Source organism: Danio aesculapii, chromosome 5 (assembly GCF_903798145.1).
Source record: "Danio aesculapii chromosome 5, fDanAes4.1, whole genome shotgun sequence".
Lineage (NCBI taxonomy): Eukaryota > Metazoa > Chordata > Actinopteri > Cypriniformes > Danionidae > Danio > Danio aesculapii.
In genome coordinates, this window is record NC_079439.1 from 46,141,850 (window position 1) to 46,194,841 (window position 52,992).

Sequence of the window (52,992 nt, forward strand, 5' to 3'; positions counted from 1 at the left end):
GGCTAAAGTAAAAAAATCATTGCTGCGATTTCAGTCCAATCAAATTTTAATATTAATGTTGCATCCTAATAAACAATTTCAAGTCATGTTAGGAAAGTGTCAAAGAAAATGTCCAAAATCTTTACTCGTAATCACCCAGAGACTGCATATCACTGATGAGATGACAGAAGCCTACTGTATGATAACTGAAATCGTCAAATGGCCTTAAACAATCATTAAATGCACTACAGAATGCTATGTTTACACACACACACGCACGCACGCACACACTGCAAGTAAATGCATCAACCTTTCACAGCGTAACACTCACTACTCAAGTACTTTTAAAAGGGTTACTTTTTACTCATACTTTGAGTAATATTTACAACTAATAGGTTTACTCTACTTGCACTACATTTTTGGGAAAGTAATGGTACTCTTTCCACCACTGGAAATCAGTAGCCATTGACAACCATAGCAGAATAATTATATACATTATTAAAGTCAATAGCTACCAGTTTCCAACATTCTTCAAAATATCTTATGTGTTCAACACAAAAAAAATCAGGTTTGGAACCACATGAGTTTGAGTTAATGTTACAATATTGATGAACTAAACTTTTAGCTGACTGAACAAAACTCTATAGTGTCACAAAGTTCTCGCTGTCTTATAACTCATACCTTACATTTTTCCAAAGTGCCCTGTTTGTTTGTCTGCGCTGAATCCTGCACGCATAAACGGCCAATCTACTGATGAACTGCTTCAATGTCTACGATGCTCCATCCTGTGTGGCTCTTGTCTTTACCCCTGCACTTCTGCTGTCTGCACCAACCAGCTGTGCGCGCTGGTCTCCACACTGCTGACCTGTGATGTGGTGACAGATCCAAAGAGTAAAGTGCTTGGTTGTCCAATGTTCAGAGCCTGTCCCAAGTGTTACAGTCTGATTATGCATGAAGGCCATGGATGCAAGCAAGTAAGATGCAGATCATGCAATCACCGGTTCTGTTTTATCTGTTTACAAGGTGACTGTAGCAAAGACTCAGCACATTACTGGACACTAACTTGTGCAAAGCAGAGAGCAGAAAGACAGAGATTTATATCAACAGAATCTTGACTTAAGATTTATAACTGGAATGGACTTAAAAATGACAAAACCCAAGAACTGACAGTTGAGCTGCTGTCCAGAAATTAAATTCTGAAATTCTGGTTAGCAGGTCTGAAGAAGCGACACTACAGACTTCTAATATAATGTTATTAGCGAAGCTTTCAATACGTTTTCTTTTACTAAGACCCGGTCACTGTTTTTCTACCTAAAATGACAGCAATATTGTCGTGTAGCAATATAGAAGTTTGCATGCTTCTAATCATCAAGTAATGAAGCATCCGATGTGTGTAGCACTGAGAAGGTCCAATTATCTGTGTTTGATTTATTAATCACTATAGTTTTTCATTTTAAAAGTAAAACTGCCATATGTTCATTATTATATTACTTATTATTTTACTTGATCTTGTAGTGCGCTTTATTGATTAACATTATTGTGGTGTGGTATTAAGGGATGTGTCTTCATGAGTTACAGATAAAGGATGTCTCCATTTCAAGGTTTTCGTGTCACAGGGCAATGTTGTGAAGCAGTAGTTTTCCACTGCCTGTGCTTTGGTTTAACAACACATATGCTGGATTTGTGCTGACCAGACAGAGGAGGAGTAAAGTTCAATCATAGTCTGGGTATTGAAAAACTTAGAGTGTGTTCACACATAGTTTGGAATTTGGATAAATGTAAAACTATACATTTAGTCCTGGTTTGGTTAGCCCTCGTTTCAAAGACACGGAAACAGCTTTTATGACATACAGTCATAAGGTATACTTAAGCTTTCTGTTTTTGTTATGGTCATATCTTGTGATAGCATGTCCTGGTTTTGGTTTCTGTTTTTTTTTCATTAGTCAGTCATATGGAGTCAATCTAGGGCCATATATACTTGAAAAATAAAAAGTTTTGCAAACAAAAAAATAAAGTATTGAGCAAAAAATAAATAAATGAAAATCTCTAAAAATCGCAAAGTGAAAATTAATTTTTGAAAAAGAAAAATTGATTTTGCTAAACAGGCCCGGACCTGCCTCCATTTAAGCAACATCATCACCTGGAGACACAGTATCACCGAGGTGGTCTTACAGCCCTGTAGGTCCAGGCCTGCTGTAAACGCCCAAGTTACCGTTCACTCCGCCCCCTTGTCAAATCAGGGCCACAAAGTGAAACGCGCAGAGACGTGAAGTGCAAAGTATAAACAGCATCGCAAACTCACGGTTGACTAAAAAGCAAATCAAAATGAGCATTGCAAGTGACTGGACGGGTTTTGTAAAGGCGATGCTATAAAAAATGTTTTGCAAATATATATCGTTTTTTAAAATTGCTAATATTTTAGTTTTTCTTTGCACTGCTTGATTTTTATTTGCAAATTTTATTATTATTTCTCAAAACTTAATTTTCCCTATGCAGTTCTTTATTTTTGTTTGCAAAATTTATTTGTACTTCTCAAAAATGTATTTTCGCTTTGCGATTTTTGGAGATTTGCATTTATTTATTTATCTTTTGCTCAACACTTTATTTTTGTTTACAAAACTTTCTTTTATTTTGCAAGTATATATGACCCTAGACTGACTTAATACAGTCCAACTACAAGAAAGTTCAATCAACTTTTCTCTATTATTGGTCTACTTGTTTAGTGCATACCAGTGTCGGATGACAACTTTCAAACATTAACATATCATCAGACTGATTTTCAGTTATGCAGTTTATGCACTAGGCAAAACATGTTTCAGGTATCAGACACTCAGAAATAGTAGGAGAGCTTTCACTGCGGTGGTACCTTTTCAAAATGCCCACATTTATAGCCAAAGCCAATTTTTTCACTGCTTAGTAAGGTAAGGTTTGGCTCAGTTTGCATTTCCATTGCAATGTTATCATTATAGTTGCGCCGCCTCCCTTTAAAAATATTTTTATTCCAGTTTGTCCCATGTAACTCATTTTGTTACTCATTTGCTACTCAGCTACCAATGACAGGAACATCTTGCGGTGATATAAAAATGGTTTAGTTGTGTAAACCAACAAAACAGCAGTGGCTGCTGCTGACCAATTAAATACAGCAGGTTTGGTGTCTTGTGTCTTAAATCCAATGGCGCTGATAGTGACGATTCTCTCAGACCAATCAGCAGTGTGTATACATCATAAAAAAAGCACCAGGTAGTAAGAACAGAATACAGTGAAAAAGCTCCCATGCCATACCAAACCAAACAATGCAGTAGAAAAGGGTCAGGATTACTATGTACCTTTAAGGTGCCAATATTGACCCTTTATTTACAAATGTGCACCTTTTGAATATATCCAGCCCCAGTAGACAGTTCTTGTAACTCTATTTTTTACTTTATGTTAACAGTTTTTTGGAATACGACTAAACTTTGCTAACAATTTTATATATTAGAAAAAATACAGGATCCAGTAGTTCTAGCATGTTGATTCTGTCTTACAGTTTTCATATTAAAGTCCTAAAATAAGAGTACTGTCCAGGTTTATGACACTACCATCAGGCTAGGGCTAGGCGATAAATAGTTTTTATGTGTAGTATACATCGATTCGTTTAAATTAAAATCAGGTTTCATTCCAACATATGCAATGCTCCCCTATGGGCTCCTGTAGTTTTCTTGTGCAATTACCATAGAAATATACAAACGACATAGCAGCGAGCAGGGAATAACTTGGAGGAATGTTGCACTCTATGAAGTGAAAAAGAACACTGCGGCACCAGTGCCTACACTGAAAAAAGTGTTGCATGCAAAACTGTTGCAAACAATTTATTTGTGTTGAATTTAAACAAACAAATTAAATTGAGCAATATTCAACTTAATTTGTTTGTTTAAATTCAACACAAATAAATTGTTTACAACCACTTAACGTAAAAAAATTTAGTAAATCCAAGGAATCATCTTTGAATAATTTTTTTCAGTGTACCAGATACAGCGGCCCGACGCAAATGAAAGCAATAAAATATAGTCAACCCACTAGCCTAGCTTGAGTAATTTATATGAACACTATAACACTTTTTTAAAAAATAAACCTCTGAATGTATGTTAAAGTGGAAATAAAAAGCACAAAATAATAAGGAAATAAAGTATCTTGAAAACGGTGCCCTTTTTAACAATCATTATGAGTTTACTTTCACTGTAATTTTATGAAATGATTTAATTGATATTATTATTATTATTATTATTATTATAAAAGATTTGTATGCATTTGCAAATAGATCTTGTTAAATTTGATCTTTAAATGACAGCTAGCATGGTTCTTCATGGTTCTTCTTCTTTTTTCTTAATAATTTTTTTAATCCTATATTTATATAATTATACGCCTAAGCTAATTTTATAGGTTAATAACCTTCGACTCTATGAAAATCTGAAATCTATTTAAAATCACAAAGACATTTTTTGTGAAAGAAATCAGGGATTCAAAATAAGCATAATAAATACATAAATAAATAAATAGCACAGCCCTACGTCAGGCACAAAATATTTGAAAAGGCATTAAAGGTATAAGGGACATCCATTCACCAAATGCTCCTCATCCAGTTCTTCCGGGTATTAATTCATGAACATTCATAGGGTTAGTTCACCCAAAATGAATAACAATTGTGTCATTATTCATACAGATTTACAAATCCTTTATGATCATTTTAATCTTGATTATCAGAAAAACAGAAACAGGCATCATTAAAAATAGCTTAGATTGTGCTTTGAAGATTAACCATAGCTAATCTGAGATACGCTAGAAGATTCATTCATTTTTGGGTGAACTTTGCTTCTCCTAACCTTTCAATGCCTGGGGTGACCTGATATTGAATGGGCTATATGCACAGCTAGTGTTTTTCAGCCAATGATAATCCAGTTGAACAGACTTAAGTTGTTCAAGCGTAAAACGAGATGAAAGACCATGTAACCTCTAGCGCCATCAGGATCAGCAGGTGAGCGCTGTAACTCCATTGAAAATACTGGGGTAAAATGACTTGTCATATTTTAAAGACATGACAGGGGGAAATGGAATTTAATGCAGTGCTTCTTGTCTGGTCTGAGACCCACTTTATGTCGTATATCTCAGGCAGTAAAAGTACAGATTTTTAAGGAAATCAAATCTTAAACGTGTCAATTTTAAAATGTAAAGACAGTTCACTGGAAGCTCTGAGGCTGGCTGTAATTAAATGTCTCTGTGCATATAGCTCATTAACGTCGCAAGACTACCATAAATAATGCATTCATACAGCAGGTGTCATGAACACTGATGCGACCGCAATCCACCATCATTTCGAAACTTTTTCCCACACTGACCGCAAGTATAAGGTTTCTCTCCTGTATGAAGGCGGAAGTGACGCTTAAGAGTCAAAGCATGCCGGAAGCGTGCGCTGCAGATGGAGCATGTGTACGGCCTCTCTCCTGTATGGATCCTCTGATGAATCTTCAGATGGTGCTTGCGGTTGAAGTCTCGTCCACATATGATACAATGGTACGGTCCTGGGCCTCCGGGAAACATAAAGTGCTCGGGCCTCTTGTGATTGTTGAGCTTTGGAAAGTGGATTTGCTGGCCCGAGCTTGACGACGACAGGAAATCTAGATCAAAAGGCAAAGAAGATGAAAAAGAGCATGTAACTTCTAACTTTTAATAAATAGATCCATCTTTCTATCGTTGTCTTCTCAAGCATGGAATTTTGTACAATACTTACCAACAGGGTGGTTGGAGGACTGGCAGGGCATGTTTGTTTGGCAGTTCTCTGATTGCAATTGCTCAGGTCTCCAGTCTTCCAGCAGTCGCGATTGAGCCAGAGAAAGACTGTCTGAGTTTGGCTCTTCTGCTACAGAGATGGATACAGGGATTGGGTCACCATAACCCTCCTCTTTCTCCACCTTTACAGCCACCTCAAGGGACAACGGATCACTTAGCACATGCGAAACTGCTCCAGCACATGACAGGTCAGTTTTGGTCATACCGTGCTGCTCATTCTTGGTGTCTGAAAGGGGAAAGACTTATTAATCCTGGGCTCAGAAAAATCTACTCAAGTCAACTAAAATTCTCAGAAGTTTCAGAGTTTATAATTTATTTTACTTCAGAAACAGAATAATATTTTTCAGTGCATGCAACAAAAACATCAGAATTCCAGACTGTGCTGTAATTTGAGATTTCACAGGGAATAATATTTCTATGGTAAAACACAATATTATTTGGTCATGAATAACAGTAGTAGTAGCAGTTGAAGTCGTAGTAGTTGTTGCAGTAGTAGTAGCTGTAGTATTAGCATTAGTAATTGTTGTAGTAGTGGTTTATGTAGTACTTGTAATTATTATTATTGTTGGTGTTTTACATTTTTTTCTTTTTTACTGTATATCTATCATTACATTCCTATCATAGTTGTCACTCCTAACCACTGATTGGCTTCTATCCGTTTTGTTTATATCTATGTCATTTGCTTCATTTGTTGTATGTGTGACCTAGGGCTGTGCGATTAATTGAAATTGAATCGCAATTTGAAACACTGTGATTAGTTAAATCGCAAGAGGCTACAATATGAAATATATATGTATTATTTAATTTCCCCCGCATAGAGCAAATGCATGTCTGACAGCCAATTGAGTGAGCACACTTTTGTTCTGCCCAATAAGATTGGCGCAACCGAACTATGCACATAATAAAAAAAAGGAAGAAAACTAACAGGAAAGAGCTGACAAGTGTGATAATGGCATCTGCTGCTTCAAAAGCATTCATTGATGAATTAATATCAAAGAAAACAGCATTTGTAATATGGGAATATTTTGGTTTCAATGTGACAGACACCAACATTTTAAAGAGCGGTCGCAGAAATTGTTCCCATGGCTTACAGATTATTGAGCTGAAGCTCGACTACAAAATTAAATCATAAATCAAATTGCAATATCTGTCAAAATTCTATTTTCCCCAAATCGCACAGCCCTAGTGTGATGATTCATATAATTTTGTATTGCTATGCATGTTGTAAATCCATTTTTCTTTCTTTTTTGTTCTCTTATTAATGCACTCTGACCTGTCCACCCAGTTACCTTTACATGCACACAAGCACGGACACACACAAGCACGGACACACACACACGCACGCACGCACGCACACACCTGCCAGTACCTGACTGTTTGATGGTTTTTTGTTTTATTTAGTTTTTTCATCTGTTCTATGATGCTTTAATTTAGTTTTTTCTCTTTTTCTTCCACTTGTATGTGATCTTAATTTGTGTACCTTTTCTTTTTATATTACAATAAAAAAAAATAGAAGTCAACAGTCACCAGCAATTTGAAAAGCAAAAACAACAACATATGCATCCACATACAAAACAAAATTCCTTTCTACATTTGTCACGATCAGACTGGAGGATTGAACACCAGAAAACAGACTTTATTATCCAGTCTGTTAGCAGGCAGTTAAAGAGTTAAACATAAAGCAAAGATGTCTGAAAACAGCACTTCAGGATAACCTGAAGTCTCCTCTAGACCATCTGAAGTCCATAGTCCTGCTTTTATACATATCTTCTTCCCAGCCTCTGTGTACCTGTGACCATCTTAGGAAGTCTTTACTGAAAGGTCATGTTTATGTGGTCCTGTTATTCTTGGCTGTGCAATGCAAATGACTATCTCCCCATAGTTATCCTTAACTTGTTCTGAGTATCTACATACAGTTGATGTCAGAATTATTAGCCCCACCTTTAATTTTTATTTATTTATTTTTTTTTTTTATATTTCCCAAATTATGTTTAACAGAGCAAGGACATTTTTACAGTATGTCTGATAATATTTTTTCTTCTGGAGAAAGTCTTATTTGTTTTATTTCGGCTAGAATAAAAGCAGTTTTTATTATTTAAAACAATTTTAAGATCAAAATTATTAGCCCCTTTAAGCTATATATTTTTTTCGATATTCCACAGAACAAACCATCATTATACAATGACTTGACTAATTACCCTAACCTGCCTAGTAACCCTAATTAACCTAGTTAAGCCTTTAAATGTCACTGTAAGCTGTATAGAAGTGTCTTGAAAAATATCTAGTCAAATATTTACTGTCATCATGGCAAAGATAAAATAAATCAGTTATTAGAAATGAGTTATTAAAACTATTATGATTAGAAATGTGTTGAACAAATCTACTCCCCGTTAATCGGAAACTGAATGAAAAATAAACAGCGGGGGTGAATAATTCTGACATCAACTGTATATTGTTATGCTGGTCTATTCATTTGATAATATATCCATCATTCTCCTGAAATCCTGTCACAGATATAGCTTCATATAGGTAATTAACATATTTAATCAGTGCTTTACATATTCAGTTACTCTTCTGCATCGCTTTCTCATAGTTTTGCTCTGGCCCTCTGTGGGCTCATCTTACACACCACAACCTGGCTCAGTGTTTCTCAAATTTACATGTTTGCCTCTGCACACTTTTAGAAAATAAAAATCTTTCTCATGTCTCCAAACAATATATTGAGGGTTTATGAAGCAAAATGATCAGTGTGTGCAAGAAACTGAGCATTATTTTTAGTTTGCCTGCCCTGTACATGATTTTTCAGACTCCAAATAAGAAAACACCACAGTCGTGACAGGGCTTGCAAGAGTAAACATGATTGAGGTAAAGTTGCTTTAATATTTGCACATCCGTTCAGTTGACATGCTCTCTCAGGGGCGGACTAAGTGATTTGGGGGCCCTAAGCAATTCCAAGGTATTGGGCCCAAGCATTGAAACACAAGACTTTCTCTATTGATAATGTTTTCTCTATAGATTCGTTTTTGTTTGTTTGTTGTAGATAAACTGCATGCTAAAATATATATTTTAAGTGGAACCTTTATCTTCTTAATGTAAAATTTTATACGATCAATTCTCAAATAAAAAACAAGTTCACAAACTAACTATATGCAGTGAAATAGTCATATTTGTGTTTAGACTTTAACATGTGCAGTACATAAGGAACGTTCCACTATCCTGATGTTTTGAAAAGAAGTAATAACATTAAAAGAGCTATATGATTAATATCGGCTTCTTGCCATTGGCTGAGGGTCCCTAATTTCCCAGGGTCCTAAGCGGCTGCTTACCTCGTTTGTTGATTAAGTCCGCTTTTGTGCTCCCTATATTGTTTAACATGGTACTTTAAGTATTCTGTCTAAAAATCACAAGTATGACTTCAAAACAACATTAGCACTATTTTTTACTGTGAACAATGCTGTACATTAACTAGGTTGTAACTAATATGATTCCACCAATGAATTTGCAAATAACACTTTCTGAAATTAAATTAAAAATTTAAATGATAAATTAAAGTCTGAATATGTGAATCTTGAGCAACACGGTGGCTCAGTAGTTAGCACTGTCACCTCACAACAAAAAGTTGGTTCGAGTCTCAGCTGGACCAGTTGGCATTTCTGTGTGGAGTTTGTCACGTGGGTTTCTTCCGGGTGCTCCGGTTTCCCCCACATGTGGGGGAATGTGGGTGAATTGGGTAAGCTAAATTATTCATAGTGTATGAGCATAAATGAGTGTGTATGGGTGTTTCCCAGTAATGGGTTGCAGCTGGAAGGGCATCCGCTGTGTAAAACGTATGCTGGATAAATTGGTGGTTCATTCCACTGTGGCGACCCCTGATGAATAAAGGGACTAAGCTGAAGGAAAATTAATGAACGAATGAATGTGTGAATCTTAACCAACGTTACCTCAATGTAAACACAAGGCTGACCAATTAAAAAAAGGTTTAGTCCGCTCCACATCATTGAGGATGGGCCATTTTAAGTGACTGGTCAAATTTAAGCATTTTAATCGTCTTTAAACCTCAAACACCTTACCATTGGCCCTGTGGCGATAGTGGGTCGCTTCTTCTAGTGAATCAGAGTTTAAAGTCGATTCTGCGAGTGGGTTCCCGCAGACCGGTGCTCGCTGGAAAACATTGGTGTCCTTTGGTTCACACGGCACATAATCTTGTTCAGAGTTCACACTGGACTGGGTTTGTTGCCGGATGTTAAGAGCACTGACCTGGAGCCCCCCACGCTGCGCTCTGCTGAGGGGAGGAGGGTTGTTTGTCATCAACTGACCGCCGCCGCTGCTGCTGTTACTGACGGGGAAATCCTCAAGGCTCAGCGCCTGCTGGTCCAGGCCACCGCACACTGAAGAAAGTTGAGTTTCAGCGGTTTGCAGTCTAAACTTGAGCGCGCTGTTGTCCCGCAGAGCCTCCTGAATCTGTCCCTGCACCTCTCGGAGGGCTCTTTCCAGCAGTCTGGTGATCTCCACCACGGCGATCTCCACCGCCACACCGAGAGCGTTTTGCAGGGTCGCGGTTAGTTCCTCTTGAAACGACAACGACACCTCTGCAGTCACTGTGGAGTTCGCAGGACCGCCGTTTACCTCCATTGTCCTTTGCGCTTAAAACTACTTTTTGACAGCACTTTAACCGCTTGAGAAGAGAGCCACTGTGCACCACTAACGCTCGCTGAAGTGTCGAACGTTTAGTAGTTGGCCAACCAAAACATTCCCTTGGTTGCATATATTTAAAGCAACGCGACATTTGTGTAATTGTACTCAAGTGTACATTTATCGCAAAAAATCAAACAAACAAAACACAATTCTTTTTATATACTATTTAAACGGCCAATGAAACTATTAAATAAGATTATAAGAGATAAAATCAAATACAACTCCGGGATACAGCACAGTTGTCCCCTTTTATTTAATCATTCATTCTTTTTTCCTCCAAAAAATGAGAAAAATATTAAATGGATTTGGCTGAAAGGCAATAGAACTGTAAATCAGGATGGAATTAAAATGTGAATAATTTGACAGAAGAGCATATATTTCTCTCTTCTTTTTAAGTGCCTGAAACTTCCAAACATTTTCATAAAATCATAAAATAAAACTGGGTTTGCATTTGTTTCATGTATGAATGTGATATTTATCTTAAAGAGGGTCAAAAGGTAATATATGTCTAACAACACATTGTTTAAGGGTGATGATACTAATTTTGTGCAGAAAGTCAATTTTTATTCAAAGAAATGGCTGCAGACAATTAGCCAGAATCAGTTTTTTAGCCAATCAGAAGGTTTCTAAACCGTGTTCTAGGTGTAAGTCCATATATTGGAAGCCAGAAGTTGAGAGCGAGATAGCTTAGATGTATTTCTTTTTTGTAAATTTGGGGGTGTGAAATATTTATCGCTCGCATGTAATAAGGATGGGGGATAAAATTAAATAGACAAAAAGTGATAAAGAAACAAGAGAATGAATGCTTTGAGCTTCAAAGGTGCAGTGGGTGATCTGCCTAAACACTATCCATTAGCACAGTGTTTCCCAACCCTGTTCCTGAAGGCACACCAACAGTACACATTTTCAATGTCTCCCTAATCAAACACGCCTGAATCCCCTAATTAGAACATCAGAAGAGACTCCAACACCTGAAGTTAATTAGTCAGGTAAGGGAGACATCCAAAATATGTACTGTTGGTGTGCTCCCAGGAACAGGGTTGGGAAACACTGCATTAGCAAACCATCTTTGAAACACAAGCCCTCCCCTGCCGTCCAAAGCCACGCCTCCTGAAATCACGAACGCGCACGTTAAAGATGACAGAGATCCACTAGATCATGTCATTCGCCAGTTAGGAAACTTTATTGTACTTTATAACACTACAAATCCCAATTATATCTAGCATGTTTCCGTTGTGTAGTTAGCAACACATGTCATAATGTGCAATATTTCATGCATGCAAGGCCAACTTCAGCTCAGTAAAGCAGGCTAGGTGGAATAGGGCTATCACTTGTGTTTTGTTGTAAAACTAAATAAAAATCGACATTATAGATGCTGTAAAAGGTGTCTTTGGAAATTGAAAATAGTCACATGCATCTTTCGCTGGAAGATTTCATTGGCTGAACAACACTTCTGTGCATACAACCCATTTGTAACAACAAAATCTACATAGGCTTTGCATTACTAAAATTCTTTTAAAACATAGCATTTATTCATTAATTTTCTTTCTTTCTTTCTTTCTTTCTTTCTCTTTTACTTTTCTACCCCTTTATTAATCAGGGGTCGCCACAGCAAATGAACCAGCAATATCCAGCATATGTTCACAGCAAATACCTTTCAAGCTGCAACCCATCACTGGGAAACATTCATTCACTCTCATACACTGGGTGCAATTTAGCTTACACAATTCACCTATAGCGCATGTCTTTGGATAGTGGGAGAAACCGGAGCACCCGGAGGAAACCCACGCAAACATGGAGAACATGCAAACCCACACAGAAACACCAGCTGACCCAGCCGAGGCTCGAACCAGCGATGTTTTTGCTGTGAGGCGACAGCACTACCCACTGCACCACCGTGTTGCCCTAAAGCATAAAATTACCGGTCTAAAAGAAATTCTCCAGCGTGCAAAACTAACTCCAATGTTGATTCAGGATTTTAAAGTTTTGATTCAGCATTTGTTCTGCTCTCTCTCTCTCTCTAGAGTCCACATGAAGGGCTGCTCAGATGTACAAATCTACATTCACTGACAAACAGTGTGGGCTACTTATCAGAATTATAGTAATTATCTGCTCAACAAATTTTAATTAGATCAACTTTTTTATTTGTCTTATGCCTTACCCAGATTATAAAAATACATATAAATACATTTAGATAATTTACTTTAATAACTACTAGTGGAATGTGAACAGACTTTCAACAAAAATGTTTCTGAAGACAATTACCTACTGCACCTTTAGCTTACTCTGCTGAATGGATGTAGGAGGTTTTTTGTTATGTTGAGCCTACATTGCTTCTACTTGATGGGCAAGAATCATGGCCAAGTTGGAGTTTTGTAAAGGTAAACATCACAATGTTTTAGATATAACTAATTTAACATTTTAATTTTGTGTTCAATCTTTGGTTGGCTGGCATGGTGACTACTTTTTGGACTACCTGGTCATGTGACCTGCCAGTGGTTGGTTGGCAGTTGGCGTCTGGATTCTGGTGGGTCACGTGACCTACTAGCGGCTGGTTGGTGGCAGTTTCTGTATTTTTTTCACCATCTCTGCAAGGTTATGCATTCTTTTCTCAGTATGACATGTCTGTCTCGTAGACATTAAAATTGGCTACAAATAAAGTGCTGTTATTAGGATGATGGTCTCTTCCAGCTAAACTTTTTATTCTGTAGTGTTTTCTGCACTCTTCAAAGACCTTTGTTTCATTTTAAAAGTAATTGGAAGTGCTGGATTGTAATTTTTATTGTTTTTTTTATTAGAGAATTATTAAAAATAATAATCAGATATAGTGTGCGGCACAGTGCCGCAGTGGGTAGCGCTGTCACCCCACAGCATGAAGGTCTTTGGTTTGAGCCTCGGCTGGGTCAGCTGGCATTTCTGTGTGAGTTTGCATGTTCTCCATGTGTTTGCGTTGATTTTCTCCGGGTGCTCCGGTTTCCGCCACAAGTCCAAAGACATGCACTATAGGGGATTTGGGTAAGCTAAATTGGCCATTGTGTGTGTGTGAATGATTGTGTATGGGTGTTTCCCAGTGATAGGTTGCGGGTGGAAGGGTATCCGCTGTGTAAAACATATGCTGGATAAATTGGCGGTTCATTCCACTGTGGCAGATTAATAAAGGGACTAAGCCGAAAAGAAAATGAACAAATGAATGAATTCAGATAGTAATTTTTATTGACTGGATGACTGTTGTGATGTAACTGCGAAACATGCTTTCATCATATCCAGTGACCTAATTATTGACTAATGTCATAGTCATGTTTAATATGTTCATATAATTCAGGCATTCTCAAACTTTCGTCAAACTAACCCCTATCTTAAAATTTGTAGACCTACTTAAAGTCAAGCTGTAATCTGGACAATAAAATCAATATTTCAATAATTTATCAATGCATTTGTAATGTCATAATTTGAGATGCTCACATGACATCCAGGTAAGCATATTAAAGCTTTGATTTAGTCTTCAAGTGCTTTAGTTGAATAGTTAAAGCTGCTATTAGATTTTATTTGAATTTGTTACTTATTATTTTGATATGGTTGAATTAAATTTGAGTTTGTAAACTCAGAGGAATCCTCTGCATGTTGATGATAATGGAATGTGTTGTCTTTCTCTTACGGTTTAATGATCAATACAAAATACTTCTATTAGATCCATCTGATCAATTACATAAATAAGTTAGATTATATTAAAATCTGTAATCTAACAGATTATATACATCGCTGTTTTATATCACCATCATAAATTAATATGAAGTTTTTGTTATGTAGATTGTAAAAACAGACTTTCTCAGTAATCTACTCAGCACTGATTATTGATTAGTTGATCAGATAGAGAATTATAAATGTTCACATAGTTGAATTCTATACCTTGCAGCTTCATCGCATATTAATTTAGTTTTGTTTTCTGAAAGAAACACACTAGTGTGGGCAAATGTGGAAATGAATCATGATTCATTATTTTATTATGAAAGATCTACTCAGAAAATAAGAATCTTTTGGAAAGTATATGTTTAATAATATTGATTTATTTTAGAATATAGACTATAGTGATCTTGTTGAAAAACGCTAGTCTTTATATCCACTCACTACAAATAGTTTTAAAATGAAACGAAACGCTTGCTATGTTCAAACTGTAAATGTGTTGTTCATTTATTCAATTATTTTCTTTTCGACTTAGTCCTTTAATTAATCTGGGGTCACCACAGCGGAACAAACCGCCAACCTATCCAACATATGCTCTACGCAGGTGTTTCCCAACCCTGTTCCTGAAGCTACACCAACAGTACACATTTTCAACCTCTCCCTAATTAAACACACCTGAATCAGCTCATCAGGACATTAGAAGTGACTCCAAAACCTCAAGTTAATGGGTCAGAAAAGGGAGACATCCAAAATATACACTGTTGGTGTGCCTTCAGGAACAGGGTTGGGAAACACTGCTCTACGCAGCGGATGCCCTTCCAGCTGCAACTGTAAATGGGTAGTTTAGACCGGTAATTTCCCATTACCTGAATGCATTTCAACAAATTCTAAAAAGTAATTTAGCATTTCTGTCTCATTGAGCGTTCAAATTAATCTAATATGTGGTGCAGGTGAAAGTTGTCAAATGAATTTATTTTTTTGACACACACAATTATTTTTTTTAAATGCAAAAGACAACCAACAGGTGTCGCAAACGCCTCGCCATGAGGGATGCTCTATAGCGCAATAGACTTGCCAATGACCGGAGAGAAGGGGATTCCGCATTTAATAATTAAAAAAATACAGCACTACGTTAAAAAGACACAGTGTCCTGTGTTTACCGTGAGAAAAATAATGCCAGAATTGATTTGACCGTGCATTCCTCCAACATCCTGCCAAATCACAAACTGCCAATTAAAAGAAACCCATTATATGGGGTTACACGAGACATGTGTTAATTAAACCTAGAGGATGCTGAGCTGTCTCGTTCCACGAATCCAACGAAAATAACGCAGTCTCAGATCTCCTGTGTGTACACCGTGTGCATGAACTGGCATTAGCGGGTTTACCAGCCTCACAGACGTACAGACAGAGGGGAGGGGGGGCATCCGAGTGTGCGGGGTAGAGCTGTACAGTAAACAATTCTGGTACGCTTGCAATGATGCTACACATCAGAGCTGCATGCTAGTGCAGACGTCGCATGCCGCATGTGCACGCCTGTCAGTGGAGCCTGCCCGGGTGCACACAACCGTACAGCCTGGACCAGGAGGAAAACAAGCTAATTTGGGCTCTCCTCGAGGGCGCGAGGTTGCATGATGAGAGAGAGGAGAGAACCACTGCTATCATGAACGAATGTGAAACATACCAGAGATTTTAAGCAGACGTTGGTGGATTAAAAATAAAACAAGCAACTGGCCGAGCAATGGAGAGCCAGGCGGCGATGGAGCAGCAGAGCTACGAGGACGTTCGGAAAAGCGGGTATCTCCGCAAGCAGAAATCTATGCACCGGCGCTTTTTCGTTCTCCGGGCTGCCTCGGAGCAGGGCCCGGCCAGACTCGAATATTACGAGAACGAAAAGAAATTCCGGAGTAAGTCACCAGTCCCAAAGAAAGCAGTGAATCTGGACTCTTGCTTCAACATCAACAAACGGGCAGATTCAAAAAACAAGCACATGATAGTGCTGTACACCCGCGGGGAGAGCTTTGCCATAGCCGCGGACACCGAGGAGGTCCAAAACGAATGGTACCAGGCCATGCTGGATCTACAGTGTAAATGTGAGTAGGAAAATTATGTATTATTGTACCCTACAGTCGAATTCTTAAATGATCTGTCATTCAAATACAGGGCGCAGCATAGACCTTGGTGGTTGTAATTGCTTGCATCTCCCCATCAACTTGCGTGTTGCTGATGGGAGCCCCCTTTGCTTCAGTGGATGTATATTTGCAAAGCTGGTTGGATTGAAATGCACGTTCTACCCCACCCGTCTGTTCAATGTAGCCACCACACCTGGAGATGTGGACGCACGCGGTATTAAAATGGCTCAATTGATTACGGTGCATGCATTGTAGATCCATTCATAAATGGACGATTAGATTTTAATTGGGTCGTTTATGGAAAATCGACATGCAATATAACATATATTCAAATACTCCCCAGCACTAGACATAACTACTATAGTGCGTAGTGTGAGAGTGGCGCATTGTGCAGCGGACGCTACTGCAGCGCTCACGACTGTTTTTGTTTTTCTACACATTCGTGCATGTTGTGCGTGTAACCTACATTTCTGTCATAGCGGGTTTGCCGGGAGGGGAGCCGCGGCAGCCGTGCGTATTTATTGGAATACGGGTCTCCTCCTGCCCCATGTTTTGGTAGAGCATGATCCCCCCACCCTGCCGCTGAATGAACCGATCACCGGGTTGAACAGTAGGCCATCAGTGATCATATGGAGACATTAGTTGCAGAGCCAGCGATCCTCTAAGCCTTCCTCTAGCATACAGTGCTCAGCATATATAAGTACACCCCTCACAAATCTATCTCTTAGATTCATGTTTTTAATAGGACGCTATACAATATTATATTTGTGCATATACATTAGATTAGTCAGTACTGAAGCCAAATCTGGAGCTAACAAAATAACTAACGATAGCGGTCCAAAAACTAGTACAGGCAAATTTATGTTATAGGAAAATATTAAATACAAATTTAAAAAAAGAGAAAAAATCAAGAGAAGCAATTTTGAAATTTTGTAGGTTGTCATTTTGTTTTGCAATACTTTGCTTGAATTTAATTGTATTATCTTTCAATTTCTAAATGTTTACTGACTAAAATATTATTTTAATAAATATATCTGTTTAATAAATCTGTTTTGTTTAAATGAACCAAAATACATTGCTTATATTTACTGAGAAATGGATACAAACATTCATTTTCAAAATGGGGTGTACTCAATTATGCTGAGCAGTATATGTAAAGACAGTACTGGATTAATGTGGATAAAGTGTTTATATCCATCCACTGAACGCAGAGCAGCACGCTTCAAAAACGTGCAGCATTTACTCAATAAAATGATCGAAAAGCATTCTAACAGAAAACCAAATCAGTTGCAACCAATTAGTTTTATTAAACACTAATTAGTCCAAATGTGTCATGACCTGTTTGTTTTGATGAAGGTCTGGCAGCGTTCCCGTGCGACCTGGGAAATGAATGAACAATTTCCAATCATGGAGAACACATGGAAATTAAAGAAATCATAAATTGTCCTAGACAAAAAAAAATAGTTGTACTTGAATTATGTTATCAAGTTGTACTTGAATTAAAGACAGGGGTCTTTTTGACAAGCTACAGAATCCACAGTAGCACTGACATGAGAAAGAGAAGCACATCAATCTTTTTTTTTCTATCACATCGTCTTTTTTGTTGCTGTTGTTTAAAGAAATGTAGAAATTTATTGGATCTTCATTACAAACTATCTTTCAAAGTTATCTTTCCACATAGTCCCTAAACTTGTTTCGTTTAGTTCTGGGCAATATGGAATTCAAAGTGGGATGCTGCCATAACGAACAGTGAATAATACATTTAGCGATTGCACATATTTATTGTGAACAAAGTAGTCCAGTTTTTATTTATGGTATGTTGATTTGTGCTGTGGTTTTGTGATTTCTGTTGTATATCATACAGAAAATTTAAATATTGGAATATTACATGTAACAGATAAAATATTTATACAATAAATATATAAAAAATGTAAATTAAAATATTTATCAATATAAAAAATACGTTTTGTTTATAATAGTGGCTTAATAATCAAAGCTTTATTCAGACAATAGTGTTCTTTATGGAAATATGTTTTGCGACAAGTCTGATTTGAAACAATTTAATGTTTAAATTATGTCTAATTTAACACCATAGCTTCACCAAATTGCTTTACAATTCCATAAAATATTTCACTGTTCTATTGTCTTACTGTCTTTTATTTTATATCTCTAGGTAAGACTCCTGATGAGTGCGGCAGTGGAGGAGACTGTGGACTACCTTCCCCGGGCCCTGCCTTTAAGGAGGTCTGGCAGGTTAAAGTCTGGCCAAAAGGTTTGGGCCAGGCCAGGAATCTAATTGGAATATACAGACTTTGCTTGACGGACAAAACAGTCAATTTTGTAAAACTCAACTCTGATGTTGCTGCTGTGGTCCTCCAGCTGATGAATGTGCGACGCTGTGGCCACTCAGAGAACTTTTTTTTTATTGAAGTGGGTCGTTCTGCCATGACAGGCCCTGGTGAATTCTGGATGCAAGTAGAGGATTCAGTGGTGGCACAGAATATGCATGAGACTCTTCTTGAGGCCATGAAGGCTCTGAGCGAAGAGTTTCGGCAAAGAAGCAAATCTCAGACTGTTGGGGTGAGCTGTGGAGGAGGAACTGCCTCTAACCCTATCAGTGTACCGTCTAGACGACACCATCCTAATCTACCACCTTCACAGGTTGGCTTTTCCAGACGTGCTAGAACAGAAACACCTGGTGTCCATAACACTAACACTTCCCCAACTCCACGGCATGGTTTCTCTAGGTCACGGACAGCCAGCATTGGGGCTCGTACAGAGGATGGAGGGGGCAGAGCAACAGCACTCAGCACGAGTCCTAGTCTCAATGGGTCATCCTGCTCAACCACCCCAACCCTGAGGCCTAAACCTACACGAGCACCCACTCCAGCAAAGATCACCCTTAGCCTAGCACGATATACCCCAAACCCTGCACCTTCCCCAGCACCCAGCCTCTCATCCAGCTCTGGTCATGGGTCCGAATGTGGGTTGGGTGGAGCTACCTTTGGAGCAGTCCCCATTTGCACCTATGCTCGAATTCCTCAGAGGGTGTCTATGTCAGGATCACCCAGTGATTATGGTTCCTCAGATGAGTATGGATCCAGCCCTGGAGAGCATTCTCTGCTAGCTGCTGGACTCCCTGCTGCCCTTGTTGAAGGTGGAGCTAGTTATATCCTAATGGGTCACAGAGAAGGCTCTCACAAACGTGTTCATGGACGCAGAGTCCTTCGCCGTTCATCTAGCCGTGAGTGTGAAGTTGAGCGCAGGCTGCTCAGCAAGCGTGCTTCCTTACCGCCAACTTCTACCCAGGAGCGTTTGGTCCCCCGCCGAAGGGAGGAGGAAGAAGAGGATGAAGAAGAGTATGCAGTCATGTCACGCAGTGCAAGTAGGGAATCTTTCACATCACGCAGAGGCTCAGGAGGTTCAGCAACAACATCATTGGTGCAGGAAAACTCTGCAGATAAAGGTGTGAGTACAAAAGGGGGTCCTGAAGACTCTTCAATTGACAGTGGTTACATGTCCATGTTACCAGGTGTTACAGCTCCTCCTGCTTCATTATCATTAGCGGTTTCTGGTTCAGATGCAGTGCCAAAGGGTGGAGATGAATACATGGCCATGACCCCCAATAATAGTGTCTCTCCCCCTCAGCATATTCGTCTGCCAATCAGCGAAGGTTACATGATGATGTCTCCTAACAGTAGCTGTTCACCGGACTTGCATGGCATGAGTGGATGCATATGGGGCAGCAGAGGCAGCATGGAGAGTCGAGCAGGCAGCGACTACATGAACATGTCACCTATAAGTGCCAGGTCAGCTTGCAGTACTCCTCCCTCACACCCAGAGCAACAGCCACTGCAGCCAAAGATGGTCTATTCATATTTTTCGCTACCACGTTCCTACAAACACACCACCCTCTCTGCCCGTTTTGAGGATAATCTGGAGAGGGTTTGCATGGGAAGAGGTGAAGCTGGAGGAAAAGCTGGACATAGTGCTTATCATTGTGGAGGAGACACACCTGTGGGCTCAGGTGGCGGTGGACAACTCTCTCTGTCCTCATCTTCTTTTTCCTCCAGTTCAGCTAGCAGTGAAAGCCTTGAAGACAGATCGTTGTCTCTTTCTGTTGGTGGAGTGGGACGAGCAGCTAGGCTGAGCACAGGACACAGGGTACGGGGAGCTTACCCCAAAATTACATCCCAACACCATCACCAGCAGAGTTGTGGGCCAGGGGTTCAGAAACAGGGTAATTTACAGACAAGGAAAGACAAATCATCCAGATTTTTTGTGGATATGTCCAAAGCCAATACCCTGCCGAGAGTCAGGGAGACTTTGCTTCCAACAGCATCTCAGAGCCCTGGAGAGTATGTGAGCATTGTTTATCAGGGTGAACGAGGAGGACACAAGGGGAGAACTGCAGTGGAGCCAGGGAACTCCAGGGCACAAGGACATCAGAGAGCCTTTCACCGACCACAGCCATGTCAAGGTGGATCTGCCAACCTTCCACGAAGCTTCTCAGCACCCCTTGCAACTTCCATCTCATTGTCCTCTGAATATGTGAACATGGACTTGGGAAGCTCACCCTCTTCTCTCACTCCCCTCTCTTCTTTTAAACCTGCCCCAAAGGTTAGAGAGGAGATCAGCAGAGTTCCTCAAGTAGAAAAGGAGGTTGATATGGGACTCAGGAAGAGCAACGTAACAGGATTGACATCCACAGTTGTGGCTGCTGCTCCTTTTACAGACTATACTGAAATGAAATTTGGCTTGGGGGCAGATACAACATCCAAATCCCCAAAACCTGGCCAAACACCTCTCTCATCCTCCATGGAGCAGGAGCATACCATGAATTTCTCCTCACCCAAAGCTTTTTCAAATGTGGATCAGGGTGCCCGTGTAGTCAGGGCAGAATCATCAGCAAGAAGGCGGCATCGCTCAGAGACATTTGTTGCCCCTCCAACTCATCCCCTCTCCCCCTCTGCTTCCCCTTTACCTTTTCCTGAAACGCCACATGGTGGTCTACAGCGAAATCAAGGATTAGAGGGCAACCTTTGGTCTAATAATCAGCCACCCTCTCCAAAGTGTGCCAGCCCTGGAGCAGCAAATCTTCCTGCTGCTCAGGGATCTTCTCTAACCCTGGAGCAAGGCCTGAACTACATTGATTTAGACTTGATCAGTAAGGAAAATCAAACCAGTGTGGACGGACCTTCTGGCCCTCACTCATTTTTCTCTCCTGTAGTAGGAGGGTTGACTGGTGGATTGGGTGGAGCAGGAGGAAACACCACCTCCAGCATCAACACATATGCCAGCATTGATTTCATCAAATCGGATGAATTAAGAGTTCATCAGAGCAACAGGAAGGACAGCAAAGGTAAAAAAAGTATTATTACACACTACATAATTTTATTACGGCGTTACTGTGCTGACTACAATGTTACCGTTTCCGTACTGTTGCCAGTTGGCATTGCAAATATTAATCTAATCTGGCTGTTTTTCCACCTTTACCGAGGTGCATAATGTGATAGCTGAAAATGATCAGTGGTGCAAAACATTTTGGAATCTTCTTTTTCTTTAGCAAGAATTATAAAGACTATAAAGTATCAGTGTGTGGCAATATCCCAGATCAACAACATGATGCTAACATTCATTCAAAAAATAGAGGCATTTTTTAGTGTTGAATTATGTCTTTCTGATTCTTACAGTGATGGTATTTATCTTTTAAAGGTTATTTTGGGATCTGACTTATGTCTTTTTATGTATTATAACAACAGTAAATATTGTTAGCGACATACTTCTTTATCTGGAATGCTTTCTGCCTGGTTCCATTAGTGAAGGAGAGGCGGAGTATAAGAAAAATCAGCTCTTGCAACTATGTACTTAATGTACTATTAAGATAATTTAAGTTGTTGGTTGTGAGTGTGTGTTTGTTGGATTTTATGAACGCACGGTATAGCGGCAGTGTGAGTACAGACATATGCGTGTGTGTGTGTGATACATGTGGATAGAGAATATAGCATATTTGTGGCTTGTCTAAGTGTTTATAAGGGATACCTCTGAGCAGCCCTGTATCCACATATATATTTAACTCGCTGTGATTGTAGATAATTATGGCTATTTAACTTCAGTCTTGCTGAAAATCTTCCTGAATGTGGTTCTGCTTCTACTCATCTCTCTACTATTTTCCCTTTTTCTCGTCTTTCTTTTAAGTCTTTCATCTTGACCTCCTATCTCTCTCTTTAACATATGGACAGGCTTTGCAAGAAAGTACTACTACTCAGAGATTTAGTATGAATTAATTGGGACTAAGGATACTGTTCATATGCACCTCGCTTGCAATGACAGCTATAGAAAGAATTGATGAAGTGATTGTAAAACAACTAGTCACATGTTGTGGTTTGATTTGCTCTAGTAAAGTCTTCTTCAGGGTGACACGGTGGCTCAGTAGTTAGCACTGTCGCCTCACAGAAAGAAGGTTGCTGGTTCAAGTCCCGGCTGAGCCAGTTGGCATTTCTGTGTGGAGTTTGCGTGCTCTCTCTGTGTTGGCGTGGGTTTCCTCTGGGTGCTCCGGTTTCCCCCACAGTCCATTGACATGCACTATAGGTGAATTCATTCATTTTCTTTTCGGCTTATTCCCTTTATTAATCTGGGGTAGATAACTTATCAAGCATATATTTTACACAGCGGATGCCCTTCCAGCTGCAACCCATTACTGGGAAACATCCATACACACTCACATTCACACACATAAACTATGGACAATTTAGCCTACCCAATTCACCTATAGTGCATGTCTTTGGAATGGGTGGTTTTCAACCCCTAAACTGAATCTTCGTCTGCGTAAATGTTCAGCCAAAATGTTTTAATTAGGCTGCTGCATGCAATGTGTTTACTTTAAATGTTTTATCTTATCATAGCTAATGGTGCTAAAAGACAACTGTATTGATTTTACATGTACCTACTGTATGTTTGCATCCATCTATTTTGGAGCATTTTGGAATATCGTATAAATAATTGCTCAATAAAAAGCAAATGGCAATAAGCAAATCGATTTTAAATATGTGCATAAAAAACTGACTAGGATAAACTTTTTATCTGATTAGAAAAAATGTGTAAACTACAATGGAGACAGACACTAAATAAATTCCAACATGCGCATCAGAAAAGTGTGATTTTGTTTTAACTCATAGGCTAACAAAAGTGTGTGCGATAGAAGGGCATCAATGGACTTCTAGCTGAACGACCACACTGCACAAAATCTGAAATTATGTTTTGGTCATTTTGAAGTCTGTCATTTAATTGGTTCAGTAGGGCTGGGCGATTTGGCCTATAATCAAAATCTTGATTAATTGAATATTTTAACTCGATTAAAATTTATTATTTAAGTCAACACACTGTCAAAGACTATCTATGATTATTTATTGAACATCAAAGCTAAACAACTGAAATTAAAACACACATTGCCTAAAACATGGCTCTCCGCACCGCTCACCCTCGTCACCGCTACCAAAACGACCATTCACAAAGCTTGCACTACGTGTCATTGTCACGTGTAGTTACATTTTCTGAGAGGTCTGTGGGTATGCAAAGGCTGCGCCGGGCCGTTTGTGTGCTCTTGGCAGAAGTATAATATCATAATAATGTAATAATTATAAATCATAATATAATAAGTATAAATTAGCCTTAACTGTGTTCAAGTCTTGTGTTCATCGGTGCATCCTTGATATCAAGAACACATCTGGGAACTTTAACACTCCCTCCATTCTTGCGGCCTTGAGTTTTGGAACTTTGGCGGTGGTTGATGACGTTACACGAGGACGCAAGATCGCTGAAGAATGCATATTGAGAAACAGCCAGTGGCATCTCCTATTGCAGCAAATTCAACGTTTTTATATTTGGCCCCATGTTTATCAGACACCAACCTGATTTCATCAAGTAGGACATTTTCCTGAATTATCATCTATGTTGATCCTGGAACACCATTCCAATCAGCCAATCAGAATTAAGGGATCCTGTGTACTGCTTATGTTAAGTTTAAGCTTACGGTTGGGGTTATGCACTTCTACATGATTGTTATCCAACTATTACTCTCCTCTGATTTTGGTAATGGTTTATGTTATGGTTGGGTTTAGAGGTAGGAAATAGGTATGGAATACATTTTCAAACAAAAATTATGTTCCAGGATCAACGCAGATGTTAAACCAGGATCACATCAAACTTTGCACAATCATGGTGTGTGTTTATCAGTGACAGTTTATTTCTCTTTGACTCATGGAAACAACACTTTATTTGCAAATGATTCGTAGTTTGCACATATGTCTAACTCGCATTGTTAGATGAAACATAGCTTGTGAGATGTACTGCCACGCAAGCAATATTGATTTAACTAATGGTTTTGAGGGCAGGGTTACCTGTTTTACAATAGCACAGGGAGGAAGTGTTTTGTACACTATTTAATTTGCAATTCCATTCCAAAAGTGGCACAGCAGTTGCGCACTACAAAACCTTGGGTTTGACATTTTATTTTGAAAAAATGTAGAGGTGCTTGTGTAACTTTCCGCATGGAAGTCGGTTGCTCTAACAAGAAGGCTAAAGATCATGGCCTCTAGCGTCTGTCGCCAGAGCACCGTTAGAGATCAGAGGAGTGAGGTTTATCTGCACAGCACTCCACTAGCTGGCCTCCATTACACTCACCCCACGAAACCTCACTACCATTTGGGTCACGGCACCAATGTAACCCCGTTGGTCCTACACCACCCAACCCGCTCCGAGCTGGGATCGAACTGGCGACTTTTCGCATGGGAGTCGGTTGCTCTAACAAGGAGGCTAAAGACCATGGCCTCTAGAGCACCTTTAGAGATCAGAGGAGTGAGGTTTACCTGCACAGCACTTCACTAGCTGGCCTCCATTACACTTGCTCTTGACAAACGGCCATCATCATTACTAGGGGATTGCCATGTAGTTGCTAAAGTGCTTTTCTAAAGTGTTTTGCCTGTTGCATCGCAGTTGAATTAGCACACACCTCACTACTAATTATTTTGAGTCAATGTCCCATCCACCATTTCTCACATCGCTCAGATTTAGCCTAAGAAATGTCAAGGTATTATCCTTGACTGTGTAGTTCAGTTTAGCGCTAAGTTTGATTCCCTTAAAACAATCTCATCTGGGTGGAAAGCAGGATGCAAATAACAAGTAGGATTGGGGGTTTGACCCATTAACTAACACTTGATCCCCCAAGAACAACAAAACAAGATGCATTGGGGAGGGGCTGCTCTTTAAATAGTGGGAAACAGTTTACACTGAATCTAAAAAAAAGTTAATAAAACTATAACTTTGACCCCCTGTGATAGCTCATACCATTGTCAATGCACGATCACTCCCAGCAGGGTCAATCTAGTCTACCAACTGCAAGTGTTAGGGAGGATTTTTTCTTGTGAAATTAGTCTTTGTATCTACAAATGGTCTAAAAGTAAAGTCAAATAACACTCATATAGTTTGTATTGTAATAGACACCAATGCTTGCACAGGGAAGTTAAAGGGGTGGTGTAAAGTGTTTAGTGTATTGGTGTATAAGGTGTTTATAAGATGCAAAGCAATGTGTGCTCATGCTTCATTTGTAGAAAATCACGTTATTTTTTCATATATCTTACATTGATCATATACTGCTACTCAGCTAATATGAAAACGACTGTCATATTTCCTAGAGGCTCTGATTGGTCAGCTAACATAATGTGCTGTGATTCGCAGATCGCATCCCCAAGAAAAGTGTCACGCCCCTACAAGCACGTGCTTTCGCACTGTGTGAAAACTGTCAGTCAGAGTAGCTGTTAGCCGTATCAGTTTGTGCCTGAATCAGATAGAAAATGACAGAGGACACATCTGAACCCCACGCCTGTTCTCTAAAGTAAAATCTGACAAGTGTCTTTCTCATATATTCAGAATAAGCCTGTGTAAGTAATATAAAACGTTTACAAATGTTTTTAGAGTTTGTTATTTGAGATGTAGAACGCGGGGAAAAAGATCGCAGAGAGAGAGAGACACTGCAGTGCTGGTAAAGATTGTGGGTGTTTACAGCGGTTTGACTGTTAAATATGAATTTGTAGCTAAATTGTTAGCGGTGCCAAACAGCATTTCCCATTGTTTACAACCTTGTTTACGTCCTCGCTTCAACATACCCTTAATGGTAGACACTATGCATGTCATAGATCAATTTTAACAAATAAAAACACTCACAGATTGTGGTTCACAGTCCACAGCTTCTTCTAATTTGGTTTGAGCTGCTCCTTCTTTGAGGAGTTTTTAGCTAAATTCAGCACTGAACTGGGAGAGATTCTGGAAGTTCTCCTTTGTCAAATGCTAGAACTATATATATTTTTATAATTCTCTGAAACATAATTAAAATTAAATGGTAAGCACTTCTCTCTTTATGTCGTGTTCTTTGGAAGCCTAAACACAGAAACAGAACAAGCTCTGTGGAAATAGCAGCATTTGGATTGCATTTTAGCTTTCTCTGCTATAACATTGCAGTGCCTCTGGCCATGCCTCTTCACTTCGCAGGGTGTGTGCGCGTGTTGAATGCGCGTAACCTGAAGTGTTTGGGATCTCAGTAGCCTGGATGTATTTTTTTGTAGTCCCCAAATTTGTTTGCTGTAGGCTTTGCTAAGCTAAATCTGTAAAAGCCAATGCCTTCTTTTGTTGTAGATGTTGTTTATGTTCACACAGCTACATTACTCATCAACTAAAGTTTAAATTATAATATCGCAGTGGACCACCCCTTTAAACAAAAAAAAGTGAGAACATTTTTTACAATAATTCAATTATCAGTGTTAATTAAGTTTGATTAATAAATTTGGCATGCATCCAATAGTCTGTATACAGTAGTTCACACACTGGTGAAAAGTGTGTGTGTGGGGTGATATAAAATGAGGGCAGGAAATTGTATAAGACGAGTAGAATGAAAGACAAAGAAATGTTTTCAGTGGTTGAAAGATAGATGACACCGGACAACAAAAGAATAGACCAACAGAGAGTCTGTGGCCTTTGAAAGACAGTATGGTTGAGACTAGATAGAGGGAGAAAGATTAACAGAGACAGACAAGGAGTCAGAGCGTCAATGCAGGTATTGTGTGACTCAATGTGACGCTCTGAAGGCTTTACCTCATACAAACCCAGTCACCACAGTGGTGCTAAGAAGAGGGGAATCTGCTCCAACCCAAAACTGTCTAGACAAGCAGGTTGCCGTAGGTCAGAGGACCTGTAATCTAGCCGACCCATCAAAAGCCCAGAAGAGAATACATTCCTTTATAGTGGACCTGAAGGAGGTCGTTTACTCACGCAAGCATTATTATGTGGCAGCGTAAGCATGTATGTGTGTATGTGCACTGATTTATTACGTTATACATCTGGAACTTGTATTAGTTAAAAAATGGCAGAATTCAATTTCATTTGTCTTCAGTGTAACTAACACACTGTAGGGCTTAAGTGGTATGTTTTTGTCTGCATATTTGTTGTTAAAGCACAAATCTTTGCTCTCCATTCGTAAGCTGATTTCATGTGCTGATTTTGCGTCTTATGTTCTTTTTATTTTTTTGGTTGTTTTTGTTCCATTATTTGAACTGCATCAGAAGGTCTTTTGTGGTGCACTTCTGATCCTGCAACCTTATTGGACCCCAATCTGGTGAAGCAAAATCTACTAAATAAAGGAACAGTGTTATTTTATCCAAAAGCCTGTTCTTCATTGTTACACAAATAATAATGCAACAACATTTAATTAGAAACAAGTTTTACAGTATAAATTGATTGGAGATTGTTTTGTACATCTGTACTGTATAAAGAGCTAGAGTATAAAAGTGACTTATTATACACTTACCGGCCAGTTTATTAGGTACACCTGTCCAACTGCTCATTAATGCAAATTTCTAATCAGCCAATCACATGGCAGCAACTCGATGCATTCAAACCGAGCATCAAACCGAGAATGGGGAAGAAAGTTTATTTAAGTGACTTTGAACGTGGCATGGTTGTTGGTGCCAGACCGCTTGGTCTGAGAATTTCAGAAACTGCTGATCTACTGGGATTTTCGCGCACAACCGTCTCAAGGGTTTACAGAGAATTGTCGGAAAAATATAAAATGTCCGGTGAGCAGCAGTTCTGTGGGCGCAAATGTCTTGATGACGCCAGAAGTCAGAGGAGAATGGCCAAACTGGTTCAAGCTGATTGAAAGGCAACAGTAACTCAAATAAGCACTCGTTACAACCGAGGTATGCAGATAAGTATCTCTTCTGAATTTGGCATCAACAACATGAAAGCATGTATCCATACTGCCTTGTATCAACGGTTCAGACTGGTGGGGGTGGTCTAATGGTGTGGGGGATATATTCTTGGCACACTTTGGGCCCATTGATACCAATTGAGCATCGTGTCAACGCCACAGCCTACCTGAGTATTGTTGCTGACCATGTCCACCCCTTTATAACCACAGTGTACCCATTTTCTGATGGCTACTTCCAGCAGGATAACACGCCATGTCAAAAAGCTTGAATCATCTCAGACAGGTTTCTTGAACATGACAATGAGTTTGCTGTACTGCTGTACCAGTCACCAGATCTCAATCCAATAGAGCACCTTTGGCATTTGGTGGAACGGGAGATTCACATCATGGACATGTGTGCAACAACTCTGCAGCAACTGCGTGATGCTATCATATGAAATTGGACTAAAATCTCTGAGGAATATTTCCAGTACCTTGTTGAATCTATGCCACAAAGGATTAAGGCAGTTCTGAAGGCAAAAGGGGGTCCAACTAGTAAGGTGAACCTAATAAAGTGGCCAGTGAGTGTAGGTTCAGCTATATAGACATCCCTCAAATGAGGTAAAGAGAACAGACTGATTACTGTAGTTACTTTTCCAACCAATCTTGCATAGAATTGTAGCAATACATACCAGAATGTATCACTATTTACATTACTATTTTACGTTGTTGTTCACTAACTAACTGTCAGAGACTAGCTTTTACGCTCTGGGCTGTCTTTCAATTTAACGCTGTAGTTTTTGAGTATACTCTTAATAAATGCTTGAAGTTTTGAAGGTATATTTTGAATTTTCAAGCCTTGTTTATTACAATTCTCTAAAGCCCAGAATAAACAATGCCTTTGTGGTGTCAGCGAAAAGAATTGATGATTATTTTGGACTTTACGTCAAAGGAAGACTCATCCGTTTCGTTTCCTTAGTGATACTAATGAAAGTGTTGTTCGTTTTCTCCCCCCTGCGTGTCTGTCTTTTTCTTTCTCTCTGCTTGTCACCCAAAGCTACTCCCTCCTGTCCTCTCCAAGTCTTTGACAGCACCACAAACATACACACTCGTTAGGTTGAGGTCAGCAAAGGTGTAAAATCTAGAGTGACAGTCACTGGTACTGTTTCTCCAGCAGCTATAGTTACAATGCCTGTTGTAATGAAATAAAATGTGTTAAATTCCCCATTATGGATTTTTTGAAAATTACCTTTCACGCATTGTGTAACACAGCTCTAAATGAATGAAAACATCCAGCTGAGTTATAAATCTGAAAGTGCATTGTGTATAAATTTATTGACTCAATTCCGAAGAGTCGACTCAGAGTCATTAATACTAGTCGCTCTTTATACGTAGCTTGAGCCGTTTAATTGATGTCTGAGTGAAACTGGTTCGGGGAACCATATCACGAGGATGCTGTGATCTGCATTGTTAGAGAAAATCGTAATTTTGTAACCCCAAAAATGTTTCTGCCTAAACACGAAGCTGTAAAGAATCAATGCTTAAATTATAGCTTTAAGCAGTACAGCTCCAACTTTGCCCTATGTTCCCATTATTATATTGATGACTGCTACAGCAGCCTACCCTACAACTTGGGTTTATCAGCAGCAAAGACTATAAATCTACATGGGACTTTGTCAGGACTCAACCTCTTCTTCCTCCAAATCACAGCCTGTAAGTGTGATTAAAATGGTTGCCCTCTGATACTATGTAGCATGTAAAATATGTATTTAGCTGGTTGTGTTGTGTTTGTTCTGTCTCGTTCTCGAATCTGATTGGCTGATATTACTCTGTATTACTCTGCCCACATGACAAGCAGAGACTGACTACAGTTTGACAAACATTGCTGCTGTTGGACAACATAATGTACTTTTGAGGCTTTTTTGGGTGAGAATGTAGTTGGTTTTGATTTTAACTATGCAGTTTCATAGTTTCTTTTTCTAAGAGTTGTTCCGATTTTCAGCACGTCAGCGGCTATTAGCCTATCATATTGAGCAGAGCAAAGAAATTGATGGTTGACAGAGGGAGAAAAGCTCAGCGTTTTCTCAGCTTAAGTTTCAAACTACAGCTGAACAAATCATTATAGAACAGACAAGTGACACTCTAAGTCGATCTCTTTCTCTTTCCTTGCTGGATTTATACCATAGTAATCTGGTAGTTTTTGCTTTGCTTTAGCTTTTTTGGGGGGATAATTATGGTGATCTCTCTATTACAACCGAGAAATACCGGGAAATCTCTGTAGACTGATGGCATTTCATGCAGTTCAGCTTATAATCTTAAAATGTCAGTAAAATCACCTGTTTTGTCATCACTTTAGACCAGGGGTCTCAAACTCAAATTGGCGGGGGGCCATTTCAGCGACTGACAATTTATAGGAGGGCTGTTTTAACATTTAAGCACAAAAACGTTGGTGCATCTTAGGACAACAGACATGATGTTTATAATTCAAGCATTCCCTGTCACAAATCAACAAATCAGCACGTTTTGCTTCACACAACTGCTGAAATATATCTGTGGCTGTTTAAATTAGTATTTTGACATTTAAATAGTCATACTAATGAAAATAATAATTATTATTCTGTCTTCTGATTTTACTGGCAATTGCTCCTCTTAATATCTTTCTTTTTTGTAAAACTACAACAAAGAGGGAAAAAGTATGTATATATTCACATTTACTTGAAATCTCAATACGCAAATGAGGAAAATCTATTAAACCAGACCATTTGAATTGAATATTATGTGTTATTAATGTTTGTTCAACAAAATACCGGTGTTAAGTAAAAATAATCAAATGACCCTTGAATGTTTATAAAAATAGAGCTTTAGTAAAAATAGAACACTTATGCACATTTATTTCAACGTTTAAATCAGCCCCAGAAATGATCTGCATGTGCGTTACTCGACGCATGCTGAGAAAAAAAACGAAAGTAAAACTGAAATACACTATAATATAGTGCCGTACTTATAGTGTGGGCCGGGAGTTTGAGACCCCTGCTTTAGACATTACGTTAGAGAATCATTAAAATACTAGCTCTAAAGTGACGTTTGTGTAGCAACGGTTTCTGCTGTTATGACGTCAGCTGCATGTGAATGAGTGGCAGAAGAAAGTAGTTCCTCTAACAAATGGATTTTGAGACTCTCTATGTTTGATTTTCTTTTTTTATACACAAGATAATGCCGTTGAACTGTTGTATAAACACAATATCACACAAGTAGCAGTGCGATATGGCTGTACTATATGACCTCGAGTCAACACACGCCTCCCACCTGTGATCATATACAGCCATATCGCACAGCTACGAGTGTGATATTGCTCATATATATATATATATATATATATAAATATTTGTTTCAGTGTTGTGTTGACCAGGGTCCCACAAAATTCCTTTCAGGACCCACCTAGACAACTACATTCAATCTCAAGATCCACTATAATATTTTAATTATAAAAATAAATATAGGCTATATTTATTTCCTTATCAGGTAAATTAAAAACATAATTTATCACAATTATTTTTAGGGGAATTATTATATATATATCTATGCACCTTATAATACACACTAGCAACAGCTAAACTAGATCTTCAGTTGTATTAGAGCCAGTTTGTAAATGTACACATTATATTAATATTCCTTTGTAATTTGTAAATCATTTCAATAATGAACAATTTACAAACCTGTTCCTTCAATCAATTTGTGAATTCACTCTCTGTATTCCTACAATTGTAGAAATCTGGGGAATTTTAGTCTAGACACTCAACAGATGAGCCTGTCTGAAGGAGAGATGGTCTGAGGAAAATGTTACTATTTTTGCTAAGCAAACACCATCTTTGTGTGAGTGTGTGAGTGTGTGTGTGTGTGTGTGTGTGTGTGTGTGTGTGTGTGTGTGTAGATATGTGTGTCTTGTGTATGTCTGAGTGAGTCGGAATGGGTTAGTGTATGTGTCAGTGTGTATGCATATGGGTATATGTGTGTGGGTAGGTGCTTGTCTGCCGGGAGATTATGGTTAACTCAAGTGGGTGTACCGAGAGCAGAGCCAATTGATCTGTCTGCTGTTAACAAACCATCCACACATACACAGAGACACACAAACACTCACTACTGTGTACTTACTCTGAGCGGGAGTGGATATAAGCATAGTTAGACTGATAGTTTAGAGGATGAGAGCGAGAAAGAGAGAGTGAGAGAGTTGTAATGCATGTGTTTAGACTGCTAATATTGTAAGATTGAGAGAGAGTGTGCTGTTGGATTGGTTTCACTGCTCTAGAGAGTCTGTGGTATTTCATACAGTAAGGTGAAGGTGGCTGCGGTCCAGTTCACACACACATACAGCAAATGTATGCGGCTCTTCCAGGAACCATGAGAAGGGCCCCACTCACTACTAGTGATCATATTTTGACAATGATGACATTTTGAGCAATATTCTTCTGTATTCTGTAAACCGGTGAAATAATGTGTTATCTAGCATATGTCATTTAGAGATGTGTCATGACGATGCATGTGGGTCTTGTTTTCTAACCACTGTGCATGACAGTCAACAATGACTACGTTTAGATGGACATCAGTAATCGAATGATTTGCCTTAATCTGAATAAGACAATAATATGATGAAGGTGTTTACATGAGCTGCTTTTTGAATGCTCCTTTCATGATCCTGTTTTATATGTTATAACACATAATTCAATTAATGTCATTGTGTCACCGCGTTATCCACATTTCCTCCAGAGTTTCATGTAATTTCGGGTGTTCATTTTTGGTTTGTCGACTTTAACTGCAGTTTGGCACTTTCACTTTCATTCAGGAACATTTCTTGCATGTCCCTGTGACAAAGAGATATTGGATGCGAGTATGAACTGCTTGAATAGTGTTGTTTTAATGGAATTTGATACCGCACACCATATGGGGAACAAAACTCTGTGTCTGTGGTCCTTCAGACTCGGTAGGTGCAGAGAATAGTGTCAAACAGCCATGTGTGTATGGAATATCCTGTTTCAATATGTGGCAAAGATCCTACACGACGATAATAGTTTGATTAAGGTGTTTACAATTCTGTACTTCACTTCAATAATGCGACTAAAATCGTCATACTCCATGTCTTAATCCTATTTCTGATTATGAATTTAGCCGGATTAAGGCCATCAGAAATCGCTGTTTACATGATCTTAATTAGTTTTGTCCTAATCGTAATAAAATCGGATTATTGGTGTTCATGTATACATACTCATTGTGTTATTGTGCCTCTGTGTGGTATAAAAGTCAGCTAAAACACTGTACACTAATCAAAAGTTTGGTATACACTTTATTTTGATGGTTCACTTCATAAATTCTACTGTCAATAAGTAACTGCGTGTCAGTTAAAGAATTAGATCAACCAAAAAGGACAATTCTGTTATTAATTACTCACCCTCCCAAACTTCTGGGACAAATATTTTAGATATTTTAGATTAATGCCGCGGTCACACTAGAGTTTGAGCATGCGAAATTCTGTAGTATGGCGCTGCGAAAAGGGGCGGGATTAAACAAGATGATTAGACATTAAAGCAAGTGATTGGCCCATATTTTACATTTCTGTACAGAGGTCATGTTTTGATGTTCGATCGGTCTCACACAGTCATGTGATGCGATTTCGCAGTTCAGCGTTCACCAAGCTTTAATTTTGCAACGCACCGACCGAAATGCGAAACTTGTCGCACATGCTTGCGTTTCCAGTCTGTCGCATTCGCATGCGTATGAATGAAAGTCTATAGGATGAAAAATGAGAGCTGAGAGCTCCCTCATCCTCCATAGATGGTCAAGAGACGTTCAAAGTCCAGAAAAGGAACCAAAACCATTTCCAAACCATTCCATGTGATTTCAGTGCTTCAGTAATCAGCTGTAAAGTTTTGTGCACAAAAAAAAAAACTGTAAAAGTAACTTTGTTTGGGTGTGCGTCTATACAGTCAATACTTGTGTGTTGCATTGTTGACTCTAAACGTAGTAAACTCTATATGTAGAAAACCCACACCCTGATGACCTTGGAGCTAATAATTTATTACTAATTATTATTTTTATTAATAGTATATTTTCACTTTTGCTCAGTTTAATCTGTCCTTGACTGAATAAATTATTGTCTTGCTGATCTTAAACTGTTTTGAATATTCATTATATATTTTATTTTATTTTATTTTATTTTATTTTATTTTGTTTTATTTTACAGGTATCTTAATGCAGTTTCCTTTAAATTTTAATCACTATTCTAGATGTGCAAATCTGTGCACATACAGTTTCACGCTGAGGCTTGTTTTTTCTTTTTGGCCAGTCTACTTGGCAAATCCTCTCTCACAGACCTATACTACATTCTTGATCACAATTTTTTCTTACACACACCTCCCATAGTACATCAGCAGATCCAAACAGATATTGCAAATGCAGCGCTCAGTCTCTCTCTCTAGCACATGGAAATAAATCTCTGTTTTTCAGTGTTTCTCTCAAGTCTATTCTCTCTCTTATGCATTGGCAATAACAGTGTTGGTTGGTCTGGTAGAAAAAACTGGAGAGAGCCATCAGTTGAGGATGTAGAGACAGTGAGGAGCTGTTGTGATTCAGATCAGAGTAAAACACTTTTGTTGTCTGGATGTTTATGTGTTTCTGTTTTTCTTAGTTTCTGTCATGTTTTCACTAATATGGCCTTATCATACACCCCACGCAATAAGGCTCAAGATGTGTTTGGCATGATTTAATGCAATTTTCAGACCGCGCAACATTAATTTTCACATTTTGCACCATGTTGTTTAAATAGTAAATCCAGTTGTGCCACTTTGTGAACTCATGGGTGTTGTGGTCTAAAAAGGAGGTGTGTTAAGGTGCATTGTTGGTGCGTTGCTATGTTGAAGATTTAAAATAGACCGCGCCACTGACCAACTGAAAGCTGGTCTTAAGTCCAGCGCAAAGCGCATTAGTTATTGTCATGATTACCAGCGATCTCTAAACAACCAGAGGTCGCTGGTAAGCACTCACTTTCACATGGACTACATCTTATGAACTACATATTCAGTCATGCCACACACACACACCTGCTCCAACTCTCCACTGATTGGACTCCCACAGCTGATGCTGCTTCTGGACTGATTTCCACACTACTTAAGCAGCACACACAGTCATTCTCATTGCCGAGTCTTGTTTACCTGTAAAGTGACAATTCAACGCGGTTTCCTTAGGCTTGTTTCTCCATGTTTTGACCTTTGCCAAGTTTGCCTGTTTGTCCATGTTCACTGCCTGCCTTCCGACCTCTCGCCTGTTATAGTGACTACGATTCTGGATTTGCCTTTATTCATCTGTTTGCACCTATGTTGACCCTTACTTGCCTGACTACCGAATAAACCTGCACTTGGATCCTAACATTGTCTCTGCCACTCCACGTGTTACAGATATGCACCTATGCAGGTCAAAAATGCATACACATTGCTTAATACACACAGGATGTACAGCAATACACAAATATCTTTACATATGAAAAAAGATTTAAGGATTAACATGTTAAAAAATATATTATTTTCATAAATATAAAAATAACTGCCTCTATGCCTTCATTTCGGGGGCTTTTTTCAGTTTATTCATGACAATTAGCATTTGTATAGGGTTATTATTACTAGCAGTATTATTTATTATATGCATATTTATATTTGTTTTAATAAAAACAAGTTTAGATTTGTCCACCTGTCTGGTTTTGCGTCACTATATGAGACATAAGAATAAGATGTGTGTTTGGATATAACTCTTTTAACCCTTTTTTGACCACACTTCATTATTATGGCTCATTTATTTGCTGGGAATTAGAACTGAATTTAGAAATAGTTTTGAAACAAATCTTTGCGCTTAAACAAAATTAAATATGTAGGCTAAAGGATGTCTTCAGTGTAGTGCGTACAACGTTTCCTCACGAAAGTAAAGGAATAAAGAGTATAAGTAAGTGAAAGTAAAGAGGCTGAATGGAGGAGACTCATTCTTTATCCTTGTGCTGCAGATGGTCTGTTTAACTGTTTTCTCGCTAGTGAATTGTTCAGTCTTTCCACTTACAAAGTCCGCCATGTAAATAGCAAATGCGCCATGGCGCGGCGCGACTGACTCTTAAAGGGAATAGCAGATGAGACTCTGATTGGTTTAATGCACGTTATGTTTAAAACACACCCATAACTCATTAAGAGAATAAACCCAACCCTGTTAGACCCAACCCCCATAGTTGCTTTCGTAATATATAAATCACACTTGAATATGTTTATACAGAAATGATCTATTCACTCTGTAGCATTTCACTGGTGGATCCTTCTTAAAGGTGCCATAAATTTGGGTTTAACTGTAAATCTAAACCTCAAATCAGAAGTCCAGTTGGATAATTGGAATGTTGGATCGCAAAAGATGTTGAAACCATGTGGAATTTCCAGCCAAACCCACTAGAAAGCACAACTATCTTATATATTGTCAGAAAAGTAACTAGTTTGCAAGAATTTGTATGAAAACACTCACTGAAGGATAAGAAAATCATACTAAAATGTGCAAATGAGATCATACAAGGCGACACAGTGGCGCAGTAGGTAGCGATGTCGCCTCACAACAAGAAGGTCGCTGGTTTGAGCCTCGGCTGGGTCAGTTGGCGTTTCTGTGTGGAGTTTGCATGTTCTCCCTGCATTCGCGTAGGTTTCCTCCGGGTGCTCCGGTTTCCCCCACAGTCCAAAGATATGCAGTACAGGTGAATTGGGATGGCTAAATTGTCGATAGCGTATGAGTGTGAGTATGGATGTTTCCCAGAGATGGATTGCGGCTGGAAGGGCATCCGCTGCGTAAAAAACATGTGCTGGATAAGTTGGCGGTTCATTCTGCTGTGGCGACCCCGGATTAATAAAGTTACTAAGCCGAAAAGAGAATGAATGAATGAGATCATACAAATTAATACAAGTTAGCCACTAAATCAAAAATATTCTAATTGCTATGAGATTGCATTAGACATTTCGGCTACTAAAACTATTTGACTGGAAAATTATTTTTCTATTTGACAATGACAAAATGATTCTTATTTAATTTTTCAGAAAATATTTTCATGATTAGGTATATTTTATGAACAATAATTTAAAAAGTGAAAAACTACAATTTCCCGAGAATGACCTTGGTATTTGTGCACAGTTTGCATTTAGACACACTGTGGAGTCCCTTGTATGTGTGTGAGCTTAAAAAGTCTTCCACAGGGAGTAATGTTTGCAGTGGGAATATGTACTGCATTTGGTTTTTGTGCATATAGACAGATGTGTGTGCTTTTTGACACTGCGAACATGACAGCAGGTATATGTCAGTGCACACACACTGGCAGTAAAGTGTATACTTTGATCTTAAACATGTCTACCGGTGAAAGTGCAGTAAAGAAACGATGGAAAAATGAAAACTCAAGGTAGAAAAGGGGAAATCCCATGAGACCTGTTCAGTGATGCTTTTATACCGAGAGGAATATAGATAGAAATGAAGAGTTTCTTCAGTATTCTGAGTAAAACAATCCAAATCAAAATGATTATCACTTTCTAGAAACGCTTTTCATTACTGTCTATTCAGTTTTCTCTTGATAGTGTTTTTAAAGATATATATTTGAAGTGTTTTCTCAGTTTGAATATGTGTGTGTTCATATCTGTCTTTTTTTCCCACTGTCTCCTGCGAGTAGACTAAACTGAAAGTGGTTTGGTGCCTCTGTGACTGTGTTATGCTCTGGTATGCTGTTTGTTATAACATTGAGACTGTAAGACACTGCCACTGTAGGTAATGGCATGCAGTTCACTGGCACCAGTGTCCTCCAGTGACCGCAGTTCTGTGAATAAACACATCATTATGTACTTGCTGCCCTACGACTGTGAACATCAGATCTCAGATATTTAAAAGAAAGAATAAAGCAAAACATAACCTTAGTATTTAGAGACAAATTAATCAATAAACATGCTGGCCAGATTTGCTACCCAGTGGGCAACTTCATGTCAAAAAACACATTAAAAATCATGTAAAAATGCTTATTGATTTGATGTCAAAACTTTGACATCCATTTGACATCCACACAATGATGGCCTTTTAATTAGCAAAATAATGAGCCAAATGGATTATAATAACAGAAAGGTTTTATTCATCTGAAAGCTTTAATTGCAGATGAATTTACACTGGATTTTGTATCCCTACTATGCATATAAACTACATTTGTGTCAAAAGATTGCCATCAAAAACATGTTAAAAATCACAGGACAGTCCTATAATTGACTATTTACATTTTAATTTTACATTTGATTTTAAGTCAGATTTAGATTTTAATAGTCTTTTTGACATGTTTTTTCATGTTGTTTTGAGAGAAAGGTGTCCAATGGGTAATTCATAAATTTAGTATACTGACAAGAATGGTTTTGAGAGTAGTTTATTCAGCTATTTAAACACTGGCTATTACGTTTGGAAATGTTAAGGTGTTTCGATAAATTTTACAAACATTGGATACACATGAACCCAGTAAACTAAATTGGCCTTATGCTGAGTTCAGACTGCACGATTTTTAAAGTAGTCCCATCACAGATGTTTTCACACTGCATGACTATCTGTGGTAGCATTCCATCGCTGCTGTATTTACACTGCAGGATGGATCGTCGACAGGGGGTTTCACACTGAAACTTTACAATTGGAGAATCACCGACAACTTTGTCTCGGTCCGCAAACTATACATCTCACAACCAAACACAAGTGAGAAGTGACAAGGAAACAACACAAGGTCACTTAGTATATCTTTTGTTATTAACTACATAATGAGAAAGAAGTCTTTAGTGGGGTAGAAAATATACTTATTTTACTCACGTGGCTTTCAAGGAAATTAGAAATTTCTCTTAAACTTTTTTCTTCATCGACCTGGTATTGTTCAGATGACATGTCAAACAGACATCCTGCCAAATTTCCAGTTTTTCCTCCATTTCTTGGGTCCAGACAGATAAAAAAAATCCCTACAACCTCCCACTGACCTGCAGATACCCATACTAGTGGATGCTGCTCTCTCATTGGCTGTAGGTAATCGCAGATGTTATTTTGATGTTAATCACATTTGTCTGCGATTTCTCAAAACCTGTCGGATTCAGTCAAAATCGTGCAGTCTGCATTAGTGTATGAGTGTGTGGGTGTGTGCATGTATGCGTGCGTGTGTGAATGAGTGAGTGTTTGAGTGTTTCCCGGTGCTGGGTTGCGGCTGGAAGGGCATCCACCACATAAAACATAGGCCAGAGTAATTGGCGTTTCATTCCGCTGTGGCGACCCCTGATAAATCAGGGACTAAGGCGAAGGATAGTGAGTGAATGTTCTACATTAATATAACAACAATTTTTAACTACAGTGTAAACAAAAATTGCACAGCCTTGTGTGTAGATGATCTGTTCATGCACTTTAACAAGCAGATTCTCTATGTGGAAGCACTCTGTCTCTGGAAATTCTGTCAATGTCGAATATGCCTTGATGTGAGCACAACTGGCTTATAAAGGGGATGGGAGACTCTGATTGGTTTGCAGCAAGTTACACCTAAAACACACCCATTATTCATTAAGAGAATGGGGCAACCCTTTTAGAGCATGCACTGGATGCACAGACTGTTTTTCCAGTCGTTAAACTAGCAGAAATGGATTCTGATACACCCTGCCATGTGCTTTAGACCATGTGCTTAGATCATATCACATAATCATATAATATTTTACTGGGGACAGTTTATAATACTCTACTTGATTAAAGTAATACATTAGATACATATATATTAATGCAGAGTTGTTGCTAGAGATTGGAATAAATCTCGGTCTGTGGGCCCCTGCAAACCTCTTTTGTTTCCCCTTTTCCCCCTCATATCATAGTGACGCTCTTGCATTTAATTGCAGTACACAACAGATACATTTATGTGTGTTTTTACTTAAGGTCATTGAGGTCATTATAAGCTGCGCATCAATGGATTTGCTCTTCAGTGTTTGGACTTTCAGCAGTGAAGATTAAACCACACTAAACTGAATTTAACTCTGAAAATTGGACTGACACAGTTTCAATTTACTAGAACTTCTATGTAAAGCAGCTTTGACACAATCTACATTGTAAAAGCGCTATAGAAATAAACATGAATTGAATTTAATATAAGTTTCTAATCAAACTGTACTGTTTTAAATAAGGTGCCTAACTGGGTGTTTCTGTGTCTTTCATTTTTTGCAGATTGTTAACGTGCTCCTGCATTCGGACCAGTCAACGTCTGTCCTTCCTGTGAGAGAGAAAGCGGTTCGTCTCTCCCTGCACTTGATGTGCTCTAAAAAATGGTGCGATTACCCACAACCCTCAACAGTGGAAACTTAACTGCCCTTGCCTCATAACAACATTTACTCTCATTATTTCCCATCGGTTCAATCAAAATACAATTTGTGCCAAAAGACGATCCATCATTTCTGCCACAGATCACCGAGATGGACGTGCCCTTATGAAGGGCCACTGCGACTCTGACTGCCAACCGGGAGCCAATGATATTCTTTTTATCCTCTACCACAAACTTTCAATTATTGTAAAAGAGATGTTCTATAGTATAATGATAGATGAAGAATATATAGCAGACATAATATTACTGAGAATAAATCTATCTATCGATCTTATAAATATATAAATACAACTTTTTTTATAAAAGTGCCTCATTTTTGATTGTAGCCATTTTTACACAGGTCTCAATGTGCTCTGTAAAAGACAAATGCTTTCTCTTTGTTGTTGTTTTTTTTCTTTCCCATTCCTTTGTGTTTGCTATGCTGAACAAAGTCGAAAGACAGAGTGTGAAGAAAAACTATTGGATGGATGCAAGTGTTTTTTATTTTTGCTATGGTTCGTAATCAGATTGCCTTACTGTTCTCGATTTATCTTTTTGTGTGTGTGTGTGTGTGTGTGAGAGAGAGAGAAATCAGTCGCCTCAGCCATGCTGTGCCTCGGTTCATTAATAAAAGATTCACACACACTCACACACATACACAAACACAGTAAAATCAAAACTGATTGCATATATTTTATCCCAGTTCAATTTTATTGGATGCATCTACTCCTAAATAGATATTTTCAAAGATATGTAAACATCATCTACTCTTTGCTTTATGAATCTGAGCATGGTGGCATCAGATGGCTGATAGGTGTCTGATCAATATGAAACATCTGGTGTGTGTGTGTGTGTTTATGTGAGAGAGAGTCTCTATGGCCTTATTGTTTTTAGTCATATAACGGTTTTATGTTATTGTAGTATTTCCCCATCCCCAGTTTACTTCGGTTACACACATTCGCATTCAGATTTAAAACTGTGCCTCTCTGTTATCAGCAGACTGAACTGCTATATAAATTTAACACACACACACACTTAGCCAGACAGGACCCAGCAAGATAAAAGATGTCTAATAAACGTAATTCATGTCGTCTTGGCTAAAACAAGGCTAAATTTGGGCTGCCAGTGAAAATCTAATAGACGTCTAAGAATAGACCAAAACTAGACTAATCATTAAATAAACAGAAATGAATGACTACACATATAAAGTCTGTCTAATCTGTCTATTTGACGACTAGTCTAGTTTTGGGCTATTCTTAGATGTCTATTAGATTTTCAGTGACAGCCCAAGTTTAGCCTTGTTTTAGCCAAGCTGTCTACATTTACATGTTTATTAGTCGTCTATTAAACACAAAATTGTTTGCTGGGGAGATATCCATCTAATTTCTTTATCTACCCTATTGACTATATGCTTTTACACTCTAGCAACCTACATTTTACACACACAAACACACAGTTAACCTGCCCTGTAATGGTGAATGTGCTTCAGTTTCTTTTGCTTTCGGTTATTTTGTTCAGTATTGCAATTTCAAGATGAGAGTTACAAGGGAACAGGGTCTTTTTATGCCATCTGGACAGTGGTGCCTGTCTTTGCTGAAACGTAGCATGTTGTTCTTATTTAATGATTTTTAAATATATATATATATCTATATTTTAAACACCTGTTTTAAAATTTAAGATTCTTTTTGATGGCTTCTGCAGTTTTCTAATTAACCTAAAATTTGTTTCGTATAGTGTCTGCTACCTGCAAAAATATAACATGTATCAGTGATCCTGTTTTAGTGCCAAAATCCAACTCACACACTACCATCGATCATGCCAATGAGCGATCTCATGATGCTTTTTAATACCAGATTTTTAGTAAGCAGTATTTTTCTCGTTTGCCTGCACAATCTGCGTGTTTTCTATCACTTATTTGCTAATGTAAACTCATATCTCACATAGTACAACAGCTGCCTTCAGTTACCGGGAATCAACATGAAGCCTTATAGTGCTTATATGAATGCCTTTTCTATCATGTGAAAATAAGAGCCTCCTTTGTTTATGCATATTATATAGGGGTTCATTTATACCACATGCCACATTCAATGCAGTGTTTAATAGGAGTGACATTTGCTTACAGTATACTCATCCACATCACTGATCATACAGTGGTTGTCAATGATTACAGATAACACACATACCTCTCGCTGAAATTTTCACACTCTTTATACTAAGGATAAAACTAGCAGGACAACAGCAGTTGGGGATTAAAACGCTGGGTGGGCTTATTAATGCCTCCTTAAGGGTTTTAGCCTGTTTACTTATCATCCTGAGCAGGACATATGCCTTTTTAAATCCACCTCATGGCCGGACCATTACAAAAAAACAAAGAAAGCATCAAACTGTGTTTGCGCGTGTGTCTTTTTCTGTTTGTCCAGCGCGTTTGGCTACTCTGTTTTCCTCCATGTTTTTTCTTTCCTATATTTTGATTGCCTTATTGTCTGTATTAGCTCTTATTTAATACACGGCAGCTGTAAAAGATGCTTTTTATCCTAGAACAGTGGGGATTCGGTTTGAAGATTCTGCATTCTAGCAGTGGGTTTGTTTCTTTCTTCTGACTGACAATTTTATAGAGTCTGGTTTGGTGTATAAAGTTGTATGTCCCCAGACTTACTTTCCAGAAAACATTAACATGGTATTAAGTGATGTAGAAATACAGCCAAGGTCATATGTATACTGTAGGTAAGGACTATCTGTATATAGTCCAGAAAAAAGAAACTAAAAAAAAGAAAAGTAATGCTTTATTGTCTTTAAGTACCTGTAAGTTGTTGGGGAAAAAGGGTCTGATATGCACAATCAGGGGTCTGTGTAAAGTTTCAAAGTTGATCTGTTCTTCTGTATATCTAATGCTATGAAACATTCAATGACAATTGTGTATAAAGGGGTTTTAATAAGAGAGTTATTAGGCTGCGGACTACTGTATAGTTCTGTGAATAAGGGGAAATACTGGGCTCGGGTGGGCATGGGAGACTGACTGTATGGTCTGGATATAGTAGACATGTCTGTTGAATTCAGAAATTCCTCAATGATTATTGCCTGTGATTAAGACAATGTCACTCCAATTTATGGAAAAAATGATGAAAAAAGAATGAGAGAACTGAAATGTGTCTCGTGTCTTTTTTAACTGATTGACCTGTTTGTTGGAAAGGTGTGTGGCATTTTTTTGCTCCTATGTGGAAAACATAAATCACATGATACTGCAGTGAAATAACTTATCAAATAGGCTATGCTATATTAGCTTACACTGCAAAAATATCAATGAGTCATAGAAACATACAGTATTCAAGATTTAACTTGAATTTAATCTACATCAACATTTAAGGCAGCAGTTATTATTTGAAACAATGTATAAGTGTTGTAAATGTAAAAGGGAGAGTTTTCTGTGAGAGATAGGATGTACATTTAGTTGAGAACAAACATCATGTCTATAGAAAGTCCCCATAAAGCATGGAAACTCAACACGTGCGCGCGCGCGCGTGCATGTGTTTCTGTGACTGAAGTCTAGACAGACTCCCGCCTCTGAAATAAGGATAAACCACCTGTCTAGGCCATAGGTCCAGCCGCACGATCTTAATAGACACGAGAGCGAGCGTGCGTCTGTCGGCATACAGCCTTCTCCCCATTTGCGAGACTCCGAGGCGGCCATTACCCCTCGAAAAAAAACAACAGCACATCCTCGCACGGGAAAACACGAACGTTCACGCGTTCAGTGTCTGCGAGGCAAAGTTGAGCCTCTGAGGACACCGTGTGTTCAGAATGAGCTAAAACATCAACAAAATATAATCGAGATGCGCGCTTTATGTGTGATATTTGGAGAAGGGTGTTCCCGCACTGAACGTGCAGCTACTCCAGTTTTGCAGGATCAAACTATTGGGATATAAACGAGCCACGGTTATATATAATATTCGAGCCACGGTTGGGTCAGTTGGCGTTTTGCTTGGTTGCCCACGCCCCGTGTTGGCGTGGGTTTCCTCCGGGTGCTCCGGTTTCCCCCACAGTCCAAAAAAATGTGGTATGAATTGGGTACGCTAAATTGTCCGTAGTGTATGTGTGTTTTAATGAGTGTGTATGGATGTTTCCCTGTAATGGGTTGCAGCTGGAAGGGCATCTGCTGCGTAAAACATGTGCTGGATAAGTCGGCGGTTCGTTCCGCTGTGGCGACCCCAGATTAATAAAGGGAAAGGAAAATAAATGTAAAAATGAATTAATGAATAATTATGGGTTTTAAAAACGGTTCAAGTAAAAAAAAACATTTTTCAGAAAATAGTCTTGAAAAATATGTATTTTAAGCAAAAATCTATCAACACAAATTGATTAAAATTGTATTTTGGATGTTTTCTTTATATCGAAGAGATTTTTTTATAAAGAGCAAAAGTGCCCAAAATCCAAATTTAGGTCTATGGGTACCATATGAAAAAAAACAGTTTTGCCTGAAAAGCTTTTTTACATTTTTGTCATTTTTCGATACTGACAGTTTTTCATGGACTTGATATGTACATATTGCTTCTTCACATTTTTATGAACATCAAAACAACAACATATTCATTCAGTAACAACATTTGTAGATTCTATTTTATTGGAATCAAACTAAAGGGGTAAATCAAACTAAATGGTAAACTTGTGCAGTTTACCATTGTTTTGTTTTTTTGTGAACAATCAGCGCAGTAGACCTTTAATGTAAAAAAAACATGGCAATTCAGTTAAATGTCTAACAGACACTGTCAGTTACATATTTAATGTCTGAAGATGAATGTAGCTGACACTTTAAATAATAGTTATGCTGTTTGCTAATCTCAAGATGTTTCACAAAGTTTCTGACTGGGCCTGGCTTGTATATCTTTCATACCTTTTTTTCTACATACTCATCAATGCACCCACAAGTGTAAAAGACTTTGCTTTGAACAATTCTACAAATAAAATGCATATTCATCCAGTTGGAAACTGTTAGACTGTAAAAGAAATATTAATGCTTATGAAGATGGGGTAAAACGGCTAAAGTCAAGGTTAAGACAAACATTCCATTATAATTAGTTTTCTTTTTCAATGTATTTTTCCGTAAAACAGTTTACATATATACACACAACATTCATGTTTACAAATTGGTGCATGCACAATAAGCTGTATTATTTGAATGGCTGAGCTGCAAAACATATATTTAATTATTCAATTAATATCCTTTTTTCTATACTATAGTAAAAAAAAGTTTCTCAATTTGTTGTGATTTATAAAATCACTGCACTGTAAAAATTATATGATCAATTAGTCCTGATAGCATATGTTTTATGTCATTGTACGCAAGCTCTTATAAGTCATTCATTTCATTTCATTCATTAATTTTCTTTTCGGCTTAGTCCCTTTATTAATCTGGGGTCGCCACAGCAGAATGAACCGCCAACATATCCAGCATATGTTTTATGCAGCGGATGCCCTGCCAGCCGCAAGCCACACTGGGAAACACCCATACACACTCTTTCACACATACACTATGGCCAGTTTAGCTTATTCAGTTCACCTGTATCACATAACATAATATAAGTTATTATTTTTCCCATTATTTTTGTCCTTTCCCCTAAATTGAAAACAAAGATGTAAATATGATTGTGATGTTATATTGTCATATTTTTATTACATCTAATTAAAAAGATTGTTAAAAAACATAATATAAGTTCAGTAGACTCATAAGGTTAATTTGATTCAACTTAAAGAAATTTAAGGCAACCAGGATTTTTTACAGTATGGCAGTCTCTAATCAGAACCCAAATTGCAAGAAGAGAAAAAAAATAGACAGAAAAAGAATTATGTGAAAGAGCTTCTCTGAAAGACGTCATTGAATGAAAAATCCTGTTGGACTGTAGATAAAATAGTGGCCCCAGATAATGTCCTTTGAAGTAGCCTACATTGTTACATTAGCCTACTGTTATTTTTTCAGCAGAATTGTTCTGATATTGTAGTGTTTTGAAGTGTAATAATGACAAATTCTTTGATTTATACATATTTTGTATTGGTCTATACAAAAGTCTGCATTTCCATAAGTACTATTTATGCAGAAAGTCACCCCTAGCCACTTAATGCGAACAGATTAACTGTAATAAATATTATATGGAACTATAGTTTTTAGTGAACTCATGTGTAATATAATATTCCTAGTTTGGATTTGTTTATAATTTGGTCACATTCACTAATATATTTCCAGAGCATACAGCTATATAATTACCATTCATTCATTTATTTTCCTTCAGTTGTGTCCCTCATTATCAGGGGTTGCCACAGTGGAATGAACCACCTACTATTCCAATTGCTAGCACATGTATTACGCAGCAGATGCCCTTCCAGCCACAACCCTGTACTGGGAATTACCCCGACAGATAAATTCAAGCAGCCTATTTTACTGGTTATAAAAACACTACAGTATCCATGCAAATTGCTATGGTATTAAATATGGAAATGGATTAACATTCCAAGCAATTCTTTTCTTCGTTTCATTTACAGACACGAATTTGTCAAGATGATAGTGAAAATGTATCACTGTATTGTCAAGGTCATTTTCACAGTTTTCTGATTTTAAAAAGACAGAACCTATGGAAAGAACACATGGTGGACTAAAGCTGAAGAGCAAAGCGCTATCTACAGTTACAAGAGTAGATTTACTCTAGCATCTAGGGGTGTTCCCGATTCCGAGTTTTTTTTTTTTGTTTGTTTGTTTTTGGCGTTGACTGCATTACCTGTAGCTACTATGTTTAGCTAGACGTTTTCATGTCATATAGATATTAGAACTTGTCTTGTAACACCATGGACTGTTAAAGCACACGGAATATTTGTAACATATTTATTTTGTCACCTTTTTTCGTGACTCGTCGTCTGGTTTGTTTTAAGATGTACTGTATGGCGTAGATTACCACACCGTTCCAACCCTGCTTCATCACACTTACGTGTAGGATTCAAAGAAGCCGAAAGGACTCCATTAGTTTGATCAGGTGTGTTTAATTAGGGCTGAAAGTCTACTGCGCAGAGCTCTGTCCCTTCAGGAACTGAGTTTGTCACCTGTGACGTAAATTATGAATCTGCTTTCACTTTCTTTTTCTTTTAACTTCAACCCCTTCACCGGAAGAGTTTAGCGTTAAGGGGATCAAACCTATTTTATACAGTCATTGGATCAAACTTTGTTCAGCAGGATTTCTGCGTACAACAGTAGGCTACTCAAAATATAAGGTAAGACAAATTTAACGAACAGGTAAAGAGAATTGAAAGGTTTGCAGACCATTAGTTGGAACAAAACTAGCTTTGAGAATCGCTTTTGTCAGAGGCCTGTTTTGTTTTTTATTAATTGCCGTCTCTTGTTCTCTTAACAGCGAACGTTTTTCATCCCTTCGCTTCAGAAAATAATGATGGGCAAAAGTAAGTCACATATTTGTTATAACCATGGTATTGTTATATATATATTTTTATTATTAACGAGTTATCGATGTTTTAAGTAGCCCAGCAATAATTCCACTTAAAAATACATCTGTTACTATTTTTAAACCTGTTGACTTTCTTTCGTCCCTTTAGAAAAGTTTTTATCCCCCAAACACTGAAACTGAATGGCTTTTGTGAGTATGTACATAAGTCAGTCAGTCAGCCGGTCAGTTAGTGGTGTAACAACACATACATCAGTAAATTTCATTGTTGGATGAACTATCCGTTTAAAAGCAGCAGGCCTGTATAATACAATCCAAATAGCAAGCAGGATAATATTATTGTAGAGCATATCAGTAAAAATTTCGGTTGCTCACAGATTACCTGACGTTTAGCTATTTATGATATTCAACATCATTTGTACTGAAAAGTATTGTCAATCTCTTAAACTTAACAAACATAATATTTAAAACACTGTTTTTGAAGGGTTTTGTTTCAGATTGTTTCTTAGAAGATTGAGACTAACCTGTATTTTCTTTCTTCTTTACAGTTTACTATAAAATCATAACACCTAAAAATGTCGAACAAACTGCTACAGAATTCAAGAAAAATCTAAAAAAGAAGATAAAACGTATTAAATTAAAAAACGTGGAGAGGGGGGAAAAACAAGAAACAGGAGAAAAGCCCAGTGATGTTTACTTGGTTTTCTCTCCAGTAGTTTCTCGCACTGGAACTGACATTGATGCAGCTCTCAACAAAGTTAAAGGTAAGAAATATCTTTGCTTTAGTTTACAATATCTTTTACATTAGTAATAATAAAAAATGGAAATGTTATATATATATATATATATATATATATATATATATATATATATATATATATATATATATATATATATATATATACACACTACTACATATAAGGCCTACTCACAATCATTTTCTCTATTTTTGTCTTTAGACAATTCACCGACCATTTTAGTGGTGCTTCATCACACATTTGACACTGAGGCTGTTGTGTCAAAAAGCAGTACAGTTGTGAAAAGGGAGAATATGCACGTTGTTGACTGTCTATTCTACGAGGATAAAGGATTGCTTGCCTGTAAAAAAAACGAGGAAGCTTATAAAGAAGCGGCAAAGTGGCTAGTATCAAATGTATGTTCTCACTACAGTATTGCATGTCAGATTAATTTTATTGATTTACTGTTCATAACTTTTCTACATATATTCATATATTCCTTTCGACATATTTTGCTTATGAGCACATAAGAATTTGTGGAAAATTTTATGATTCAGCACCATCAATGTTAATAACATGCTGATAGCGTTATTTTTTTTACTCTCCAGAAAAAAAAACTGCGGCATAATAAGGTCCATTCTTCAAAGGCAGCTGATGGAAATTCAAGCCACGAGCAGGACACATCCTCCCCAGATGTCCAGTCTAGTACAAATGAGCATCGTAAGTAAATGAGTATACTTTGTTTAAATTAGATATCTTATCAATTATGCCAAATTAGATAACTGTTTAAGGTTTAACGCTTAATTATCCACAGATAGAGATGAACACAAAAAAACTGATGCCTCCAAGAAAAAAAAGAAAACTTGTGTTATTCTCTGAACAGTGGAATTGATCACATCAGCCAAGCAAAGCAAAATGCGGCAAACTTTAATTTCAAATTCTGCACAGCTGTATTGGAAAACACCATGGTGGATGAAAACTTTAAATTGTTTCATATGTTTTACATGCATTTTTAATGACCAATGTTGTAAATAATCCTAGTCTAGATTTATAATTTAACCCACTGCACTACACTGGGCCTGTTTTCAGTACGTTTCCTCAAATGATTGTATTAGCATGGTCAAAAATCATCAAAGAAACAGTTCAATAAGGTGTGATGGTCACTATCATACAGCATTTGGGACCTTCATTTCTGGCATGTGATTCAATGTGCACATGGTGTGAGGAGAAGAATGCAAGCTTATCTGCTTGCTTAAAGTCTGCATGAACTCAAATGCATAAAGTTCATTTTACTAGCGCAGATTGTTAGTCTTTTTGTGAACAATTAATCAGTGCAAGTTAATACATGAAAAAAACACACACTTTGTTTTGGTATAATCAAAATCTGTTTCCTCTCTGGAACGGCTATCATTCTAGATGACGTCAGTTTTACAGATTGGATGAAAAATGCCTACCCCTAACCATTAGTTTGCCGCAAGTGAAAAATTAGAGGATGAGCTCAAAAATAATACCCTGCCCCCGACTCAATATTCCATTTCAGTTGGAAATATATAATCAAACAGAGCAACTTCTGGCTCACACAGATTTTAATACATTTTTGATAATAGTTTTTTTATTATTATTTTGTGTCAATACAAAAATTTTGTGTTGCAATTTTGGTTTTGTCATATGGGCGTGTATTAATAATTTTCTCTGTGGTTTGTGCAACAGGCAATGAAAAATATTTTTGATATTCTATTTTACTGTTTTTATTACTTATAAAATCAGTTTTATCAGATTCCAAATTAACCAAAATATAATATTTATCATCTACCATCAAAATGTGTGCATCAGAGGGTTAATAGTGTGTTTATTGATTACAAGGTGAATAAATGTATTGTACATTTTACATAAACAATAACATGTAAGAGATTGGGCTGTGTTTTAGGGCATCAAGAGGCAATGCAATATTTTTTTGACAATTAAAAAAAAATTACTTCTGTATTTTGTATCAATACAGAGGTCTTGTATAGCTCTTTTGGTTTTGTCTTATATGTGTGTATTAATACTTTTTTCTGATTTCTGCAACAGGCAATTAAACATGCTTTTGATATTCTATCTTAATATTTTTAATAATAATTATTACTTATAAAATCAGTTTTCAGTAAAATAATCCTAAATGAACCAAAATATGATTTATTATTATTTACTGTCAAAATAGGTGCAGTGGAGGGTTAATAGTGTGACTGATAACAAGTTGAATAAACGCAACATTGTACAGTACATTTTACATAAACAAAAAGATGTAAGAGCTCATGCTTTATTTTTGACCAAGTGTCTGAAATCCCATTCAGCAGCGAATTATTCACAATACCGCACACCTTAAGTACCTCACTGCTTTTATAAATGGGTTGCTACATTGATACAGATATTAAAACAAAGCAAAACAAAAAAAAACTGGCAATTCATATATTCCATTTTTGAAATGTGTTCATTACATTATATCCTTCAGCTAGGATGAAGTCCAGCAGCAATATGTTTGTATGTATGTATCATGCCACATCTGATGTAGCACAAATAAAAACATAAACTGTTTCATTCGCATGTCAGTTGTTTTTCATTCATTCATTCAGTTTCTTTTTGGCTTAGTCCCTTTATTAATCTGGGGTTGCCACAGCGGAATGAACCGCCGACTTATCCAGCATATGTTGTACGCAGCGCATGCCCTTCCAGCTGCAACCCATCACTGGGAAACATCCATACACACTCATTCACACACATACACCGCGGACAATTTAGCTTACCCAATTCACCTGTACCGTATGTCTTTGGGCAGTGGGGGAAACCAGAGCACCCGGAGGTAACCCACGTAAACATGGGGAGAACATGCAACTCCACACGGAAACTCGAACCAGTGACCTTCTTGCTGTGAGGCAAATGTGCTACCCACTGCACCACCGTGCAGCCCTCAGTTGTTTTTATCACAGATATTTACTCACACAGATTCATCTATTTATACACCAGCATGAGAAAGCATTATTTTTCTTTTATTAATAAAAAACAGGTTTGCTTATATAAAACACTGAACACACAGTAGCAAACCTAAGAAAAAGAAAACTTTTAAGTAATATTTCCTCTTCAGTGGGCTTCCACACATCTGCACACACTACAGCAGACCCATGTTTCCAAGGATCCCGTGTTTCCTAGATTCATATGGCATATAATTCATTCATTAATTTTCTTTTCGGCTTAGTCTCTTTATTAATCTGGGGTCCCACAGTGGAATGAACCGCCAACTTGAGCATATGATTTACGCAACCGATGCCCTTCCAGCCACAACCCAGCACTGGGAAACACCCATACACTCTTGCATTCGCACCCACACATACACTATGAGCAATTTAGTTTATTCAATCCACCTATATCGCATGTCTTTGGACTTGTGGGGGAAACCGGAGCAGCTAGAGGAAACCCATGCCAACACGGGGAGAACATGCAAACTCCACACAGAAATACCAACTGACCTAGCCAGGGCTTGAACCCTCTTTCTGTGAGGCGAAAGCGCTACCCACTGCATCACTGTGTCGCCCATAGCATATAATAAACGCATGAAAAGGGTCTTGTGTTGCCAATTTCAAGTGTCTATTAACAAGAAACGAATTTAGAACAACTAGTTTTATTAACAATAACCTCCTATTTATTAAGCTTCCTACGATTTTTTGTCATTGTATACAAATACAGAGTTTGGGAATATTTTGATTTATAGTATGTGCTTTATGGTGTCACGGCGGCGCAGTGGGTATGATTGCCTCACAGCAAGAAGGTCGCTGGTTCGAGCTTCGGCTGGGTCAGTTGGTATTTCTGTGTGGAGTTTGCATGTTCTCCCCGTGTTGGTGTG

General features: G+C 38.0%; 3 protein-coding genes across 4 annotated transcripts in view; 2 read left to right on the plus strand and 1 right to left on the minus strand.

Moving 5' to 3' along the window:
- Positions 1-1,972, plus strand: part of LOC130229498 (E3 ubiquitin-protein ligase ARIH2) — a 3,863-nt gene extending 1,891 nt beyond the window's left edge. For both annotated transcript variants that reach the window (XM_056458333.1, XM_056458334.1), the window contains exon 4: positions 678-1,972. In XM_056458333.1, the coding sequence (XP_056314308.1) occupies positions 678-1,094 (417 nt within the window). In that variant the 3' untranslated portion in view covers positions 1,095-1,972. The remainder of the gene's footprint in view (positions 1-677) is intronic.
- A 2,460-nt stretch (positions 1,973-4,432) lies between these two features.
- si:ch211-284e13.5 (uncharacterized protein LOC793850 homolog) lies at positions 4,433-10,514 on the minus strand. Its single transcript, XM_056457006.1, has 3 exons — positions 9,873-10,514; positions 5,744-6,028; positions 4,433-5,630 (listed from the first exon to the last, which is right to left on the minus strand). The coding sequence occupies exons 1-3, from the start codon at positions 10,432-10,434 to the stop codon at positions 5,293-5,295; spliced, it is 1,185 nt and encodes a 394-aa protein (XP_056312981.1). The 5' UTR covers positions 10,435-10,514; the 3' UTR covers positions 4,433-5,292.
- Positions 10,515-15,622: 5,108 nt separating this feature from the next.
- Positions 15,623-44,070, plus strand: si:ch211-284e13.4 (insulin receptor substrate 1-B). Its single transcript, XM_056458335.1, has 3 exons — positions 15,623-16,271; positions 18,484-21,672; positions 40,807-44,070. Exons 1-3 carry the CDS (start codon positions 15,920-15,922, stop codon positions 40,812-40,814), a joined length of 3,549 nt encoding a protein of 1,182 aa, XP_056314310.1. The 5' UTR covers positions 15,623-15,919; the 3' UTR covers positions 40,815-44,070.
- The last annotated feature ends 8,922 nt before the right edge of the window (positions 44,071-52,992 follow it).

Coding starts and splice junctions, on each gene's coding strand:
- si:ch211-284e13.5 (XM_056457006.1), bottom strand. CDS start 10,434: ATGGAGGTAAACGGCGGTCCTGCGAACTCCACAGTGACTGCAGAGGTG. Junction 6,029..9,872: donor CTATCGCCACAGGGCCAATG/GTAAGGTGTTTG, acceptor TTCCCCTTTCAG/ACACCAAGAATGAGCAGCAC. Junction 5,631..5,743: donor GTCCTCCAACCACCCTGTTG/GTAAGTATTGTA, acceptor CTTTTGATCTAG/ATTTCCTGTCGTCGTCAAGC.
- si:ch211-284e13.4 (XM_056458335.1), top strand. CDS start 15,920: ATGGAGAGCCAGGCGGCGATGGAGCAGCAGAGCTACGAGGACGTTCGG. Junction 16,272..18,483: donor GCTGGATCTACAGTGTAAAT/GTGAGTAGGAAA, acceptor TTATATCTCTAG/GTAAGACTCCTGATGAGTGC.